This window comes from Notechis scutatus, chromosome 2 (assembly GCF_049901735.1).
Source record: "Notechis scutatus isolate UNSWTSFEM ecotype Mainland chromosome 2, rNotScu1.2, whole genome shotgun sequence".
NCBI lineage: Eukaryota > Metazoa > Chordata > Lepidosauria > Squamata > Elapidae > Notechis > Notechis scutatus.
The window spans coordinates 62,409,891-62,481,979 of NC_142010.1; the positions used below are offsets into that span (position 1 = coordinate 62,409,891).

At 37.4% G+C, this 72,089-nt stretch overlaps 3 protein-coding genes across 8 annotated transcripts in view; 1 reads left to right on the top strand and 2 right to left on the bottom strand.

Moving 5' to 3' along the window:
* Window positions 1-5,318: 5,318 nt before the first annotated feature.
* Window positions 5,319-41,991, bottom strand: NISCH (nischarin). Its single transcript, XM_026683549.2, has 21 exons — window positions 41,708-41,991; window positions 35,270-35,353; window positions 34,242-34,424; window positions 31,666-31,714; window positions 30,796-30,959; window positions 27,456-27,551; window positions 25,208-25,303; window positions 24,652-24,801; window positions 24,242-24,310; window positions 23,075-23,260; window positions 22,431-22,559; window positions 20,093-20,206; window positions 18,954-19,062; window positions 16,443-16,561; window positions 15,870-15,919; window positions 14,191-15,504; window positions 12,161-12,335; window positions 11,346-11,499; window positions 10,625-10,753; window positions 7,934-8,095; window positions 5,319-6,269 (listed from the first exon to the last, which is right to left on the bottom strand). The coding sequence occupies exons 1-21, from the start codon at window positions 41,792-41,794 to the stop codon at window positions 5,641-5,643; spliced, it is 4,248 nt and encodes a 1,415-aa protein (XP_026539334.2). The 5' UTR covers window positions 41,795-41,991; the 3' UTR covers window positions 5,319-5,640.
* A 44-nt stretch (window positions 41,992-42,035) lies between these two features.
* TNNC1 (troponin C1, slow skeletal and cardiac type) lies at window positions 42,036-57,455 on the top strand. Of its 6 annotated transcripts, none has more exons than XM_087954913.1 (7): window positions 42,036-42,121; window positions 43,964-44,190; window positions 50,127-50,157; window positions 52,360-52,506; window positions 52,647-52,761; window positions 55,838-55,974; window positions 56,966-57,455. In XM_087954913.1, exons 2-7 carry the CDS (start codon window positions 44,167-44,169, stop codon window positions 56,995-56,997), a joined length of 486 nt encoding a protein of 161 aa, XP_087811039.1. In that variant the 5' UTR covers window positions 42,036-42,121; window positions 43,964-44,166; the 3' UTR covers window positions 56,998-57,455. The 6 variants fall into 6 exon arrangements, with proteins under 6 accessions (XP_087811039.1, XP_026539332.1, XP_087811037.1 ...); XM_026683547.2 differs by having other exon boundaries at window positions 42,048-42,226; XM_087954911.1 differs by having other exon boundaries at window positions 42,052-42,191.
* A 13,200-nt stretch (window positions 57,456-70,655) lies between these two features.
* Window positions 70,656-72,089, bottom strand: part of RPL29 (ribosomal protein L29) — a 3,455-nt gene continuing 2,021 nt past the window's right edge. The window contains exons 3-4 of the mRNA XM_087954909.1: window positions 71,677-71,741; window positions 70,656-70,868 (exon numbers count right to left, since the gene is read on the bottom strand). Coding sequence (XP_087811035.1) covers window positions 70,770-70,868; window positions 71,677-71,741 — 164 coding nt within the window. The 3' untranslated portion in view covers window positions 70,656-70,769. The remainder of the gene's footprint in view (window positions 70,869-71,676; window positions 71,742-72,089) is intronic.

Below are 72,089 nucleotides of genomic sequence, written 5' to 3' on the forward strand. Positions count from 1 at the left end.
TACATATTCAACATACATAAAAATAGGGGTGGGATTTTAATTCTACAGTTGTAGCTACCATCATAACTTTTGGACACACTCACACCCACAGCTGTATGCCTCTGTTTATGATATAGTATATATGTATAAATGTGTCCAGAAGGATAGGAACATTTGCACAACTACACAGCAGAAATAAAATGCATCAGAAATAATATTTAAGAGATCTATGAGAATACTCTTCAAGTTTCCTAACACACCTAAACAGCACACACCCCAAAATCAAATTCACCATGGAAACGGAAACAAACAAACAACTACCATTCCTAGATGTACTAATCTACAAAAAAACAGATGGCACACTAGGACACACCATATACTAGAAGAAAACACACACCAACCGCTACCTCAACGCCCAATCCCACCACCACCCAGCACAGATAAACTCCATGGCCAAAACACTAATTGCTAGAACCAAACACCTGGCAGACAAGACACACATAAAGACTGAACTATGCATCCTGACTAAAGTACTGACAGCCAATGGCTTCCACAAAAGCAAAATCACCGGCTTGATCCACAAAAACACATTGAGACATAATGGAAACCTAGAAGATGAACAGACCTATGGAACAGCTGTCCTGCCCTACATAAGAGGTACTACAGACAAAATCAGTAAGATACTACACAGGCATCACATCAAGACTGCCTTCAAAACAGACAGAAAAATAGCAGCCATCCTTAGAAACCCCAAAGATAAAATTGACCTGGAAAACCAAGGCATATACGAAGTCCCCTGCGCATCATGCCCGGCCACATACATTGGACAGACCAATAGAAGAATAAGTACCCGCCTGGATGAACACAAAAATTCAGTCAAAAAGCTGGAACACACTTCCTCACTAGTCCAACACATGAAAGCCACAGGTCATAGCATCAACTTCAATGGCACCAAAACCCTAGCCACTATAGAAAACCCCAGCCACAAAATTATCAGAGAAGCCATAGAGATTGAAAAGAGACCTGAAAGCATGAATAGAAGAGATGATTCCACCAGACTGTCAATTATTTGGAAGCCTGCACTCACAAACAAAAAAAATCTCCACACCACTAGCCAGGCAAACACCTGGGCACAAACAGATCCCCTCTGATACCTCCAGCTCAAACACACCCCAACCAGGCACCCAGATGAAACCTAGCTTCCTAACAAATGATAGCCGTCCATTTACTCGGAGCCAAGCTGCTCTTAATATGATCACAGAGGTCATTTATGTAGAGTATGAAGAGAGTTGGTCCCAGAACACTGCCTTGCGGGACACCACTGTTGACAGGTACAGAATTTGATAGGACACTCCCAATTTTGACCATTTGTTGTCTGACAGGAATGCTTCTATCCAGTTATGCAGTTGTCCAGAGATACCATAAGATTTTAGTTTTAGTAGTAATTTGTCGTGTACCCACTGAATCAAAGGCTTTACAGAAGTCTATGTAGATTGCATCTATTGCTTTGCCTTGATCGAGTTGTGTAGTCCATATGTTTTTGCAGTGTAAGAGTTGCAGATTACAAGATAGTTTTTTTCTGAAACCAAATTGTTTATTAGAGAGTAGGCTGTTTGTCTCTAAGTGGAGGATAATGGATTGGTTAATAATTGATTCCATGACTTTACAGGTGACGCAGCATAAAGAGATTGGTCTGTAATTTTCTACTAGACAGCAAACTTTTGTCAGTCAAGGACTACCTGGACAAGGTAAGCTATTGTTGAAAAAAATACTTTAGTCATTCAAAGAAGACAGGTTTAGCTTCCCTAATCTTCAATTATACCATTATGCATACTATTTGACTGCTAACAGAACTCTGAGGAGCCCCACTGGCATAGAGTTTCTGGAAAATTTCATTTGGATCCTTTTTCTCATTCCCCATTGATATTATGGGGGTATTTCAAATCTTGGAATTGATAAAAGCCAATCAACTCCACAGGGTTCAGTGGATATTGAGACTTTTACTTTCAAAGCAATACTGTAAAATAACGAGTTATCATTTTCTATGTAAAGAATAATTGTCCATTGTCACCTACTGGCACGATTTACAACTACAATAATTGATACTTCAATTCTGGCCAATATTTTGTCTCAAAAACAGCTGAATTATGCAAATAACAAAAGACCTCAGTTTAAGAATTATTCTGTTTTATTTGTTAAAAGCAATTTAAAGATATGGAGGTGGAGGCATTACTTTTCATTCTGTTGTCAGTCCCCCATTATGTGTGGATGATTATAATGAAATCTGGTAATCTTTTATTGAAGCTTCAGGTAAAAACTTTACATATACCAACATGTATGAGAAGTCCTTGTGCATTTATTTGTTCTAGTTTGCTTTTTCTGCTGCTTAATTAAGGGAAAAATCTAAAATGAAAAATACAACAAAGCAGCAACTATTTTTGACTCCTCTGCTGGAATTTATCAACCCTCTGAACTGGAAATTATTCTTTTTTCTAGCTTGATGAATAATCTTTCCCATGTGCCAAACTACTGGGTGAAAATGCTTATTTGGCTCTTAAGAGAAAAAGGAAGTTCTGAATCAGATCGCAATCCCTCTCCTCTAGAGATGGAACATTTATTTAAATTTCAATTCCCAAATATTCAGAATGAGGTTTTTTTGTACAAATCAATTGAACTGCAGCAGCAGATTTACTTCTGACAAATGTATTGGTCCGAGTTAGAGATACACATGCCCCCATTTAACTTATGGAAAAACAAGCTCCACTATACTCTCAAGTACAGTTAGTCCTTGATCTACGGCCACAATGGAGCCCAAAATTTCTGTGGTTAAGTGAGACACTTGTTAAGTGAATTTTGCCCCATTTTATGACTTTTCTTGCCTCCATTGTTAAGTGAATCACTGCAGTTGGTAAATTGGTAACCCGGTTGTTAAGTGAATCTGGCTTCCCCATTGACTTTGCTTGTCAGAAGGTCACAAAAGGGGATCACATAACTTTGGGTCACAGCAATGGTCATAAATACGAACCAGTTGCCAAGCATCTGAATTTTGATCACATGATCAAGGGGATGGCTGGAAAGGTCCTGTGAAAAACAGTCATGTCACTTTTTTTCAGTGCCATTGTTAACTCTGAACCGTCACTAAACGAAATATTGTTAAGTCAAGGACTTTCTGTATGTAGCTGCAGCTTAAGAAAGTTTAAAACAATTCTGTCAAGACTTAAATTGGCATACGTGGAGCCATTTTAGTTAGGCTTAGTATATATTCTTTTTCTTACTTTCTCTGTGGTAGTCATGTGGGGGAGGGTTTCAGGCTTGCCACATTCCTAAGGGGGGAGGAGTGGAGATAAAGAGAGTGTTTTGGCTAGGTGATCTTTCTTTCCGTGGGAAACGAGCTGGTCCGTGCTGGGGCCCCTTGAGGTGATTTATGACATCAAGCAATGCTGAATTTACTTCTATTGGAGAATGTGACTTTTGGGGGCTGTTTCTAACTTGTAATATTATGGGATAATTCTAGGTTGTGTCAGATCTGGAATTACCATGGACTTTGCCAATTTGATGCATTCCTAAATAAAAGAATTTGTTTTGGAAGATGGATTTTGTTCTTTTCTTTTTAAATGGATTTCATCATTTGGAAACCTGACAAAGTATTTTGCATCCTAATAATGTTTTCAACTTATATTCTGAATTTTGATCCAGCTACAACCCTAACCCATTTACGTCCTTCTCTTACCCTTCCACTTTTTATTCTGAAATCTCCCAATTTCAATTCAGAACAGAGACAACAGCCACCTGCTAGAAGCTTAGAAATGAAGCCCGATTGCAATAGCCCCATCTTTTCCAGCAAGTAGTACTTACATTTTCTTGAAAAATGAGATGTAGTTCACTAAGGTTTTAAGTTTGAATTAAAATAAATGGACAAAAACTAAACTTATTTGCAGGCTAATGGAATAGAAGGGGGAGAAGATGATAAGTGTTCTTTTATACACATTTATTCTGGAATATTTTGTGAAGGATTTGGATCAATTCTTTCATAGTCTCTTTTGTCTTTTCATTTACTTCACCATCTTCTGACTTGCACTGTAATCAAATTACAGATTAAGAATCTGATTATTTCCTAAAAATAAATTGAAGTAAACAATAGTTGTGTCAAAATTCAGTTTATTATTTTTGAGAAATTTGGCAACAGAAACAAGGTGCTCCTAACAACAAATATCTCATTATTTGTTGGCATCAAATAATTACCATTTCTGACCAATCATTCTGTCTGCAGTGTTGAAATCAAGCCAGTAACTTTGTTTGATCTCATCAAAATTTAAATCACATGTAAAATCAACATTTAATTAGGTGAATTCTATCATGTTCACGATTAGGCGACAAAATTAAAAAAATTGATACATCATAAAAAGACAAAATGTAAAAATTATAAGAAATATCATTAAATAATTATTAGCAGTATAAGCAATGTACATCTTGTACAAAGAACATTGCACCTTAACGTAGCACAAGCATCTTTTGATACCAATATATATAAATAAAATATATATATATATATATATATATATTTATTTTTTTAAGTTTTCACGGGTACTTACATGAATGGTATTCAGCTTTGTTCGGGTATTTTCCCACGTCATTATAGTTGTGCTTTTAAAGTTGTAGCAATGTTTCGACAGAATCTCATCTGCCATCATCAGGCTTCTGTATTGTGTTCGAACACAAGATGAACACAATACAGAAGCCTGATGATGACAGATGAGATTCTGCCGAAACGTTGTTACAACTTTAAAAGCACAACTATAATGACGTGGGAAAATACCCGAACATAGCTGAATACCATACATGTAAGTACCCGCGAAAACTTAAGAATGAGTATATATATCTCTATCTATCTATCTATCTATCTATCTATCTATCTATCTATCTATCTATCTATCTATCTTTGGTTATTCGGGTTTCTCCCGCGTAAGATCTTACGCGGGAGAAAACCCGAATAACAAGATCCACATACAAATACCTGCGAGAACCTCAGAAAACATATATATATATATATATATATATATATATATATATATATATATATATATATATATATATATATATATATATATATATATATATATTATGTATGTATGTATTATTATTTTAAGTTTCGGTACTTACATGTATGTTATTCAGCTTTGTTCGGGTATTCTCCCGTCATTATATATATATATATATATATATATATGTGTGTGTGTGTGTGTGTGTGTGTGTGTGTGTGTGTGTGTGTGTGTGTGTGTGTGTGTGTATAGTATAGAATAGTGTACAAAAAACACAGTGGAAACATTAACAGCCCTAAATGGAAGTATGAAAGCTGACTCCTTTTATTCCATACAGTTGCCTAGAATGCTTAATTAGGAATCTGGAACATGTTACTTGATACATAAAAACACAGTTTAGAAAATCCCAGGACAATCATTTAGCAACTTATGTTGTGTAGTAACACCCTCCCCCCTCCACTGCACAAAAAATGCCAATGGCAATGCACATGAACCCCCCCCTTCCCAATGTAATGTGACACTGCTGTGAAGATAATGCTGATCCATGGTTAGTTCAATCAGTACTGTGCTTTAATTCATAATTGGTAGACCTGATGAGATGAAATATTTAAACCCAACAAGATTATCCGGTGAGCTCCAAAGGCAACTCCCTACCACATAGTATCTCCCACTGCCTAGCAAGTAGTGAGATCAGTTTTTCACGGCTATCAGGACTTGGGATAAAGACACACCAGAATACCTCTTGGCTGGCATTGCCCTCTTGTGCAGCCTGTCCTTTAGGAAAACTGAAGACATTGCCAAAGTGATCTAAGGTCAGGTTCTGCATGAGATCATGATTCTGAATGTCATCAAAAACAAACGTGAGTGCCTGAGGATAGGCCTGGTAGCCCATGAGCACACGATCTAGGTCACGAATTCTTCTCCCATCTGCAAGCTGATACTTGTCTCTCTTTGGTGGTTCCTTTGCAAATTCAGGCCGTGGGTAGCTGATGTAGTCCTCATTGAAAAGAAACAAATCTGAGCTAGTTAGGATCAGTGTTTTAGGCTGGAGGGAACTGTAGGCCTGAGCAATCCCCTCCGTAATATTGACCTGAAGTGCCAAAACATAAAGAAGCAGATTCAGGGATGGGGATTTCATGACACTGTTCATCTTCTCAGCAACCAAAAAAGCAAGGTCCCCAATTTCTTCTTCATTGGGATATATGAATCTCACTCTGCTAGAGTGAATCAGTTCATAGTTTTCCATTTTTCCTGAAACAATAAAGAATGTCATATATTTTGAATAATTAGATTTACAACTAATTCAGAGCACTTTTTTTCTGAAAAAAAATGTTCTAAAATTAAAATCTGAAATGATTAAAAACACACTATAAAGAATGAAAAAGACAGATACCACATCATACCCCCAAAAACTGAGCTATGAATTAGAAAATTCACCTGTGCTACATGTAGTCATGAGGTAAACTATTTCCTTTTAATTTCAGACTACCATATACCAAAAGACATCAATAACATATTCATCATTTTGATATTTGTTAAAATAATTCATGTGAAGCAACCTGAGTAATGCAATATAAACACATTTTTCAGCTTACTTTTAATTAATGCCCTTTCTTCAAACTGCTTAGGATGTATATTCTTTATATTTATTTTTATGAAGCTCTCAGAGAGCTAGACAAGCAGAAGTATATGCACTGACAAGATAGGTTAGGGTAGTGGGAATACATGGCAGGTCTTTCTGATCTTTGTTCTGGTTTTGGACAGAGGCAATTATACTATTTGTTCAGATTTTTAACAAGAGCAATGAGTGGTTCACTGACACCACAATGTATGTGAATGACAGCTGATTTTTGATCATAGGTTATTTATGAAGACATGAGGGCAGGTGTATCTAATGAGAATATGCAGCTGAGTTTGGTGTTGATAACAATGAATATACAGTATTTTCAAGGCCTGAATATGTTCCTGATTACTGAAGCTGTATTTCCAAAGTCAGCATGCATCATCAGTTTAATTTTCAAAGTTCTCAAAGCTTGCATGAATAAGAACAAATTGAAAATAAATTACATGGAAGTGGAAAACTCTTTGACACACTGCTGGTATGGGAGGGGGGGTGGTCAAAGATTTCCTTACTTTGCTAACCAGTTTATGTCAATTCTATGCCCTTTCACTTTTACTGAGGAATAATATCCAGTAATTTTTTTTCACCATCAGTATGTGGATAAATGACTTCTCCAGGGAAGAGGAGAGACTCCAATTTACATTAACTCTTTTTCCTGGGTTAGCAGGTACCAAGTACCTACCAATCCAGTAACAAATTGAACAATTAGTATGCTCTCAATTTCCTTCCTTCCTTCCTTTTTTCTCTTCTATCTTGTTATTCTGTTCTATTCTGTTCACTCAGGCAACCCAATTGTCATCATCTAAGCTGCACATTCAAGATGCTATGTCTTTACTTCAACTAGACTTGCCTACTTCAGTTTTAGTAAAAGATACTAATATGTGTATCACTACAAATGAGAGTCAGTTTTGTCTAGTAGTTAAAGCAACATATTAGAAACCAGAAGAATGTGAGTTCTAGTTCCACTTTAGGCATGAAAGTTGATTGGGTGACTTTGGCCAGTCACTCCATCTCAGCCCCAACATCAGCTGAAGTGACCAGCTGGTTGCTCAATTCCTATCAACATTTTAAAAAAGCAAACTTGCAGGAAAATGTTAGGAAGAAAAAATATGTATTATTCACAATGTAAAATGCCATTCTTCCTATTGCTGTACCATTATTGGTCAAAAGCTTTAATTAAATACATGATTTGCTATCAAAAGGTAAAATCTTAGCAAGCAAATGAGCCTTATCCTAGAGAGGTGCGATGAAATATATAAATTTAGCCCACTAAAATATTTCCAGATCACTTTACCTGTATTTTTCTTCCCAAATTCAGAGTAGAAGTCCTTATCTACAGGTTCTGGTGATGGTGTCCTTGCAAGGAGTGAGAGCACTGCCATGAGGTGCTGGATAAAAGCGTGAGTACTATAACTGTCTCTGGTTAGGCAGGTTAATATATGTTCCGCCGAATGTCCTGAAAAGGGCACAGAATTAAGATTCTTTCTAATACTATTACAAAATTAGGATAGCTTTTAAACAAATGCATACGGTGGAACTTTTATATAAATTTTACATACTACTTAATTAAAAATATTAAGTGAAACAATTATAACAATTTCCAAATATTATTATTTCTTCATTCAATTTGGTACACACTGTTCTATAAAATACTGCTTTGGGAATGTCCAGTATGTATACTTGATTGATAGAAGAGAAAAATAATAGTTCAGGGTTGAACTCAAGAGTTCTTGATGCTCTCTGAGCTTGAGTTTCATTACCAGAATAGGTAACATCTTTGTGCTAGAAAGGAGTGGCACTGCAACTTGACCAGTCAATGTTGATGGGGTGTTATCTTCTCCTTGGTAATTCCTTGATGAGGCTGTTGTTTACTGTTGATTGTTCTTTACTGTTTGATTGTATGTCTGGTGTTAATCCTGGTGTCAATCCCTATTTATTTGAGTATTGATTGCTAGCAATGAGGTATTCTGGTCTTCTTCTTTTACATTTCTTTTGAAATGTGTGAAAAAATTGTTTATCGATTTGCAATGTTGGCTCATGTGTCCAAGTGCCAAGCTTCCAGGAATTCGCCAGCCTTATAGAATTTAGTTTGATCTTGACCTAGCTTGTCCCAGCTTCTCTAGTTTATGTGCACTTGTTACAAGTATATACTATAGTTAATGAGGTTCCCTTGGCAAGAGTTCAGTCATTCCCAATGTGCACCATCTCAGGTTCACCAAATCTACATCTTTATGCCAGCGAGATAATTAATATGCAGCAAAAGGAAAATTTCACCAAATTCAGTTCACCAAATTGAAGAGGAAGTGTTTTTGGAAACTGTAGGGAGTTCCTTGGGAGGAAGGAGAGAAGTAAGAAGTTGGGTATAAGAGCTGGGAAACTGTTCCCGAGCCTCTGATAAAAGACTGTAATGTATAAGAAGCTGGAAAAACCAGGGACTTCAGCCTCAGGCATAAGATTATCTATGTTTAATAATTTAATAATTTGTGACTGATATTATTGTTTCTATACAGGACAAATAATTATTTCTTTTCGACTTCCGGTGGGATTCGACTTCCGGTGGCACTTCCATTGAGGACAGACAGAGATCGTGATTATGCATGGCTTCGATCCATGCTTACCCTGTTGGAGGGGTCCCTATGGGACTGAACCATCAGACCCACCTCGGAGGGGTGGGGGAAGAGGGGGAGACCGCCAGCTGGGTTGAGGGGAGCAACATCTCCCCTCCCTGGCTTGGTATACTCCCCTGGAAGACAGGGAGAAGCGGCAGTTTTAATGGCTGCCTTGAAGACCGGAAGCTACCGGGGCTGAAGAGGTGAAGTGGTGAGCGGTGTGTATCCAGACAAGAGAAGCTGAACCCTTTGTTTTAATAACCCCGAAAAGTAGAAAGAAAGATTCCTTGCTTGAGAGTACAACAGCGGCAAATAGAAAACAAGAGGACAATATAAGGTAAATAAAAATCTGGACTACAAAAGAGCTATAACGAAATTAAGGATGGAATTGGGAATAATATACAGAACCTGGCATTAATTAGGCATTGGATAAAATGCTGGACTTGCTTGGAATTGATTATACTTAAAAAAAGCCAATGGTTGAAATATTTGAAAATTAACATTAATATAATTGAAAAAAAGGGAAAAAAAAGAACTTTGAAAAGTGGAAGCGATATAGAGCGCCACCTAATGGTACAAGGCATTTTTTCCTGGATGACTTTATGGAAAATTACTGGTCTGTTAAATGTGTGAATGAGAAAGGACATGAAATAAGACTTTAACATAACAAGAACCCTGGAAGCTTAAAAGAAAAAGGGGGAGATTGCAGCAAGAGGACAAAGGAAAGCAATATCTTGGGACTGTTGAGGGTTGACTGTGCAAAAGAAATAGAAGGACCAATAAGGAGAGAGATATAAACGGAGTCTCTTGGCAAGGATTATAATTAACTTTAATAAAATAAAGAATAACAAAATTGATTAAAAATGTTTGTCTATTGTATTGAAAGTCCCTTTAAATCATTGACAGTTTAAGAACTTTATCTTTAAACTCTTTTCCAGTGAATATTTGCTTACTACTATTTAAAAATCTACTATTTAATGAATAAGTGCCATAGCCAAGACTGGATTTATTTACCTTTCTGAGATTGGTTTATTTCGTAAAGGAAGAACTCATTATGCTGATATATATTTCAATTTCAATGTTATACATTCAGGAAGTGATGTTATAGAATTCATTTCATTTCCTGTCATTTATTCCTTTTAGTCTTCTAGAAAGTAACATATGTGGAAATCCTATCTCTCCTACACACTAGTGCTAAGGAGGTAAAGCATTCCTTATACAACCCATAGAAATGAATTTTGCTAATGACATACTATTTCAAATGCTCACAAAGAATCACTATAAATTGTATTAAGAATAAGGAATGGATTCACCTCTAATCAACTGTTTGCTGATAACAAAATGCAGGAATGAAGAAGGAAATCAATACAACTTACCAGTAAGTCGAAAGTACTGATCAAAAAGTCCAATGTTCACTGAATGCAGATCATTTAATTTTAGAACTAAGCAAGGAGTGAGATGGAAAGAGCTGAATTCATAGTCCAAGACATCAGTGCCCCAAAAACCTAGTGCATGATAAATGTACAGTAATCAATACCCAATTGCCTTTAAAGAATTAGTTACAGGTATCAGGAGAATTAATGTTCATAATTGCATCTGGCATCTTTATCTGAAATAAGCCATTATTGAAGGTGCAGCTATGTATTATTCTAGAAAATACTTTTTAAAATCTGAATCATGTAGATAACACGAAACAGTACCAGATGGGTGCAACGACACCGATTATATAATAGTTTGCTCCTTACCCATATACTTCTACCTTGTAACAGCACTTGTACTACCCCCTATTTTTTGGGTTACCAAGTAAAAATATTGTGGAAAGTTTTAAAAGAAAATTTAATGGATAATCAGAATTAAAAAACCGTGTTCCTATCCGAGTAGTTCTCCTTGAAAACACCTCCTCATAATTCTGTTAAAGCTATATAAGGGAAGCATGCCACCAAGTATGAGGCTTCCTCAAACTTTTGCTTTAAAAATAATGGAATACCATAGGTACAAAGCAAGAGTTTAAAATTATGGCAGCTTTGTATAGGCCTTTAGTGTGATTAAAAATCTGCAAATGTTTTGAAAGCCAGGAACCAGCCTGTTGTACCATACCTAAATGGTGATCATTAGAATGTGTCACAGAATCATCCAACAAGAAGTAAATAGCTTTAGTTGAAAGTAGTACACAAGCTGTCACTTCCATATCCGGAGCTTTATAAAACAGAACAGATGACCACATGAGATGTCTTAGTTCTTCATTTTCGACCTATAATATTGACAACACAGTTAATCTTTTCGTTAAGTATAATTTTGGATGTATTTTCTTTGACTTGACTAAGAACAACTCACGTTTTATTATTACTTTGCATATCAGGGTGTTTGCCAATGTAAATTCCACTATGAAAATAGTTATCTCATCTTCCTTCCCCTTTATCTCATTTGCGTGTCAATTCAGGGATGCACTTGATATTTCTGGTATCTCATCAATGACCCAATTACATCCCCATTACTTTATGCATTTAAGTACAAAGTGATTTATCCTTTAAAAAAATGCAGATTGTAATATATACTTATTGAACACTGACTTTTAAGGATTGCGGCTTAGCCTGCCCCTTTTTTATTGTAGGTCAGTTAAAGAAATCTACTTTACTGCAGTTACAAAGTGGCAATATTAGCAATATGAATGCTATATTCCCACCAACAAATGCCAAGGCTGGATGAAGTGTGTGTGTGAGTACCCCATTCTTTTATAAACATTAACATCTCAGTAAATAAATATATATACCCCATTCCCCTATAAACATTAACACCTCAGTAAATGTATGATTCTTCACAAGTCCCTGAGCAATTTGCTGATCTTCAAATGCCATTAAAACAGACTAGCACGGGTTCCTTTCCTGGAATTTCTTATTTTTGTGTACTAATACCTCAGCAATGCTGTTATGGAAAAATTCCACAATGTATTTTTCTTTTAGCCCAGCTACATATTGAAGAGATGGAGAGACTGAAAGGTGCATGGGAATCTGATTCTCATCAGTAATTCTTTGCATCAGAAATTCAGATGGGTACAAAGATGAGAATGGCAAATGAGGCTTGCAAGAGCTGGAAAACAGATTAGTGTAAGAGAGAGAAATACAAATAAAACACAAGGTACATTATAAGCATTCCATCTTATTACTGTTTCATAGAATAGTATGGCTTGCAAAATATCAGTTTATTTTGCATAGAGCAGTTTTCATAAACTTTATAGATATTAGAACACTTTACCAAAGCTATTTTAAAAACATCTGACAACTTAATATAAGTGACAAGAATCATGTTCAAGAAATATACCCTACCTACTGTTTTGACTCAAATAATTGACACCTCTCATTATTCCTCTGTTTTGAATACTTATACCTTCAAGTCAGGCTTGACTCCTGGCAACAGCCTGGAGAAGCTCCTGCAGTTTTCTTCACATTTTTTGCAAGTATTTTGCCACTGCACTACTCCTAGGGCTGAAAGAAAATGAATGACCCAAAGGCACTCAATTGGCTTAGAACGTAAGGCAGGACTAAATTCAGTGTTTTGTGGTTTTCAATCCTTTCAAGTACCTTCAACCACTACATCTGACTCACTCTCAGGTTTTTCGAATAGTTAATTTAAAAATGCATATACCGTGTTTCTCATATAATAAGGCCGGGTCTTATTTTTTTTTGAGCCCCGAAAAAACAGCTAGGCCATCTTTTCGGGGGGTGACTTAATTCCCCCCCCCTTGCATCCTCGGGCAGGCGGGCAGCAACGGCTTGGATGTTGACCTCGGCGTTGGTGGGGCACTTTGTATCAGGAGACCTTCCGCCACCGTTGCTTTCCCTTCTCCCCGTGCTGCCGCGGCATTTAGAGCAACGCTGTGTTGTTTGGCGCAGCCACGCAGCATTTGGCGCAGCCATGCAGGGCCGGCCAGGGCTCCTTCCTGCAACCAGAGCCCGGCGGAGACACTCGGCTTCAGGCGCTCCTGTCGCCACCTTCCCGGGCATCGTTCGAAGGCAAAGCCCATTCTCTTAAAAACGACGCCCTACTACCGGTACGACAAAGCCTTCCCTGCCCAAGAAGGCAGCCCAACCCCACATGGGGAGGCGAATCTCCTGGGGCCACAGTGCAGGATCAGCCCACCCCGGGAGAAGTGCCCAGCCGCCATCCCTGCCTGGCGCCGGGCAGAGCGCAAAGAGCTTCACCTCGGGCACCCAGAGCAGCTGACAGGCAGGCCCTCCTGCCCGGTGGTGGAGCTCTGGCCAAAACAGCGAGCGCTTCCCCGCCGGACCCTCCACTCATCCCGCCAGGACCACGCTGGAGCCGGGCAGGGTTGGCAGAGCCGGGAAAGCGAGCCGCTGGTGCGCACCCGCCTGCCAAGTGAAAGAACCGGGCTGACTCGAGCTTGGCTTCCTTCCCGAGTCCCTCCAGCCCGACCCCGAAGGGGCCACTGGGAGAGGCCACCTGAGGCAGTGATAGCGCTCACCCATCTGTGGACAGGGAGGCAAGGCGACAGCCCACGCCGCGTCCTCCTCCGAGCTGAGCCCCACCGAGTGAGCGCCTCTGCCCGATGCCGCTGCAGCATTTGGAGCTGCCGGTGAGTTTGGAGATGCGTGGGGACAGGGATGGGCTGGATGAGGGGTGGAAAGGACAGGCGGCTTCGGGCTCTCTCCGCCGGACCTGCCGTCCAGGGATGCTGCACCAGAAGCCGAGTGTCTCCACCAGGCTCCGGTTGCAGGGAGGAGCCCTGGCTGGCCGTACGTGGCTGCGCCAAACACTGCGGCATTGCTCCAAACGCCGCAAGCCCCCCCGCCATTCCCCCCCATTTCGCATGTTTTAATATAGGCCTTAATTTGGGGGGAGGGGCTTAATTTCATTTCATGCCTATAAAACATGCTGGGACTTCCTATTGGGGGAGGCCATATTGTTGGAGAAACAGGGTACTTACCTTGTAGTTGGACCATGCCTTAAACAGTCTGTCAAAGAATTTCTGATTGATTCTACATGATTGGAATCTTTGAAAATGATTATAGTCTTGATGTCTTGCAAAAGGGTCCTCAGAAAACTGTAGATTCTCAGAAAATGGAATTTCTCATGAGGTAGGACAAATATTGCTGTGACAAATCTGTAGCCAATTATCAATTCTAGGATGTATCCACCAGAAAATGAACCTTCTTGCTGAACTGAACAACACGTTGGATGCAAAAGAACAGATGCCAGTGGAATTCTGTTGAGTTTGAAAATGTTCCTGGTATTCTCTGAGTCCATGAATTTACCTGGCAGTACATTAAAATCAACTTTAACTATGTGAAGGTGGTGAGGTGTAAGAAATATCCAACAAGGATGCAGCATACAATGGCTCTCTCCAGCTGATTTATGAATTGCAGAGTAAAATGCAGAGCAACCACAATGGTTAGAACAGGTTTTACCATCATTGCCCAGTTCTGGCAGACATAGTTCCTTTTGACCATCAGCTTTATGATGACAGAAGAGATAAACTGGGAAACAACCTTTTATCTCCGTGTTTTCAGATGAAATATGATAAAACCCCATCAATTGGTAGACAAACTCTTGCAAACTAGCTTTGCCACAATACAGTACAGAACCTGTTAAAGCAGGCTTATAATGCTGAGTGCGAAACTGGTGTAAACAGGAATAGAAATCTTGCAGATTCTGAGTGTCTGACACAACAAACAAGCAGGTATCTCCGTTGTTTATGTTGAGCATCAAACATATTTCTGGTATTAAAAAACCAAATTCATTGAGGTCAGAGTATGGAAAGCAAAGTACAACTTTCAGGGCAGAAAATATATGCTGGCAATTTCCTTTGGAATCTTGAACAATTTCAAATACAGCTATCACGTTACTAGCCAAAACAAAACAGGAAGCAAACTGCCTGAGTCCTTTATGAACCTGAATACAAAAACTCCAGAGGATTTTGATTATATTATCCTGTTTTGCTTGGGTTGTCTGCACACCACTTGAGGTGGGAGTCGCTTTAGAGATTGGATATCCTTCATGAAGTCCCATTTCAAAGTAGCCATCTTCAGTTTCTGTAATTCCGGAATCACTCAAAAGTTCTCCCATGTTCTCAGTTTCCACTGAAAAGAGGGGCACATTTCCCACGGCCTCTGCAATCAAGGTAGAGAGATGTTGCACAAAGTCCTGATTTGTGGCAGCGTATGACATACAAGTGAAAGGCAGAGTAACAGTATTAAGGGAGTCAGGCAAGGAATTGGATCCTTCTTCTGGATATCCCAAGCTTTAAAAAGAAAGACAGAAAGAAAGGAGGAAACTATAGTATCCTAATTTAAAATATTGACTTTAAAAAGTTTCAAAATCTAGTTTTGTTTCTCAACAACTGAATCACATGGTGTAGATCTAATGCAAATGCAAGCATAAAGCTCATTCACCCAGAAGCCTTATGGAATTGGCCAGGCTTCTATAGTAATGCAAAAAAAAAGGGGGGGGGGGAAAGCAAGGAGGACAGCTATGCCTCAGTCAGATATTTCATGAAGTTTTGCTATTGTTTTTTATCCTTCAAAGAATCAGGCAGCAAAAGGCATTTTATATTATGTCACAGTTCATCAGATAGAAGAGAATATCAAACTGAAACTGCACTCTCACCACATGCGATGTGTGCTTTTATCAGAAAAGTCCACATCTGGAGCAGATACCTTCAAAGAAAAGGGGGGAAAAAGAGAAGATAACTGATCTTTCTGTTTCCTTCTGGGTTTATTTTCTTAGGCATCATTATTCTTCTCTCTTGTGCTATATGTATATATATATATATATATATATATATATATATATATATATATATATATATATATATATATATATATATATATATATATATTTTACTGTTCTTTGTTTTAAATGCTTTAATGATTATAAGCCATCCAGAATTGTTGGCAGTCAGGCAGCACATACATTTTATGAATAATTATTATGAGCACAGTTGCTTCACAACTGAGTTGCCATCCCAACTGTGGTCTCAATGAAGACTATCTGTATTTTTAACCAACGTACAAAATTATCACAAATTCAGTATATAGAAAGTCTATGTAAATAAAATTATCTCCTCTACCCAGAAGTTACTTTACAGAATCCTTTCACTGATCTTTTATTTGACGAGACCAAGGAAAACCAGTTCAAGAAACTTAAGCCCATCTTAAAAAGTATGGGACATGCCATTACCTGACTTGCACTACATGAGTCCGGTGTTTCAGGGCATCTTTGGGTAACTGTATGGCTTTTAGGAGTCAAACTACTTGATGAGAAATTGCTGACTGGGGCTGTTTTCTTGGGTGTTATTTCTACAAAACAGAAACAGCTAATGTTAAACAAACACAAAAACATTCATACACAGAAAACATACCAAACTATATTCTATTTCACAGAAGTATGTTTATAAAATAGAATATTTTATTTATAAGTGTACTTTTTGATTCATCCTATATTTTAAGTTGTTCCAATGGTAAAGACTACAGAAAATTCTGTCTAACAGATAATATGCACTTTGTGGCAGAGTTAACATTCTAACTTAATTTACCCTGTAACTAATCTATTTAAACACATGAAAATTTTGGCATCTTTTCTCCACCCAAACTGCTTTATTTATTTGTACAACAATAAATATGATCAATCTGTGTATACAAATTTACAGCTTCCTCAGAAACAATTTAAGAAATTTATATTTGAAAGTCTTTCATATAACTTGGAATATTTGAAGTGTGGAAGCATATATTATTCCATACTCAGTCATTTGGGGAATGTCCTGTAATACATTGTCAAATGAGGGAGGCATCTAATTTTCTGCTGTTGACCTCCCATTCCCATTACTGAGTTGACTGGAGAAAAAGCAACATGGAAACTGTTCATGGCAGAAGTGTGTACACTTTGCAGCATGCATAAAAGACTATCAAAATACTCCTACAAGAGCTTGAAAGAAGGATGAGAAAGGAGGGAAGATTGCTAGAGAAAGTGTAACTTTTTAAATCACAACTATTGACCAAGATGGTGGGGCAGTATCTCACCTGTTAAAAACATGCTTATTGCATTTAATGAGAAGTAATTCATTATGCCAGCTCTGAGATTGGAATAGAGGGTTTTTTACATTTTTTCTAGGTAAATTTTGTAAGAAAAAAGAGACTTTTTCCTGTGGATCACAGGCTGGTCCCCGCTATTTCAGGCTTCATCCAGAGAGAATGCTGCCTGCCACCCAGAGAAGATTCAGCCTATATGCAGAATATGTATTTAATTAAAAGACCTATATGGGCACCCGTCTTATATAGAATAACTCGGGGAGCTCACAACATAATAATAGAATATAAATGCACACAATAAATTAATGTATCTTCTAGCACTAGAGAGATCCTCTCAGGTGCTGTAAAAATGCAATGTAATAAAAATGCCGCATGTCTTTTTAGTGTATTTCTTTGCAATATTCTTGCCTCCCATGACCTGAGATCTTCCAAGAATAAATAACATAGTATGCAACATTATTTATGTATTCATAATTTATTCCACAGGGGATGTTTGAAGCTCTGGGGTATTAGTTAAAAAGAAAAATAATCTATTATAGTCTTGCAAAAACTGAAGATAACAGGAAGTTAAAGTATTCTTTGTACCATACTATCTTCTGTTTCCTGTAAAAATATTTAAATCTTGGATCATCTTTTTTTTAAAAAAAAAAATCCTCAGTGACCATTAATATGATTAATACTTTGTGGAAACAGATGGTGTCATAAAAATATTATTGTATTCAATTATGAACTAAAACTGAACTGAATGACCCCTATCTCAGTGGTCTTTTTACAATTTATCAGCAGGTTTTGAAGCTTCTAATCCATATTAGAGAAGTCAGAAATCAGGAACCCAAATATACACTGCATGGGTTCACAGTACCATAGCTCATAGTCTCCAAGAATATATAGTCTTAGAAATGTATATTCATGTGTTCATTAACATACTACTGAATTCTGGTCATTCTGACATTTGGAAAATCATCTGAGCTTTGAGAGAAATGATATATTATGGTAGCTTACACAAAACAAAGACTGGAACGATGAAATGGCAAGGAACAGTAGTCAGCCTTATATTCTGGGATCATGTTAGCTCAGTAGTTGACATTGGGCCTCTTTGTCACTTCCTCCATTATTTCTATTTACTAATTAATTATTGAAGATTATCACATTCAAACCCTTAGCTTCAACCCTGAGTTCCACGCTTAGTGGCACCATTGATCCAGAAATCCACATTTAATTTGTGGATGAGATATGCAGTAACCCTGTCTTAAATGTTTGGCAAAGGGGTGGCATAACAGCTATGCGAATATCAGCACTATAATTTAGCATCTTTCAGCCCATTTAGCTTCTTTTCTGTAACTACTATTTCAAAAACTTACTGTTTTAAAGTTAGTACTTAGAAATTTGTAACTCTGGCAATATCTGATCTGTTTCTTCCTGATTTTATGCAGACGGATAAAAATGTATAAAAATGAACACAGCAACATATTTATTTGACTTCTATATCACTATAATCTGCTCAGATTCCACACAGCTAGTAACAATAGTTCATATTAGCAAATTAAAATTTCCATAAGCTGCCAAATCCCATTTCTATATAGATAAATTCATGTATATCAATGCAGCCTACAAAGGCAGAACCAAGAGGCCCAGCCTAGCAGCATGATACATACATGATTACCTTGACTGGAGCTGACAGGATGTGGCAGAGAAGGAGAGGAAGGATGAACAGAAAGAGAAGAGCAGTTTGATTTTGAACTAGTGGCAGAAAGCTTGCAATCTTCAGGGATCTAAGAAAAAACAACAACAGAAGGGCTAGGAACAAAGGTTACAAAACTGCCCTCCAACTATAAACAAGGGCTGATATACAAGCAAATAATATTATTATTGGGGCAATATCCTGACATTGTAAATCACCCAGACAGTGCTGTAAAGTACTATGGGGCAGTATATAAGTCTAAGTACTATTGCTATTGCCATGGATAGAGTGTTTTGGAGTGATTTAATACAGGTAGTTTTCATTTAACGACTGTCCTGTTTAGCAGCTATCCAAAGTTACGATGGTGCTAACTTTATAACTGGACCTCACACTTAGAAGCATCCCCACAGTCTTGTGATGAAGATTTGGGTGGGTGGGCATTTATGATTGTTGCATCCCACTGTCACCTAATCCTCATTTGCACATTTCACAGCCAGCTTCCAACAGTCAATAGAAAAGCTGGCAGTGAAATTGAAAGTCAGTCATGTGATTCTTTACTTAAGGCCACAATGAATCATTTAGCAACATAATAGGAAGTTATCCTGTAAGTCTTTCATAGTCTTGCTTAATGACTGCATTGCCCAACAATGGACGTACCACTGCCAACTGTGACCATTAAGCAAGGACTACTTCTATTATATTATATTTTTTAAAAAAACTGATGAGATGGGTGGCACATAAATTTAATAAACAAACATTATTAATACTATCATATAAAGCTGAACTACTGTTTGATATAATGAGATTAAAACTTGGTTAACTCATATCTCATCTGCTTCTTCTACTGTACCTGGAAGGAACTCAGAAGTTTACATTTCATTTCTGTTATAATTTTAGTGACCTAATCTGGCATGGACAAACTGTGACTAATCTTAATTGCAGTTTAGGGTTTATTCAAGTGATATATAAAAGTATAGTTAATTTCTTCCTGAGTGAAGTAGGTTAATAAAATCTCAGTTTGGGGGAAAGATGCTAACTTCAAAAATTGTAAACATGTTTAGTGATATATTTTAGAGGAGATGACATTTAAAAGTGGTTGTACATCTATTCATATATCTTACCTTCTTATCAGAATTACTCATCTTGTATTTTACATCTTTTGCTTTTTGTATAGCCTTCAACACTTCAACAGTGTCAAGTTCTTTTTCAGTCGTTATGGTATTATCCAAACAAACCTGAAGGATAATCAAGAAACCAAATTAATCCTCAACTAAAGAGACAGAATTAGATCAGAAAAAAATGGTATCTGCCCAGCATGAAAAAAAATGTAATAGAAACAGTGGTGGGATTCAAACTTTTTTACAACCGGTTCTGTGGGTGTGGCTTGGTGGGCGTGGCTTGGTGGGCGTGGCAGGGGAAGGATACTGTAAAATCCCAGTCAGAAGTGGCATTTGCCAGTTCTCTGAACTACTGAAAATTTTCCCCAGAATTGGTCAGAACCTGCTGAATACCACTCCTGAATAGAAATTAATGAGGTCTTCCTTTAAAAAAAAAAATAGGTTTAATGCTTTGACAAAGATACAAGATTCATAAAATATAAAAAGGAAATAATTCACCCAAAATGTTTTTATCACAACCCGGGGTTAATAGAGCAAAAAATATTCATAAATAACATAAATTTCAAATTTTAGGCATGAATGAAATTGAATTGGTGAACCTTTGAAGTAACTTTGTTTAAATGAACTTACTTAATTTAATTACTGAGGCCATCAGTATCTCTGATCCAAGTTTAGAACAAATGTTTTAATTGAATATATATTACCACTTATTATTTTTTGGTAGGCTATATTACTTTTGGAGCTTATAAAATGTCTTGAAGATACTTAACAATAAGTTGGCCTATGTTATTATCTCAATTTTCAGCCCATATTTCATTAAAAAAAACCTCTTTACTTAACTTTTTAAAGTAAGAATTATTCAAGAGGGTTAATTTTTCATGTGACAAAAACTCAAGCTTGAATTTGTTATTTAGGAATATCCACACAAATTTCGTTATATTTTCCTATTCAAAAACAGTAAAAGCCAAATGCAGGCAATCGTTGACTTATGTCCACAATTGGGCCCAAAATTTATGTCACTAAATGAGACATTTGTAAAATGAATTTTGCCCCATTTTTTGCCACAGTTGTTAAGTGGATCCCTGCAGTTGTTTACTAACATGGTTGTTAAGTGAATCTGGTTTCCCCATTGATTTTGCTTGTGATCACGAGACCCCTGGATATTGCAACCATCATTAATACATGCCAGTTACCAAACATCTTAATTTTCATCATGAGACCATGTAGATGTTGCAACATTCATAAGTGTGAAAAAAGGTCATAAGTCATTTTTTCAGTGCCATTCTATCTTTGAACAGACACTAAGTGAACTGTTGTAAGTCAACGACTAACTGTACTAGCTAAAATGTTATTTATGGTTAGTTTTTTCACAGTGGTATATTTTTAATCTTATTTTATTCCAACAGCAAAAAGAAATACACAGATACTCAACTCAATGTCTACAGCACTTAGTCTCCAGTTAAAATGCAAATGGGAATCAGTTTAGAAAATAGACCTAGGAATGTGATCAGGCACAAAAATTTAATCATTAGATTATTATTTTGTCTAAAGTATCTAAGTGGAGTTAGCATAGGCATCTCTCCCAAAGTATGTACCAATTATGAAGAATATTGATTTTGACAATTCATTCTTCATTGATGATGTAGCAGGGAACTTGCCAAACACATCCTTTTACATTTAATTGGATTAGAAACCTCTGGCTTGATAAAATATGAGACATTCAAAGTATAAAAATATCTGGAACTCAACACAAGTTGTCATTTTATGCAGATGCTACTTCATTAGTAAAAAAAGCTTTTTACCTAAATTCCTAATCTGGGCAACAACACAGCAGGTTTACAGGGTACAAAGTAATTTGAGTAGATCTAATATATTGCCTATTGATTAGGTTTCTGTGTTTCTTGATAATAGAAATATGTAAAAGGGATTATTTATTGTCTAGATCCTTTTAAATATTTGGGAATAATAATTTAAAATAAAACACAATGAGTAGATACAGATATTGTTTAGCATACAGGAACAGCTGTATTATTTATTACATGGCTGAAAATATGCACTAGTGTAAGAGAAAAAAATAAGTCTTTCCAAATGGACGTCTAAATTCAGCTGTGACTACACAATCTAGTTCAAACTGTCAAAGCATCAGTTTGCATATATAAGCTTCATTACACAAATTCAGACGAAAAGTATGTGTGCTGCCACAAACCTAAGGCATTTCTCAACACTGTAACCCCGCCCCCATTTTATAAATTAAATTGCTGCTCATAGGCAATGCTGTTTGCACATCATACATTATATTCAAGTCAAAAGTTAGACGATTAACAAGTCTTTGAAGATTTACCTCTGAAGCTCTGTCACCAAACTGAGCTAGAACTTTGGTCCTATAATCAGGAATAATACTTAAAGGATTGTTGGATAACACAAGCTTTTCCAAGCATGGAAGGCCTCCTATATTCCTTATTTCATCAATCTGAAAAAATAGAGGCATCTATTCAAGCATCCATAAACATGGTCAAATATTTTCATATTACAACTGAAATCTGCTTATTTAATCTGATTTCTTCGGGCCATATTTATTTCATATATTTCTTTTCTTAATGTGATGGCTCTAAGAAGTATGCATTAAACCCTCTCTTCTGAAGTTAATAAATGAGACCAAATACTCTCTTGAGATTTTAAGCAAAGATTTAATGAAAAAAAATATTTCTGCTACATTAAGAGTTAAAACATTTCCTTTTTAAAAAGAGAAGTCAAAATGGTCTTCTAAAAGATTGGAAACCAGATAAAATGATGCAATAGAAGTCAATTCTAACATGTATATTTCAAACAGAGTTCTAAGAATATTAATTGAAAGTGTAATTAACTAAGAATATTACTGTAGCTGAAGTGTAATTATTCCCTTAGCAGATTGAAGCTTGGAATCCTAGACACACTGTATATTGCATGACTAGTTCTAAGTAAACAAATTCATGATTCCCACAGTACCTGGTCCACTTTATTGTTACTAAGATCCAGGTTAACTAAAGAATAGAGTTTGTTGAGTCCAGAAAGTCTTTCCAAATGATTCCCTGCTAAATTCAGTGTTTTGATATTTCCAATTTTTATATGAATTCCTTCTAACGTTGAAAGTTTATTGTAGGAGAGGTCCAGGTGAATAAGATTGTAGAGATGCTGTAAGTGAATACATAAACAGATTATGCTATATATTACACAGACTGTCAAGTATTAATTCAACAACAGTTGCACCTATTCAGAAGAAATGGATAAACTCAGTTAATTGCTTAAAGATGTGGTATGCAAAATGCATCAAAGGTTCACGTAATTCTGTCTCACATCTCCCTTCTTGATAGTTTCTGTGCTTTTCAGTTCCATGTCATTGGTTTATAAGTCAATATTAAAAATGTATATTGTGAACAGAAGACAGGCAATCTGGCTCAAATTATCCTCCAATATTGCTTTAACAGATTGCATGCAATAAAAATAGTAGTCTCAAATAGCTGAAATGATAAAAAATTAAGATAATGCAAGCCATTGGCAAAGGTATACATTATACTACAAAGGTATATACTATATACAAGTATATAATATACAAAGGTACATACTACCCTGTTTCCCCGAAAATATGACCTACCCAGACAGTAAGTTCTAGCTTGATTTTTACATGTGCACCCAATATAAGTCCTATACCCAAAATACGCCTTAATTAAGATCCCACCCACTCCAGAGTGCACAGGTAAAAATTAAGCTAGGGTGGGGATGGGGGGTGGTTATCAGATACAGTGGCCTTCAGGAAAGCCTTGCTGGCCAAAGAAGAAGTTGTTGAAGGCCTCTGACAGCGAAAAGGAGGCCAGGGGTGATGCACACAAGTGAGGCTAGTCAATGGATGGCATCCCCCGAAAATAAGACCTGGTGCCTTTTTTTGGTGGCAAAAAAGTATAAGTCAGGGTCTTATTTTGGGGGTGGAACACAGTAATTATACTATGCTATAATCAATTAATTAGTTCAACTAATACTAATGACAACACTCTGGAAGTTCTAGCAAATAGGCATTGTTATAAGAAATAAAAGCAAGGAGTATCTAGCTAGACTCGGAAAAGAATTAAAAAAAACACATACAAACACAACATCATGAAGACACATTTTTAAGCAAACCTGTAAATTCTCTACTATTGGTACATCGTTGTGGCTTAAATCCAGAAATTCAATCTTCGGCATTAATTTCTAAAATAAAGGAATAGTAAGGCTTCAGTCCAATTAGAAGATATCAGTCTTGATCCAAAACAATTAATCCCTGATAATGTCAACCCTTAAGAACGTTAAAACTATTTTTTCCAAGCAATAGCCCAAAAGCTACAAGCAGAAGAAATTTCAAGGGATTTTGCACAAGAGCCAACTTGTTTACAGCAATCAACGGTCACCATTCCGTAACATTCAATGTAATTATCAAATCTTCTGCAAGCCACATCAAGTATTGAAAGTACTGATTATATCACTATGAGCAGAAGAGATATCTTCTGTGCCCCTTTTGAAACTGTTCTGAAGTATTTGCTATGAACTCTTACCACTGAATTGTCAATTTGAGCTATGCTATTATGACTCATATCTAAAGTTGTTAATGTTCTCCAAGTTGGAATAACTGCTGTCACAGGATTTGAAGATGCACCTTCTGGCTCCCACTGATCAAATTCATAGGCCTCTGGTACCAGGACCTCCTGTTCAAACCACATTGAAAAATGAATATTTAATATAAGGGGGAGAGAAGAGAGATTTCTGATTAGTAAGTCATTGTTTAATAAAAACTGTTAGCTTCTGAACAAGTTTAAAACATGCACACATACTCTTATTAAACTCAATATTTTAGACATGTGTATCTGTGTATATTCTTAGAATTTAGCATTAAATATTCTAAATAAGACATACTCATAAAATAAATGTACTAAATTTTTTAGATAATATCAATAGATAAAAGAATATTATTTAAATGTATACAGTAAAACATCAATTATACAAAAACTGTACTGAATAAACAAATAATATTTTTTTATGATTTAAATACAACTCTTAACAAATTATAATCATAATACAGCATACTACAAATGGTACACATTTGACTCTTACCATCATGGATGTTGCTGAGAATTGTATACTTAGTGTTGCTAGAGTGAGCTTTGAAGATGTCAGCCCATTAATAAGTTTTGCACCACAGTGGTTTATCTATTTTGAAAAAGCAATAGTAAGGAAAATGAAACAGTTTTATATGAAATTTTATATGAAATTATATGAAAATCAAACTGTTTTATATGAAATTTTTCTTATTGCACTCTAATCTCTCTAATTTTATTTTAAAAAATTAATAAAGTTTTTTGTAATATTTTATTAAAAAGTCTCCTTCAGGGGAATACTGTAAACGCAATAAAAGTCAAGAAAGCCAATTATAGTTCCCAACATTGATTCAAATAAAAAAAAAATCAAATATTACTACTACTGAAATCAGCTTCTGGAGGAATGATAAATACAGCAATCTGAATGCAGCCATGCACAATCACAAACTTTCTCCTTACAAACACACAGAACAACCTTTATGAAAAACGTTTTAGTGCTTGAGGGAGATCCTGAAAGAGTTGCTTTATGCAGGGATTCAAGAATAAAGAAAAACAGGCAAAATGGCCTCCACAGACTCTCTGCTGTAAACAGACTTCTACTCGGAGTTTGCATGGGTTATTCTATACTACCTTAGAAACCATGTGATTGGTTTTAAAGTACAATTACGGAATATGCACACAATACTTCACATCTGACATCCCTAATTTCAAGAATCCCTGGAAATTGAGACGAGAAATGCCAAAGGGTCTAAGAAGCAGCTCTCAGTCACAATAAGCAATGGTGGGTTAAAAACAGCAAAACTATGATAAGATTATACAATTTTTAAAAATTAATTTATACATTATCTTTCCATTCAAAATGAACTCTCAAAACAATTTTGAGTTAAAGCCAATCTAAAAATGCAAAAAAAAAAAAAAAAAAACACCAAGTAACTGAAAACATAACCAAACTATTGATGTTCAAAGACTTGACTAGAGCAGTATGGTTTTACAAAGAAAATGGGTGCCAAATGCAATAATAAGTCATGCAAAGGGATGATACATACTTAGGCTCTCTCTCATGCTGAATAGACATGCATCTGAAAACAGGGCCTTGCCTCCCCAATAAGAACCAGTTTTATCAAGAGAAAAACAGTCCTGCACATGGCTTTGGTGGTAAACCTGTGGAAATGCCTTCTATGCAGGCATGAACATGTTCAGATAATAGAGAATGGAACTTGGAGTTGTGCTGGCCTTTGAAAGGGCAGAAACCTCAATGCTTCTAGCAACAGGTTTCACAATGTCCCCTTCCAAATGGTTGCATAACTCTACAAAACTGTTTAGGGCTTTATGTTTAAATGTTTAACATCAGCTCCTTAAATTCTGACAAGAAAACATCTAACCGCCAATTCATTAGTATTATCTGGCAGTTATGCTGTTGCATTTTGTCCCAACTGGAATTTCTGTTCTCAAATACAGCCACATTAGTGGATTGCAATGTTTGAAACATAAAATGATATATGAACTGCTATTGTCAAACCTGACAGTCACAGTTAGCAGTAATGCTACAAATGTCTTCCTTGCCACAACTATTCCAAGGGTTTATACCTTGTCTTTTAAGGTAAGTTTTAAGGTAAGTGCAATTCCATCCAGAATAGGCTAAATTTCGATCCCTGTGTCTAATCTTTTACTAATGAAGAACATGCCCATTTGCCTAGATTTCTTCTTCATTACTCTGCTTGTCATTAAATGTAGACTGCTTACTGGTATTCAGGAGCAAGGAGCAGCAGAGCTGACTGTCATCTATTGATAATCTATTCCAAAAACAGAAAAGTTTTCCTCAGCTGTTTCATGTAATTATTTACCATCCCAGGGGCAAGGCAGATTATTGTCAGATGTCAAAGGTCAGTGGCCTTTTAAGTTTTCAAGAACTGCCTTTTTTTCCTGGTCCTTCGGGTTGTGAACTATTGAATCCCAAGTTGCCTGATGGAGTCATTTCTATTTGGATTGCCATTTTATTACTACTTATTGATTTACTTACCTCAGTTTTGTATTCTTTTTGTCAAGTTCTGTTAAATTTTGTATAATCTGCCTGTAGTCACTTTGCTTGATTTGGGGAGCCCTACAATTTACTTTAAATCAATGTCCCTCAGCATCACTTTCTGGACAGAAGCATCAGTACAAGACTCAAGGTGCCAATCAATGCAGGGAAATGCAAAACCCTTATACATGAGAGCAAGTTCTAGTAAGTACTCCACAAACAAAGCTCTTTTTTCAGAATTTACCTGAATCTGATGAAGAGATTTAAATATTGATAGGTCAAAAGGCAAAAGATGTTCCTGAATATTACTGTTTCCAACAGGTCCACCTGTGCCAGTTATCTGGGGAAAAATATATATGTACATATACATATATTAATATGATTTACAGAATAATAAACAGAATGCACAGACATTTTTTTGTTTAGGAAACTGTATCTTGTTAAATTATATTCCAGAGTTTTATAAATATATACTGTAAAATTTTAATATTTATATAATTAAATTTAGTGAAATATTGAGCATACCATATTGCTCAGTGTCAAGACACTGTACACATTAGAAGGTAAGTTCACCATCTTGTTCTTTCTTACATAATAACAGAATATAAACATTTAAAATTCTTGTTTGGGATTTGATTTTGACATACTTTCCATTGTATTAATCTGTTTTATTTCTAATTTTCATTTTATATTTTTTAAAATCTTTTAAATCTTTAAAAATGTTCTGAAAATGCTGAGGCTTATAGCTAACAAAAATATAGTATCAATTAAAAAGTCCTTATTGAATTATTTATCACTTTGGCAATTAAACAAACATTTAAATACCGTTTAACACTGTGCGGGAAAACTTCACATCAAATTACCTCTGGCATATTGAGAGATTTCAAGCATACACCCGTTTGCTTGCTTAAGTATTAACAGTTAAATGGAGACTATCTGAATTAATTTTTAATTTCAATAAGTAACTTTATAAATATCAATCCAAAGTGCATACTACAATACTATTGTATTTCTCATCTGATAAATATAAGAGCAAAAATATTATAGGCTTATTCAAAGAAAATAAGAATAACTTTGGAAAAACAGGATGTGAAAAAATACTATAGTGAGATACAATTCTATAAATAAGCAGAAATGATACTTATTCAGATGCAAGTAGAACTGAAGCAAAAAAAAAAGAACTTAGGGAAATAATTAGCAGAACAATATATAAAGAAGATCTTACTAAAAATATAAAGTATTTTAATCTTACTGTTCTAATTTAAATAAAACTTCTTAACACAGCTTTTAAAGCTCAATGTATTTTTCCAAGAGTTTATGTTAGAGGCAATTATCTCTGTCTTCATAGATTTATCTCCATCTTTATATATCCAGACAAATATCTGGAGCATTATATACCGTGTTTCTCACAAAATAAGGCCGGGCCTTATTTTTTTTTTTACTCCCGAAAAAACAGCTAGGCCATCTTTTAATTCCCCCCCCCTTGCATCCTCGGGCGGGCGGGCGGCTACAGCTTGGATGTTGACCTCGGCGTTGGTGGGGCACTTTGTATCGGGAGACCTTCCGCCAGCGTTGCATTTTCCTTCTTCCCGTGCTGCCGCGGTGTTTAGAGCAACGCCGCGGCATTTGGCACAGCCACGCACGGCCAGCCAGGGCTCCTCCCTGCAACCGGAGCCCGGCGGAGACACTCGGCTTCAGGTGCTCCTGTCATCACCTTCCCTTCGCCTTCAAAGGCAAAGCCAATTCTTTTAAAAACGACGCCCTACTACCGGTACGACAAAGCCTTCCCTGCCCGAGAGGGCAGCCCAACCCCACGTGGGGAGGCAAATCTCCCGGGGCCACAGTGCAGGATCAGCCCACCCCGGGAGAAGCGTCCAGCCGCCATCCCTGCCTGGTGCCAGGCAGAGCGTGAAGAGCTTCACCTCGGGCACCCAGCGCAGCTGACAGGCGGGTCCTCCTGCCCGGCGGAGGAGCCCTTGCCAAGGTAGCGAGTGCCTCCCCGCCGGGCCCTCTGCTCATCCCGCCAGGGCCGCGCCAGAGCCGTGCGGGCTGGGCAGAGCCAGGAAAGCGAGCCGTGGGTGCGCACCCGCCTGCCAAGCGAAAGAGCCGGGCTGACCCGAGCTTGGCTTCCTTCCCAAGTCCCTCCAGCCCGAACCTGAAGGGGCCACCGGGAGAGGCCGACCAAGGCAGTGATAGCGCCTATCCATCCGTGGACAGGGAGGCAAGGCGATGGCCTGCGCCGCGTCCACCTCCGAACTGAGCCCTGCCGACTGAGTGCCTCTGCCCGATGCCCGTGCTGCTGCAGCATTTGGAGCTGCTGGCGCATTTGGAGATGCGTAGGGACAGGGACGGGCTGGGCGAGGGGTGGAAAGGACGGGCAGCTTTGGGCTCTCTCCGCCAGACCCACCGGCCAGGGAAGCAGCGGTGCCGTCACCTCACCTCCCTGTCCGCGGACGGGTGGGCACTATCATTGCCTCGGGCAGCTTCTCCCGGTGGCCCCTTCGGGTTCGGGCTAGAGGGACTTGAGAAGGAAGCCAAGCTCGGGTCGGCCCGGCTCTTTTGCTTGGCCGGCAGGCGTGCACCCGTGGCTCGCTTTCCCGGCTCTGCCCAGCCCGCACGGCTCTGGCGCGGCCCTGGCAGGATGAGTGGAGGGCCCAGCGGGGAGGCGCTCGTTGCCTTGGCGAGAGCTCTGCCGCCAGGCAGGAGGGCCCGCCTGTCAGCTGCGCAGGGCGCCCCAGGCAAAGCTCTTCATGCTCTGCCCGGCGCCAGGCAGGGATGGCGGCTGGCCGCTTCTCCCAGGGTGGGCCGATTCTGCGCTGCGGCCCTGGGAGATTTGCCTCCCCACATGGGGTTGGGCTGCCCTCTCGGGCAGGGGAGGCTTTGTCGTACCATTAGTAGGGCGGCATTTTTAAAAGAATTGGCTTTGCCTTTGAAGGCAAAGGGAAGGCGGCGACAGGAGCGCCTGAAGCCGAGTGTCTCCTCCGGGCTCTGGTTGCAGGGAGGAGCCCTGGCTGGCCGTGCGTGGCTGCGCCAAATGCCGGCAGCACGGGGAGAAGGGAAAGCAACAGTGGCGGAAGGTCTCCCATTACGAAGTGTCCCACCAATGCCGAAGTCAACGCAGGCAGCACCATATCCGGGTATGCAACAAAAGTACTTCCTAATAGCAAGCTCCCCCCGCCATTCCCCCCATTTCGCATGTTTAATATAGGCCTTAATTTGGGGGGGGAGGGCCTTAATTTGATTTTATGCCTATAAAACATATTGGGGGAGGCCATATTGTTGGAGAAACACAATATTTCTTTGGCATTCTTGTTCTTTCTTCAATGCCAGTACTATTGGGATCGTGTGATTTTTAACTTACAAGTCTTTAAAATAAGATCTGAATTGCTAATTTAAATATGCAGGTCATGGAAGGCACCTATTTTTGTTTGAAACCCACCATCTTAACGGAAGACCTCAGCAGTGCAGTGCTACCCTACTTCCTTCCAATTTCTTCTACCAAGGCAGAAAACACTTCCTACAAAGCATAGTCTCTATAGACAACAGAAATGAGCAACTGAAATATTTAAATTAGAATCTGTTACCTTTAAATATTTGAGTCTGCATGTGAAATCCAGAATGTGACCAAGATCAGTTCTGGCATCACCATTTGCACATGTAGGTTTCCCCTGACGTAGCTGTTGAGTAACAGCATAAAGCTGCAAAGGTTTAATATTAAAGACTTCACCAGCCATAAGTAATTGCTCTCCTAGAAAACATGATGTAAATATTTACAAATAATACTTAGATAATAATATTGTAAAAAAGAAATAATATGATAGTGGCAGAAATCTGAAACAAGGATACACAGTCTTTTCTGTTTCAAAGGACATTCTATGTTGTATGGTATCCAGAAAGTACAGGTACACAAGCACACTCAATCTACAAACATTCATTCAATGACTGTTCACATTTATAATGGCACTGAACAAATAATGGTTATGATTGGTTCTTGGAATTCTGGCTGTCCCAGCACTGCACAATCATTTAATCTGGGTGCTCAGCAACTAGTTTGCTCTTAACAACCTTTTGATTGTGACAATCAAATAATCAACATTTGCAATCTTCTGTGCTGGCTTTCTCAGAAAGTCTTCCCCACCCATGCACCCTTCTCCTACCCTCTGCATTTATGCTGCGCTGGCCATTCACATATCCCCTTCCCCTCAGGCAGTGTCTCAGACACACCCATGTCTTCCAGGGCAGAGGTGATTGCAAAAAGCTAGGTGGTGGTAATAGATCCTGTATGCATTTTACAATCTATCCAAAGATAAACATCACATAGTTTGGTGAAATGCAGTATCCTCTTTTCTTACTGTATACTGTAATAAATAAGATTTTTAAGCAAAATATGTATATGATTCTATTTCAGGGATAACATACTATAAATAAATGTTAAGAATTCTGATGTTTCATACCTTTATGAAAAAGTTCTTCAGCCAATGCAGCTGTGATTCCAATGATTTCCTGCAAAAAATAAGAAATAAAAAGATAAAATCAGAGTATTATTTAAATCTATTAGTTCATAAAACATTTGTGCCCAAGATTTTATATCTTAAGCAATAATGCAAGTACTTATGAAATATGGCCATAAATTAATAAAAATGAGGATGGAAAGACATGGAGGAATCTAAAAGCCAGTTTTTAGGTATCAATGCACATTAAGCATACCTTAGCACCTCAAGAAGCATGATTTACTTTTTTGAAAATTATGCAGGAAGCAGAATGCTTAGATGCTAATTCTACATTTAATTTCCACATGGAAACATCCACTGCTCTTGTGCAGATTTGGACATTCTTCCTAGCTATTCCAGATAATTCTTGAGAGATGTTTCCAGAAGACCCCATTCATATCATGCAGTTTGATCAAAAGTATATAAACTCAACTCAGTCTATGACATATACTTTGCCTGCCCCTGAAAGTAATAAGAATGATTTATAAAATACTGTAAGCACAATTCATGATGTAGAAGTAATAGTTTTACAGGTAGTCCTCGACTTACGACCTGCTGCTTAGTGACCATCTTAAATTACAACAGACACGCCCCCCCAAAGTATTTGTGGCATTTGCAGCCATTGGCAGTGTCCTGAAGTTCCATGACCACAATTTTTATTATATATTATATATTATATATTTTTTATTTATTTGCTGGAAACTGGTGTTTTATTAGTTAAACCAAGGGTCTTCAAACTTGGCAAGTTTAAGACTTGTGGACTTCAACTCCCAGAATTCCTCAGCTAACATGACTGGAAGAGGAATTCTGGAAGTTGAAGTCCACAAGTCTTAAAGTTGTCAAGTTTGAAGACCCCTTCAAGCTTTATTGTTTTGTGAAAACTTAAAACTTTTATTAAAAAAAAAGTTTGAAGACCCCTGAGTTAAACAAACAATGGGTTTGCTTAACAACCACTGGAAAAGTGTCATAAAATCAGGTTGGTTATATGATGACCCACTTAACAACCGACATGACTTACGGCCATAATTCTGGGATCAATTATTTGGTCATAATTTGAGGACTACTTGTACAAGAAATAACTATTGTGGTAAAAAAAAAGCACATTTATTATTTGTTAGATTTCTATGCTGCCATCTTCCCTACAAGGTGACTCTTGGCTGTTTTTCTCATTTCAGTTTTGACTATATAACAACTGCCTCTCCTTTATACTGATATCATCATTAATAGTGTTGTCATTGCCAAATGACAAATAAATGCCTAGTAAATATATCAGGAATAAATACAATGTACAAAAGATGCTCCAACATTCAATTCAATGTGCTGGTTGTCACCTTTAAAGCCCTTCATAGCTTGGTTATCTGAGGGAACGTCATAGGTTATCTGAGGGAACGTCTCTTGCTGGTCACATCTACCTGACCCATTAGAGCAGGGACACAGGGAATGTTGCGGGTCCCATCCCTGAGGGAGATATACCTGGTGGGACCCAGAAGAAGGGCCTTCTCCGTGGTGGCTCCCTCTCTCTGGAATATCATTCCCCCAGAGATTAGAATGGCCCCCACTCTAGCAGTCTTCCAGAAGGCACTGAAGACCTGGTTTTGCCAGCGGGCCTGGGGAACCCAGAGCAGGATGGAGCCCATCAAATGGTTAGTGTGATCTGCTATTGTCGGGGCGGAAGGTGGGAGTTGGTGATCTTTTCTTTTTTTTTTTTCCAGATTTTGTTCTATTGTACTTTAATTTATTTGATTCTTTTTGTTAGTTTTTGTTCTTTAGTTTTATTTTTTCTTTTAAATATGATTTTACATTGTGTAAGCCGCCTCGAGTCGCCATGGCAAATAAGCGGCAATATAAATTAAATAAATAAATTTCTGTATGGAAAAAGAAGAAAAAATGGACAAAATTACATGTTTATTTCTTCATGGAACATTTTCATTTGATTCAATATTTTCAGCTGAATGTAGTAAAATAATTAAACAACAAGGCAATTTAAATAAGAAAAGGCTTAGTCTTGTAGTATTTTAAATAAAAGTACCCTTCCTTCATTTCTCTGCCTAAGTTCCATGATGGCCATATTTTATGCTCAATACAAAGCATGGAGAAAGGAAGACAGTAATAGGGAGTGCTGGACATTGCTAAGTATGAGGTCACATGACATCATGCCTTGATACAAAATGCAATTATTCATGTACTAATGGAAACACCTTGATACTATCACATAACACCAGTACTTCAGGAACTGCAACGGTTATTAGTTTGTTCAATTCAAAGTGCTAGGAATATCCATTTATCCTTCTGTGCATCTATCCATCTGCCTGTTTTGTCTATCTAGCTTTGTTTCTTATGAGAACCTGTTTAGAATAGTATTGGACTTGTGACTTAAAAGCATTTTTAAATAAATAAAGCCGATATAATGACAGGCCATTTGACTGTTCAACTAATAGTAATAGTTCAGTAAATAACAATGGTCTTATGTTTAAAACAAATGCAAAAACTGAAAATATAACAGTGCAAAATTTATTAAAATGTGGTAGGAAAGAACTTACATATAAATGAAAATGTAAGAATTGTGATAGTACTTTGGGTGCTGCCAATGGAAATATAGCAAGAAGAGTTTGTAAGTATATTTCCAACTCCTTTTGTCTTTTTTCCACCAAGCTTTTGGAATTTTTACCAATAATCTTTTTGGGAGGCAATATATTCTTGTCTATCTTCTTCTCTAAAACAAGCTATAAAAGACACAAATTAGGTTAGTCTCTGAATGAATCAGTGATTTAAGAAAAACATTAAACAATACTAATAAGACATAGGTCTCATAGAAATACCATACATATACTAATAATTGATAATAATGTATTGATAAATAATTGATAAAAACTACAATGACGTGGGAAAATACCCATATATATAATATATATATATATATATATATATATATATATATATATATATATATATATATATATATATATATACATCACACACACACACACACACACACACACACACACACACACACATATATACACACACACACATACATACATACATACATATAATTTTCGGTCAATTTTGAAGTCTATTTCCTAATTACCTCTATAACTTAACTGGGTAAGCAGTGAACATAATTATCTTTCTCTTAAAACAGGAGTTCCCAATCCCTGGTCCTTGAACTGGCACCAGTCCACGACATGCCAGAAACTGGTCCACGCAAACAAGCAAAGCCCCATCCCCAGGATGCAGGCAGCATGTGAAGCAATGCCCCCTCCAGTCCACGGAAAAATCTCTCTCCATAGAACTGGTTCCTTGTACTCAAAAGGTTGGGGGCTTAAATAACAGCTGTTTGCAATGAATTTTGACCTCCAAAGAGCATTTTTAGAAAAAGAACTTACCTTCCATTCTTCAGTCCTTTTTTCCATTAAGTGAAGCTAAAACAAGCTCCTGTGACAGTATTTCACTGCTACTTAATAAGCCAGTATTCCTTTTCAAAAAAGCATGCTGGGACATTTTCTAAAGTGACTGAGTGTCAAAGATTAAGCCAACTATTTTAGGGATACAATTTCAGAACAATTACCTTTTCATGAAGATCATGGAAATCACTATATCGATGTTTTACTATCCACTCATGGGTTCCAACAATCACTTGAATGATATATACCTAAAAGAAAAACAGCTTTTAATCAACAAAAAATGCCCATACACATTCCCATAAAAATATACAATCCTTGCAATACTGCATTTATTTTAAATCCTATAAAGATTTTTGAGTTATCTTTCATGTACAACTCTTCACTTCAAATGGTGATATGAACACAGTGTAACCCAAAAATTACAACAAAGTAGAAGTCAGTTTCTATTTACACTTGTTACTGTTTGAGGTAAACTGAATATCATTTTGAAAACGTTTAAAACAACAATCTGGAAAAGAAAATAGTACCCAGTGTAGAAATCTAAAATTTATTTTTTTATCAAATTTATATAGCTGCCCATCTCATCATGATTCTGGGTGCTATACAACAATCAAATAAAATCACAATATATTAAAAAAATATCATTATAAAATACAGAAAATCAATATTAAAAATTACTGTAACATGCTAACATTAAAAAGGCACAGAAGCTCTTTTGAAATTTATTAATACTTAGTGGTCTCAAAAATGTTATATGTATAAAATCCCTACATCCTTCTCAGAGAATCAATAGATCACAGCCAGCTATTTATTATTATTTGAGCAACTTGAAAACCATGAAATTAACAGATTTGCCACGTGTCCAGAAATATTACACTGTACAAATAATGACAAATGAAAAACTAACAATAGGTCCTTTTTTTAAAATCATAAAGCTTCGTTAAAATGCCCCAAATCTTAGACCGCAAGAACAAAAACAAGTTTTCAAGTAATGGGATTTAACATTTCACAATATTCAATATTGATCATAACCCACATCAAGTTCTATTGTTAGTCCTGCCAACTCTGGACAATTTTTAAAAACTTCAAATAAACTAAAAAAAGGTTCTGAAAAAAGTTAGAGGGATCATCAGAGACTGGAAAACTAAATCTTGTGAAGAGAAATGGAAGGATCTTGCCATGTTTAGCTTTGAGTGGTTAAGTCTAAACAGACAGCACTCTTCAAACAAGGCAGCCCCAGGGCCCTTTTATATTGCTGAATGTAGAATATGGAATAATGAGTTTGAGCAAAGCACATTTTGATCAACTGATAGAAAAATAGAATTCTAACAAAAAGAGCAGTTCACTAGTAGAACTACCAGAGACACAGTGATGTTCCCTTATTAGAAGTATTCAAGGAAAGGCTAATTCATTTGTCAGCATTAATTTGGATTCAACTGCCTAAGCACAGATTGTCCTTGGTTACAACCATAACTGAATCCACAATTTCAATCATAATTTGTGACAGTCACAAAATGGTCCATCAGTCGACAGGACCTAATTTTATGCTCCTACAGCAGTTGTTAAATAAACCTATTGTTTGCTATGGGGCAGTTTCTACCAGAAACCAGAGGTAAATATTGGTTTCCGGCAAAAATGCCATCAATTGAGGTCTCATGGCCGCAAAGATTGCAAACAACCATAAATGCAAACCAGTTGTCAAGCACCCAAAATGTGGTCATAAGACCATGGAGAGGATGCAGATGTCAGAACTTTGAAACCGGGTCAAAAGTCCCATTTTTGGGGTCTGTTAGAATTTCAAATGAACACTAAATTCCTGGTCTAAGTCAAGGACTACCTGTAGAGTTATTTAATATATTAAAAATTATTCCCTGTTGTCCCTATAAAGACCTTCAATCTTATCCCTGCACATTAGCATACCTCAGACACACACTGCATTACTGTGCACTATAGACTGCTTGTTATCATACATGTTTCTTGGTTTGATCTATGTGTGCTTTTCACCTTTGAAATTGAGATGCAGGGGTCAAGTTGAATGTAACATGGCAAGGGAATTGAATACAATACTATTCTACACTGAAATATCTCAGTGTGACACTTGATAGAACACTTTCATTTAAACAACACTGACTGAATACTAAGGCTAAAGTCAGTGCAAGGAATAATATCAGGAAATTGACATTTATAAATGGGGGGCCCCAACCATCCAAGCTATGCACATCAGTTTTGGTTCCGAGTATTTCTGCACCAGAGTTTGCTGCTTCAATATGGAGTGCATCCACAGTGCAAAACAAGTTGACATTGCTATCAATCAAGCAGTATGCATCAGTGACAGGATGCCTTAAACCCACATCAATTAAGGAAATATATCCTTTTGTTGGTATCGCTTCACCTAGGATTAGGAAGAGAAGTAGCAGCAGATGCCAAGAGAATGATCCTCGGCATCCTCTGAAATGGATATGCATCCCAAACTTGTTGCCTTAGATCTAGGAAGAGTTTTGTGGCATGAACAAATATTCTTAAAGGTACGCAGAAGCAAAACTGAATTAGAAGATGGAGAGGAAAATTAATGGAACAAGGAATAATCCCAGAAGAGAATGTGGCTTAAAAGATCTGATCTCCCCTATATCATTTGGAGGATATTAAATAGGCTGAGGGGGAGGGAGTGCCTAAGTACAAAACCAACATGCTTAAGTGGGAATTGCTGATGGATAACAACACACTATTGGTTGGTCTGTCAATTACTATCAATAGAATGCAACGAAAGTGATTTGTTTCTGGCTAATGATAAAGCCAAAAAGGTGGCCTCAGTTTAAGGTTTGATCTGGACACAAAATAAATAAAATCACAATATGTAGCAACATCACAAAAATCAATATGATTTGGTTGGAGATGAAATTATTTTATAGGTGGCTCCATTCAGAGATGGAGAAAATTCCATTTAAGCCATGTGAATCCCACTGGTGAAAGTAGAGGGGGGAGGAGTTTTCAGTGACCTATGCTCTACTTTCAGTGCCTAAATAAATAGGAAGCTATTTTTTCAATAGAGACATTCATGGACTCATTCTGCTATCAAAGCTCCTCTCAAATTTTTGTCCATTTCATGCAATAAGAGTTAGCTACAGTTTAGTCTTCAGCAATATTTCAAATTAACAGAGCTAAAATAGAAATGAGTAAATCAATGGTAAGCACTGGGATAGAACTGGAAGGCTTTTCATAATGCAACAAGACTAGATATACCCACTTAGAAATTAAATGATGGTATTATTAGGTATGTTTAAATAACATTGTGGTTGGCATTAGAATAGCATACTGAAACATGGAATAATTAAAGTGTAAGACTACAGCTTAATATAAACATGTGCATTACCATTAGAACACATAAGCTTGATGAATGTAACAAATATGATTAATATTACTATTTATATTTGTACTAAAATGTATGATACCTAGGTGCCACACTCTTCACTCACTGATATGTATATGTAAAATAAAATAAAAATAAAAAACTTGGGGGGAAAAGACTAGATATACCCACAAAGCATTACTGTGACTTCTATTCATTTTCAGAATGAAAACACAAAAATTAGAAGAGAGAAATACAATGCATTAAAATATACAAAAATATAAAAAATAGGGTGCATGTTCCAACAATGGAAATCAACTTCAATAAAGTAGCAAGCAAACAAGCAAATTGAATTTGTCCCTATTCAACCAAAATGAAAGTATCACAACAGCTCCTTTTCTTTTTCAATAGTTTTGATTTGTAAATTATATTCTTAAATTATACTGTTTCAACACTAATTCTACAAAGCTATGTGATGTCATACTGTAATCACATTATTAATGTAAATCTTAATTGGCTAAGAATGCTGACAGGATACATTTTACCTTAAGTACAAGACATTTTCTTGTAAATATAACTAGATGTCATGATTTGGTCCTGATGCCTTATGAATATATGGACAACTTCTTGCCATCTCAATTGTCACTCTTTCAAGGATATTCCAGCATTCTCCTGAACACTGACTATCTACCATATCTGTTTTTCTCTTCAATGTCCCTTCTACCATATTTGTTTTTCTCTTCAATGAATCTTAGTAAATATTTTTCTAGACCATCATTGATTCACATCACATGCCAAAAATATAGATGTATTGTTGTTCATGTTAAAAGGAAGTGGCTCATCTTTATTCAGTCTAGAATCTAATTGGTTCTTCACAACAGAAAATAATTTGAAGGCATCTTTTTTCTCTTGCTTTTTCTTGATGTCCAGTTTTTACTTAAATGTCAGTGCTCCAATTAACCATTCTAGATGCATAATTTGGAGGACTGCATGTGCTGGAAAAGCTGAGGATGCAAACTGAATTTTCTTTGAATTTTTTGCTGCAGCATGTTGTATTTCTACTGTTCAGTTTGTAAAGCAGCCAGTTCCTTCAACAGTCATAGCTGCTGCGGTGAAAATTTCAAAGAAAACTCCAATGGTGTACAAGATCCTCCCTTAAACTCGTGCATATGTAACTCCAGTAGGTTGCATAACAGTGTATAACAAGGTTGCTGGTAGTATTTCAACTACATTATTTATTAGAGCTAGCACATTGCATATTCGAATGTTTTAATGAGTGATTGAAATGGAGAAATGGAAGTACTTAGAATAGAGTTGGAAGGAACCTTGGAGGTCTTGTAGTCCAACTCCCTGCTCAAACTACAAACAAGTGGGAAGAAAGATAACATCCTTTCTACAATACTTACAAGGATATATAGGATTCTGACAGAGACTAATGCAGCTAATCACTAAACAGCCCTTCTTCAGTCCGGTGCCCTCAGGGTGCATTGTTGTTGTTGTTTTTTTTTTTCACAATTCTCACCAAAATGAGAAAAAGCAAATCATACTAACTGGGAATTCTTGAGGTAGCAGATCCAACCCTTTTATTTGGTATTAGGTCAGAACAAGTTAAACTTCATAGCACATTTAATGAAGGCTTTTAACCTGTCACCCTACAAAAATGGAAGATTACTATTCCAACTTCTTGCTATGTTCTAAATAGCAAGATTTTATATATCAGATTTTATCACATATCAAGTTGCATAACTATACCTTTAATTTATTTTATTCTTGACACTCTTAATGACACTGTGCACATAAGCAAACATTAAATTTGGAACTACTGCATTAAGCTTTATTTTGTTTTTAATAAAACTTCACTGATCTCAAAAATTTTAGAAAGTTTAGAACTCATTAGTACACTTGCATGGAAGATAACCAAGAAATCCCAGGTCTACAGATCAGTTTGAGAAATCAGAAACCACCTCAAAAGGCACTGGCAAACACTTATATATTTGTGTAACCAATAGAACCAAAATAAGAAAGCTACAGTATATAAATGTATCAGTATAGTTCCTGGGAACTGAACTCATCTCAAAGGTCTCTTCAAATATTCATTTTCTTCTGATTAAGTAAAAATGTCCCCAAATATAAAGTTGAATATTTTTGCAAAGCATGTCAATAAAAACTCTGATTCTTGACATTTTGGATGCAAACTCCAGTGAAATAATGCCTATTCATGGCATATTATCAGTTCATTAAAAATATCTCTAAAACAGTATGCACACATAAAGAAAATTCACAGATAAAAATGATTTAACTAGATGAAAAATTAGCAGATGAGTCCATTTTGGTTATATAATAAAACAACTAAAATATATTAAATTACATATTAAATATATTAAAGCTTTTTGCAATGTTAGCTGTTAAAACAGTGAGTCAGAAAGCAATATATATTTATTACAGAGACGTAATTCTGTATAAAAGGATAACTGTAATAATAATGTTTTGGTTACACAAATAATTTTCCTTTTTTCCATAGCAGACTTCAACAATGTTAACTAATAAGATTTCTATCAACAGTTTCATAAGTTTGATTTCAGGTGCAATAATATCTGAAGCTGAGGGACTAACATTCTTTCCACATTTTATTTTAAAGTCAGGTATTATATTTTTAGTTTCTTCTCCAAGGGATGCTGCATGCCTATTCAGAAGAAAGAGAGCAAAATGTCTTTCCCAACCAAACCCCTTCAAGGTAAGTTAGACACAGCTCATTCCTTGATACCAGAGCTTGGGTCATACCGGCAGGGAATGATGGAACTAAGAGTCCCACATGTCTGGAAGGCGCCAACTTCGGAAAACGGACCGAGATTTCCCATCTCAACCCGGAATAAGACAACACCTTATACCAGAGCTATTGCTGAGACATCAGTTTCCTCCCTCTAGGGATGCTGTTTTCTTTTGTTTTTCCACCCAGGAACTGAAGAACTCCGTGAAACTCTAAAACGCGGAAAGCACCGGCCAAGACAGCTTGTCTCCGGGCATCCACGCGAATGAATCCGTGGTCTTATCCTTCTTCCCCATCAGAAAAGGCGTGGAAGTTCCCCGAGGCGCCCAGGGATGCCCGAAATCCTCCGGACAGGAGGAGCCTCTCGCCCCTTCGCACCAACGACTGAACCGACGGCGTTCTTCATGGGACCCCGGGGAAGCCGACGCCTCTGACACGCCAGACCCCCCCCCCCCCCGTCTCCACAACCCCTTCGCCCCCCCGCCTCACCGTGTAGGTCTCCACCAGCTCCGACCCAAGGATCCGGATGCTTTTGGGAGGCTCCTCGCCTTCTTCGCCGGTCCTCAGCGCCTCCATGTCCCGAGTCGGAGCGCAAAGGTTCGGGACCGACGGGCTACTGCGCTCGCTCCGCCGCTCGTGGAGGAAGACAAGCGCCGGGGACGGCGAGAGTCGTGGCAGCTACCGCGCCGTTTCGCACCGCGCTGGCCATGACCAGCACAACCACAGTCGTCACCGCCGCCATGTTTCCCCTCGTGCCGCCTCCCGCCCCTATCTGCGCGACGGAGGCAGGGCCTCGATAACGTCACTCAAGGCTTCGGGAGAACAAAGGGGGCGTGGCCTTGGGCTTGGAGGCGAGGCCTAAGAGGCCTCGGCGGCTGCGGACCAACCATCAAAGTGGAAAGAGTTTGTTTACCGCCTAGTGATGCCCCGATGTCTGCACTCTAGCAGGGTGCTTTTATTTGCACTGAAAGATGTAAGGGTTTTCGACCCCCTTTGCCCAGCGACAACGTAAGAGAGGTGGTAGAGAAACCCCGGAAATGTCGAACCAATCAGCATAACTGTGACGGGGCAGACAAAATTATAATGGAAGTGATGGACTACCGTTCCTAGCATGCCAGTTTGGGGGAGTAGCTTAAGGCAGGAGGAGAGAGGAGGAGACCCAATATGTTGCAATATGTCACAGCGTTGTTTTGCCATCTATCCTTATTAATACATAGGCATAAAAGAGAGGCATAAAAGTGCACTGTGTTGTACAAGTACTGCTTGTTTGCAAAAGTCTTGTGGGTAAATCTCCAACATTACAAGGAAAATGTTTGTGATGTTTTATAGAAAAGTATTGGACCTAATGGTGCTTACTTTGTGGTCTCTTCCACATATTTTCTTTGAGGTGAACATATTTCAAAACACATTGGATCACAGGGGAGTATGTCAGATCAATTTTTATACTTTCTGCTGAGTGGTGTTTCACCTATGAAACTACATTCTAATGTAGTTCTGTTTGACATGGAGCTTTTTTTTTTTTTTTTTTTGAGTGGGTAGTTGGAGTCTAAAAAAAACCCACCTCAATGCTTTTTGAAACGGGATTGGAGTAGAAAAACAAGGAAGAGTAAAAATATACTAAAGAAAATGACAGAGAGCATATAGCAGCTCCCCAGACTTGGATGCTCTTCAGATCTATTGGGCCTGAATTTCTTACACAGATCTTAGACTGTATGATCACATGCGAGAAGAATATACATATTTACATGATGGGATTAAAATAAGATGGAATTGTGTAATTGATGTAATTGTGAAGAAAGATGTAACATCTCCAAATTACAATGAAGAAATAATAAAAACTTCTACTAGAAAAATGGTGGGTCTTAATGATAGCCTTACATTTTTAATCTTGTGCAATTGATTATAGAAACTAACCTGGAGACCAGTATAAAAGGAAGCTAATAAAATGAGAGGAAATAGCTTCATATTAAGTAATTTTGTTTATTGCTCCCTAATAATGGGTGGGCTTATTAATTTTTGTCAGATTTACCTAGATGTGTGCAATATAGTTAGACAGAGGGGGGAGCTCTCAATCAGTGGACAGAGATATTTTTTTATAGCACATACATTCTCTTCATACCAGTGCCTCTCACTGAACAATCTATATGAATGGCTGAGTAGGTTGTTTTGCTTAAAGGCAGGAATTTGCCCAGTTTGCACAGATGTTTGCAGCAAACAAAATAAAAGAGTGGGTACAAAGTGTCAAATCAGGTGATACAATAATGCAGCTGAGGAAGCCTTGTGGGAAAGCATTCTGTCTGAGGAATTAGGGATGTTGATGGAGTGCATTTTAAAAAAGCAATCCCATCAAAACAATCTGAGGTGGTTTCATTGGAGTCATAAACATGCCTGTGGAAAGAAGTACTTGATATTTGTTGTCTTTGCCTAGAATGCATGCCTATGAAGGCTATCCTTTGTTCTGTAACACACATACAGCATTTTAGAAAGAGTTCTTTTAAAAGGATAGTTATTTTAGTGGGTGACTATTGTTCTGTCAGGGGGATGGGGACTTCACAAGCATTTTGATTTTTGCCATAATCCCTATTAACCACATGGAATCAGAATGCCTAAAACCCATAGTAAATGAGGGCCATAAGGAGCTATCTGATGCCTAACCAAAAACAAAAACAAAAACATACCAACAGAATTGGATCAGAATTTAGAAATGTCAGCTGTAACAAACTTTGCATAACTTCCTGAAGACAGGGTGAAGAGTCAGACTTGGAATGAATAGCAAGGCCATTCACAGATGTCTATATACTGGGCTGTGTAGTTCTTGACTGACACATTTAGGACTGACAGCCTACTATAAAAGGAGTGCTTCAAAGGACAGAAAGCTGGCAGAGGTTGATATTTGTCTCTGTACCATTTTTCATCTCCACCTCGTTCCTAACCCACAATAACTAACCATGGATGATATTTACAAGGCAGCAGTAAGTAAAATTTTCACACTCTGTTGTATTAAATCTCAGGCAGATTCTGAATAATTATATTTAGGATTGTAAGGAAAATGTTTTAATAAAGTTCAAGTGCTGATATTCAATCAGATCCACTAAATGTTTTACATATTATGATATTCATTAATATTAAAACTAATCATTTAGAACATACTTTTTAAATTTGATGCAGGGCATTATTATATAATCTAAGCTCAGTAGGTATCACAAGATGATTTGGATGAAATCCTAACTGCTTGTATTTTCTGTGAAAATTCAAAAATCTATTGAAGCCCAATTCTAACTAGAGCTAAAAGTAATGTAAAGCTCATGGCTTTGATTGATTTTAACATAATTGTTTGTTGCATAGGTTTGGACTGTTAATATAAGTGCAAATCTTGTTATTTTTACACCTAAAGTGTTTTGCAGAAAATGGCATAGCTTCCTGTCGTTTTATCTTTTCTATGAAAATACATTTTTCCAGATTTCTGTTTGACAAACTCAAAAATTACTTATATGTGAAGATACATTTTATAAATACTAGTGGTGTATATGCATGTATAAATGTGCTTAATGAAAAACGGGTTACCAGAATGCTTAAAACTGCTGCTTAAAACTCTTCAGGAGATTTAGACCACTTAAAAGTTTAAGTAACATTTATACTGGTAAGTAAAAAAAATAATTGGTGACTGTAATGACCATAATAGAAATATCCTCAGTAATTCCACTTTAAGTGTGGATAGAACACTTCTTGCTATATCTGTGGAGTAACTGGATAGACACACTTCTTAAGAAACACTAATATGACAGATGGGAGTAGGGCAATTCCTGCCTTGAGCTCATCCTGATGAGTGCTCAGCTCCCCAGAGTAGTTTTAAACAGCTGCTAGGTGCTGTAAATAATTCTCAGCAGCAAAAGAACAGTTCAGGATTGGACACATTTCAATTTAAAATAAAGATTCCTTTTTATAATTTATTTTTTAAATATACAAAACCCTGTCTTATAGCTTATCAGTATCCTCTTGATTCTGAATGCTTTACCTACAGTGAAAAAAGAGCTGGAATTTACAAATCACTAGGACTCAGCTTCAAGTTATTGAATCATTGTGTCCTTCTTTCAAGAACAGGTGTCAGCTCAAAAATTTGAGGAAATATATTATTAGTAATACCCACTGAAATTTTTAAATGTTTTCTATAATGAAGCACGTCGTTATTTCTTACTTCTAAAAATTTTGGCATTCTTATATAATAAGAGTATTTTCCTAGTTTTTTTTTAGCAGTGTTTTCAGAAGCTAACTTCTTAATTTCCCAATTTTGGACTCCTGAGGAGCAAAAACTTTCCTTAGCTTGGCTCTAGAGTGAAGTTGCCTTGAATTATTTATTATGTATCAGTGGTATCCCATTTACTTACAGTATACTCATTGGATTTTCACAATTATGAAGATTAATCAAAGTTGAGAGATATGATTTGTCAAAATCCACCCGGCATGCCTTACAACTGTGTGCAAAAGTAAACGCCGTATCTATTAACTAAGTCTCTTGTCATGATGCCACATGAAGTATGTCGTATCTGAAAGGGTGACCCAGAAATGAAAAAGATATTCTTCCTGCATTTATTGCAAATCTGGTGATATCTTTAAATGGGTTTTCAATGATTATTTGAAAATACTCCCACTTATATGGACCTCTGAAATTCAATGGATTTATCACTTTCCCACTCATATCTCTTATGCAGAGATAAGTTTAGAATGGCTTCCAGATGCTTCTATACCATACAACTTTGCCAGAGGCATGTTGCTAGATTAACGTCTCCTCTGATAAATGCCAACGTCAGTCAGCTTCTGGGAACAATCAGAAGTGTTATCTGTCTTCTTAGCACCTAAGCCACTAAGGCATAAAAATAGCCAGCTTGCCAAAATAGTCCAACTATGTGGGCTGCACAACAGAGAGGCATTTGCTGTCCTTAGACTTTTCAGCTATCCTGGACTGTTGAGGGGAGGGAGGGGTTTGAACATTACAATGAAGGAACAATCACAGCTGCTCCAGTTCCATCACAGTGGCTTAAATAAATGGGTTCAGTTTTCACGCTGAAATTTTGAAGAGGCATCTTCTTGCTTTTGTTATCTCAGCAGTGTAGGCTATACTCTGCCTGCTGGTGCTGCCACTCCTCCTCCATCATTCATCTTGTCAGATTTCCCCCTTAAGCCAATTAGGTGTGTCAGGTAAAAATAGGTGGCAATGGATTGGTGCATAAGTGAAAACAATCTAAGATAACTTGTTCTTCATGACAGCCTTAAAGAAGAGGAGAGGGAGCTACATAAAAGGAAGGAACCAGTTTCATGCCCAGAATGCTCTATCAGTATTTGAAACAAAGACCTCTCTAGAACTTTTCTGTAATCATTTATGAAGAAAATGGCTGACTACTCTATTTTTCATGTATCTAGGTCTTTGTAGGTTAAAATTAGCATACAGACTTGTATTGAGGAATAAGTATCTAGTACAGGTGGAGCTCTGAACTCTATTCCCATAAAACCTGTAGTGTAGTATCATGAATTAATGGACATTTCTAAGTAAACTTCGCAGACCTCCTTGAACATTACAGTAATCAAAAGAAAAAGTGATCAAGACATATATTTTTATAGTTAGGTGAAAGGTTTCTAAATGAGCTCTTTTATACTGCAACATCTTTAACTGGAGAATTGAATCTCTGATAGCAGCTATGACCTGTCAAACTAGGGCTGGGTTCACATCAGCTTTGGAGGAAATTAGCTGCTTCACATACCAGCCAAAATGCTTTTAATCATATAATCTTTTGTCTTGTACTGTCTATTTATAACATCAAGTCCTGATGTGGGCTATCTCTCACTTTGTCCAGGTTTTATAGAGAGAATAAAATAATTAGGTATCTGAATTCAAACTCTGGACAACTTCTCCAACTCATTTGAGGTAGATGCTAAAAACAAAGGCTGCCCATGCACACTTTGAAAATTATTTGGAAGTTCTTCAGTTCTTGTGCCAGCGTGACCCGGGCAGCTGCCTGTTGTTCATTAAAGCATGCACAATTTTTTTATTTTTGTAGGCTTCTATAGAGACCTAGCAAATGAAATACCTTTTATAAGAGTCACATTAAAGATACACTTTAATGATTTAACTCAGTGAAACAGGAGCAGAATCTTTTTTCATGTTTTGGGAAGATCTGAAGCACTTCTTCCAAATCATCTTCAAAGCATGAAGAGCCTAGTTGAAAATATTGGGAACAGGATAATAGCCAGACAAGTCCCAGATACCAAAACTAATGGGATTAAATAAAAGCCTCAGTATCTTCTTTTTAAAAAATGTATTTCCAGGAAGACTGCAGGCCTCACAAAATAGTGTTTCTAATGCTCAACTCAAAAAGATCTTGTAACTTATAGTTGTTAGTAAGAATCTCTTTGAAGGCAAGAGTATCAACAATAATACTTTCCAAAAAGGAATTGATAATCAAATCCATTCTAGCCAGAGTTATATGGTCAGAGTTATACACTAGTTACTACAGGGCTGTCAAACTCACAGCGTCACGTCACATGATGTATCACAACTTTTTCTCCTTCACCAAAGTAGGGGTGGGCATGGCCAGTGCGTTATGCATCTGGCTCACGGGCCAGTATCTATTATACTAGACACTCCTGTTCTAGTATAATAAGAATTCTAATTTAATTTAAGAATTAGAAGAGTAATTCCTAACATAGTTTGGAATTCTGCGTATGCCCGCAGAAAATGTGTATACATTTCTAGACTTGACCTTTTACTATTCATTCCTCCCACCTTCCAGGATTTGATTCACCCTGCCAGATAATATGCTGGATTTCTGATTTGTAGCTCTCTCAATTTTACAGACAAGTTTTTCAGAACGCAGTGCTTCAAGAGATAAAATAGTTATCCATCTATTAATACCCAATTCTGAGCTGGAGATAACCAGCCAGGCTGGATGGAATCTTCCTAAGTTGTTTCCCTGCTAAGAAGGTAGAATAATACCTTGAATTTCAGTCAACTTTTGCTTCCTTGTACAGACCTATACTTTGATTAGAGGGAAATTCCTGCCTATTTTAACTGGCTGATACAAATTTAGTAGCTGAAAACAGCCATTTTGTTCATGTTATTTCTTACTTCACTTCTCCTATCTCCTGTTATTGGTAACTAATTGTTTAGTTAAAAATAAAGTTGTATGATGAGACCTGGGTAGATTCTGAACTGTTGTATCTCCTTCAGTGCTGTTGCCCTTGGGCACCAACAGTTTGAAGACTAATTTATCTGTTAAAATGTTTGTGTGTGTATCTATGTGTTATTGGTTCAGGGCAGTTGAGTAGACATAAAGCACACGTTGGCAAAGTAGTGAGTTGGTACGACAGACAGAGCTTTTCTCTCCTTGGATCATTAGGGCTGCAGTCCTATATATCTTCCTATCCGGATTAAATTCCACTAAACTCAATGGCACATAACACTGCACTGGAAGCATCTCACCTGCTGTGTTGATTCAGAAGTTATGTGTTTTACAGGTGAATGCCATCCCATAATACAGCTGGACAACTAAACTTGATTGCAAAGAGAAGGGATGTGCATAATAGTTTTATATTTATAGTCTAATTTGTTGTTTTAAAATAAGTAAATGATGGTATCTGTATATTTTCACCTTTTAATTTTATATATGTGCTTAATCAGAAACCAATGATGTTTAATTCATTGTAAACAGCTGTATGAATTACAGCTATCCATTTGTTGAATGGTTCAGTCTCCAAGTTGTATCTAGATGGGACCTCATTTATGAAATTTTATGGAGTGTCCATGTGACATTGTTTGCCATTTGGAATCTTTGAACACTATCCCAGCTTTTCCTCCCTCCCACTTTTTTTCCTCACCAAAGACACTTTTCTTGGAGAAGGAAGAGATAAAAGCCTCTTAATACAGTAGACAGTGTTAGGAGCTCTGTCTCTGGAAGCAGCTGAGGAAACTAAATAGGGGTATTACCTAAATTAGGCCACGGAATTCTAACTAAGATTTGTCAAGGTAGCTGCAACTTTGCTCTATCAGACATATTTTGACATTCTTCTCAGTTCAAGATTTGTTTAACATAACATCACAGGACATCCCAGTATGGCAATTTCATATTTCTGAGATGAAGTTAATTGGTGACTTACAACAATGAAACTCAAGGACTTAAAAATGACAAATAGCAACTAGGATTATATATAGGATTATAAGGACAGGTAAATGAGTGGACATCTGTAATTTTTACTTTGCTCTCAAATTATTAATTGAAATAAATAATATGAGTTACAAAAAATTAAAATAAAAAATGCAGCCTTCTAAAGCTCAGATTTACTTCAATTTTTTTTATGAGTACAGCTACTTCTGATAGAGCTTAGATAGAAACTACCATTTGAAATTCAATTATAGCTTTATTTCACTCTAAAAGTAAGCCTTTGAGCCAACTGGAAGATGGTTGTCTGCAATTTTTTTATTACATAATCACTTCATCAAAAGTCAATTATTTCTGTATATTCAATTGGGTTTACAATTTGATGAGCACTATTTAATTTTCCTACTTTCAATATTAAGTTGAATCAAGACATTGTGGTAATTAACACACTTAAGAAGATTGCTTCAGAGTTCCAAATTCTACCAAAAAACATCCACCTTACCAAATTCAACATTTAATAAATATATTCTATGGTTAATAATTTAATTTCATGACAGATGTTCATCAAATCCATATTTAGAATTTGATATATGATTGCAATCTGTACACTAATATGTATTGCTACAAAGTGTGCATTTTTGTATCTGTTTCATTGTCTTGAGCGATAAAGATTAAATGATTAGAATACACAGCTCATCAATATGAAAATTGCTAAATATGTAAACAAACATTAATCAATGGAATCTTCATTTTAATAGGTTGAGCAGTTGACAGATGAACAAAAAAATGGTAAGTTATCAATTTCATTATTCCAATTACCTCACAAAGAGTCTTGCTTTAATTGGAACACAAATCTTGAGAATCTTTAAAAGAAAGCCATCACCAATGAAAATCAACTTTCAAAATGAGTGTGCTTATTTTAAGAAATACATTTTGATTTTTTTAAAAAAAGAATAGTACAAGAATAGCTTCCACAAAAGTTCATAAAATATATAAAAACCAATAGAAACAATTCATTTTACTGTTACTTATCAGATCAAATCACTTAAATCTATTTCAATATATTATTCAATATCATGAATAAACTGTGAAAAGGGAAGAAAATGCTTTATGTGATATTAATATCAGATTGGCAACTGATCTGAAGCTTAAAACAAGGCTGATATGGTAGTTTTTAAGGCTGAGAGACCTAAAAACAGGACTTAGCTGTCCCCTTGCCTCCAAGTCATTTATTCTTATTGCATCATAATCTAAAGTTCTCTGTTCCTTTTTTCCATGTAAAAATGAATGGCCTAGTAAACATAAAAGGGTAGGGACTCCAAAACCTTAACATAATTCTTGGGGTTGTGTTTTAATTACTTTACGCTCACATTGATTCACCCAAATCATTTCAAACCAGGAACTGTATTACAAGGAAGAACTTAATTGCCCTTATTGTGGTTTCCATTGGGAGTCATTATTAGGCCTATCTTGCGCCTGGGTCAATTTGCTTCTGAAAGAGAAGGGAGGTATGCAATGTTTCTAAGGAATTCTGAGGAATGCAATCCAATAAATATTATTGAGAGGAAAACATTTGTACTAGCAAATTAGAATAAAAATGATCAATTAATTTTCAACATATCTATATAGTATATTTTGTTACTAAGTTTAATAGATCTTGTTGATTAGTAAATGCCATTAGACCTCCATGTCTGTGGAGATTGTCAGTCATCCAGGTCATGGTTGTCCCAAAGGTGCTTTTTCAAGAGCAACTGGACTTTCTGGTTTCTCTTTGAAGATATTCAGAGCTGAAGAAGTTTGGATGAGAAACATCTACAAAGAAAAACCGGAAAGTCCAGTTGCCTTGAGAAAGCACCTTTGGAATATTAGACTAGTTTAGCTGATCCCGTTTATGCCTGAGAGAGAATCAGTCTGGTATTATGAGACAAAGACTAGAATACTACTGAGTTGGGCCCTTCCCCATTTGTATACCATTTGTACCCATCATAGCACAAACATGTAGGCTACATCCTTTTCTGCTGTTGGTGAATAGCCTTAAATCAGCTATACTTGGGATAATGTAGTGATTTACCTCTTAAACTACGGGCATCTGAACAATGGCTGCAAAGAACGTACAATCTGACATGCTTTCCCACTCATTCAGCTGGTGGTGAGGTCAGATGCTTGAGTGCTTGTTGGCCATTTCAGGCTGATACAAGCATATTCCCCTTTCCCAAGAAAACAAGCAAGCTCATAATTCCCCTTTCTCTGGTTCCCAAGCCGTAGCCACTGCCCACTGCTTTTCTTTCAAGAAATCTAGGCACAATTTGACCTGTAAAACATCTACAGCCAGGACTGTTTTTCCATTTCGGCATGGTATTATTATACAGAGATGTGTTTGTGTGTGCGCACGCACACATGTGCAGAGGGTTATACTTCAATAGGAACTTCTGCTGCTTGTGAAATGCTGGCACAAGACCACCATTGTGGACAACACATTTACTTTGTTTCAGAATTGTACACCAGTACCAGAGATAGTGCATCTCTTGCTTTGCTGCATTTATTTATCTGATTTCTAAGACTGCCCAGTGGGAAATGTTTCCAGCCTCTGAATTGAAGGAAATTAATCTTTACATTTTTTTATATGTCAATGTAACTGTGTGGGTGTGTACCGTAGGCGTGGGAGAGAGTGATTTCACTTCTTCCCATTCATTTCCCAGTTTTAAATCGAGAAAGAGCATTGAAGCTCACAATTACCAGTCCTCTCTCTTTTTTTGCATCTCTGTCATGATGTCTGGATGTTTCCCCACTGGCTGGTGACATTTGAAAGTTAAATAAGCTTGGAGAAACCAAACAGTTGCTTTGCTTTGCCTTGCCAGGTGCATAGTCATCGGGCCACAATTTAGTCAAGGGTCAGAATAGATACATTCAAGGCACAATAGGAATCAACAGTGCTCACAATTTGGTCTTGAAGTATCACGCTCTTAATTAGTTTTGCTTCTCTTTCTCCAGAATTTAAAGCTGCTTTTGATATATTTGTCCTGGGTGCAGAGGATGGATGTATCAGCACAAAGGAGTTGGGGAAGGTAATGCGCATGCTGGGACAAAATCCTACCCCTGAGGAGTTACAGGAGATGATTGATGAAGTAGATGAAGATGGTGAGCAATTTCTGCTGGGTGTTTATACAGTATAAGGCTGTAAATTTAGATTTGCTGTATTGTGTTTTGAAATCTAACCTAATATGGGAAATAGTTCAAACAGAGAGGAAGTTAACTTGGTGCCCTTTTTTCCTTGACAGGCAGTGGTACAGTAGATTTTGATGAATTCTTAGTTATGATGGTCCGGTGTATGAAAGATGACAGCAAAGGAAAATCAGAAGAGGAACTTTCAGATCTCTTTAGAATGTTTGATAAGTAAGTGGCTCTATTAGCATAAGCCAATGTCCAAGAGAATACAATAATCAAGTTGAATCTCCATGAGTTTCATATTGATAACACAAGTAAGATTGAAAACCTCACTATATAAATAAGCCTTTGTTAAGATCCCACCCACTCCGTTCCACCGTCTGCTTGTACAAGGTGGGGCAAGGCGCATGCATAAAGATCAATCTAGGGTGGGGGTGGGGGTGGGGGGTGGAGCTGCCCCATGTGCCCCACACCCACTTGCCTTAAGACCACCGCAGCCAGGCGTCCCCACCCTGGCACCTGTCGTGTTGCTGCCTGACTTCTGTGACCGCTCACGACTGGACGCCACATCATGCCAGTGTCTCTCGCAGCAGGAGGCACTTGTGGCAGGATGCCATGTGCCCCGTTGCACTGGTGGCGCCACTCCTGGCAGGAAGCCACATGGTGTATTGTGCCAGTGCCGCCACTCATGCATGCATTGGTGCAACATGTCATGTGGCCTCCTGCTGCAAGCAATGGCACCAGCTCGATGCACCACGTGGTGTCTGGCTGCGAGCGGCTGCAGAAGTCAGGCAGTGGCGCAACAGGTGTCAAGGTGTGGGAGGCCTGGCTGTGGTGGTCATAAGGTAAGACCTGGTGCTTATTTTCGGGGAAACATGGTATAATGCTTCTTGTCTTCATTGTTCTATTTTTTTCCATTTATAATTATTCAAGGATGGATAACAATTTTAATAATGCTAACAATAAAAAATAAAAGTTGTTCCTGAAGACTAAATGCCAATGATGGAAATCAGGACTTAAATGCACTATGGACAGGATTTGTTTCAGAAGTGAAGCCATGAATGGGTAAAGCCATTCATTCTGTCTTCTCCCCCATTTTTTTCCTGCTCCCTTTCTTTCTAGAATAGTTCTCCCAGGTGTATGTTGTGACACACAGTCTTTCACATAATAACCAGGCAGGAGGCCTGATACCTGAAAACCTACCTGACTGGAGGGCAACACAATCTGCAGTTTTCTTTGCCTTCTTGAAATCTATTTCAGTGAAGGATGGATGAACAATTCATGTGCGGAAGTGGCTAATGCCTACCAAGCCATAGAAAAGAAAACATTTGATTAGAATGTGATTCTTTTCATACATGAATGATTATAAACTTCTTCAGTCTGGGTTCAGACCTGCTCTTGATATAGAAATATCCTTTGGTCTGCTAAATGTTAACCAGTGACAGAAAAACAGATAGGCGTGTTTGTGTTGATTTTGCTTGATCTCCAAACAGTTTTCAATACTGTCAACCCTGATATTATCCTGTAGTTACATTAATTCCACTGCTATTTTCAAGGACTGAGAGCAAATTGGGTGATTCTGCCTCTGACAGCTCTGCTGTGAGACCGCTGTGCTGTGGGGGTGTCATAAGGCCCCATTTTGCCCCTGGAGCCATTTAACATTTATAAGATCTGCTTTGGAATGGGCATTAGCAGATTGGAAATAAAGTACCATCACTAAAAGAATCAGATCAATTTTTCCACATTTGATCCAGAGGAGAAAAGGCATGTTCTGAAACCAGCGATGGAGTGTTTAGGCCAATAAACTGGGACTGGATCTTGAAAAGAGGCAGAAGGAAATCTAATGGACAGCTTGTTCTTGGAAACAGAAATCAGAGAATCTTCCCAAGTTAAATGGGACTATGTTCTCTTACAAAGACTGTGTTTGTGGGTTCTCCTAAATCACAACTTCTTTTGAAGACTCAAGTAATCTCTATGGCCAGGATTGGCAGTTCAGTTGATATCCCAACTTTGTTCTTGCCTAATTGTTTAGGTATATATGCTATTTATGTGCTGGTAACCACATAATTGAGTTACTGTAATCTCCTCTATGGTCAGTCTGGAAGGTCCAACTAGTTCAGAATTATAGTAGCCAGGTTGCTGAGTCAAGTATATATTCCATCTCTGTTCAAGTAGCTGCAAAGGCTGTCAGGCATCACTCAACCTTCTTGTAGTTTCATTTTTTAACATCTAAGGCACTGAATAATTTGGGGCAGGTTGTCTGACAGATTGCCTTTATCTTTATAGAACTGGTTGACCACTAGAAGTTCGTGAAGCATATGCATTATTATTTTTTCTTCCTAATGGCTAGGCCTTCTCCATATTAACAACTGCATTCTAGAACTCTCTCTCTCTCTTTGTTAGCCTTCAGAGGTAGTCCAGGAACCACATCCAAATAAACTCATTCTATTTTGTTGTAAGGTTACATTAACACAATCTTGCCAGTCTGAAAATACATTTCTTCCCCTTCCCCTTTACAATCTAAGAAAATAGGGCAGGTTCTTTCTAAAACATTTGCCACACCCACATGCCTTCTGCAGGCTAAGCTTCCTCTTACGTGACCATTGCTCTGACTGCATCTCTTTCCCCTCTCTCCCAAGGTCATTCCCACATAACCTTACACTCCCTGGAAATTTGTGAGTCACTGCTATTAAGATTTTTGTAAAGATTATTCTTTCATGCTGGCTTCCTTGGTGGAAATTTTAATCATGAGAAGTCTGTTTTGTTTTCCATCTCAGTATCTCTGGGAAGAGCTTTTGACAATTCAGATGCCATTACCAAGAAGGTTGTATTCCCCAAAATATAATTCCATAGATTATCAAACAAAAAGAAATGAAGACTGTTACAGTGATCTCGCAGTATTTGAGTGGGAAGAATTTGCACAAATATTAAATGTGGTGGAACTTTAATTCCATTTAACCATGACATCTGGGATGGACATTCTGCAGGTTGCAGTTTCATTAAATCAAGAGAGCTAGAAAAGCTGTTTTAGGAATGTAGTGATGTGTCAATGAAATACATATTTTAATAGCTTCAGTAAATTGGTCACTTGCGGGGTTTGCCATTCCTTTCGTTGTAAAGCTCAGAACTCACACAAATCCCCAGGTAATCATATCTCTTGAAATGAAAAGACAAATGGTGACTGGGTCTTTGTTAAGTATGCAAGATGTGTAAAGGAACTGCAGATACATCCTTTTTTAAAAAAATGTGAAAAGTAACATTTGTAAAAGGGCTCCTTTTTTTTAGCTTACCCTTTCTTTCACAGAAACTCAGATGGATACATAGATCTGGATGAACTAAAGCTCATGTTACAGGCTACAGGAGAAACCATCACTGAAGATGACATTGAGGAGCTAATGAAGGATGGTGATAAAAATAATGATGGCAAAATTGACTATGATGGTGAGTTATGCTTATGGCGAATTATGCTTATACACTGCATAATAGTACAGCCAGAAATGTAGTACTGTGAAAACACTCAGGACAGGAATCACTTCAAAATTTGAGCCACATCTTAATCAGTAAAAGAATACCTCCTGGTTAAATGAACAGTAAAATTCTCAAAAGTGCTGCCACCTGCCCAAAATAAAAACACATGTTTATGTCCTGCTTTCTCCTGCTTGTCACTCCCCAATGATCTATGTTTAGTTTACAGGTAAGGTTTTCAATATATAGATTTTATTTTTTGATGATTATTCCAGAAAGAACCCAACTTAGATATGTCAACAGACTTGGGGATCTCATGGAAATGGGAATGTAATGATGTAATATCTAGTGTTCTAGCCCTTTGGTCTTTTATAATGTAATTTATTAATGTTTGAATTATAGAGGGGTTTTCATAATTACTGTTTTTATTATTTTATTGTATGCCTGTTAGAGTCACAGTTTGTGAGTTGGTTGGCATATAAATAAAGAAGCACATTCACACATACATTTGTCCTGTATGCATCATGAAAAAAAAACAAAAAACCAAAGAGTTTATCTTTTGTCAGATGATTGGAATCCATGGCCATACACCTTAAATATTTTTCTTTGAAAATTTGGCTTGAGACACAATAAACACAATTTTTGCCTAGGAAAAAGTTATGTAAGTCTGATAAAAAGCAACATCCCTATCATATGAATGGGATGAGCTTTGGCATAAACAATCCACCAATCATTGTTGAAAGAGACCCAGGTCCACATTCAGGCATGGAAAGTCAGTGAATGGCTTGGATCAAGACCAATCTTTGAGCCCATGGGTGATGGAGAAAAAATGGAGAACAAAGTACTATTTTTTTCACTGTGCAGGAAATAGCACAAAAAAAGAAAGGGCTGAAAGGAACAATGTGACAAAGGTCAGGAACCTTGCACCATTTTCTGAATATGATTTTTGGTTTTTCTCCTTTTGCAGAATTCCTGGAGTTTATGAAAGGCGTTGAGTAAACATGAGAAATTTTGAAGGCAGTATCTTTATTTGAACATCTTCAGTGTTGTCTTTTGATATTTCATCAGATCTGCTTCTCTTATTACTTTCATGAAGCTATGTTGAACTTTGTGAAAATCAGGAAAACATGACCCAACTCTTTTTAAGTGCCTCAAATGGTCAGTGGACATTGACTGAGCCAGATTATTATGCAGGATAATAATGCCATACGCCATGGCTTCATCACACCTAAAAATGTTCTTTAATTGATGATTAGGTTCTGCTGGTTACAATGAAAAATAACACTTTAGTAACTATTGAGACATTTAGGTTATTATTATCAAACATTTCAATTAACATTAGAACATACTTTTTCCTTTCTGTATGTGCCTCTTTGCTTGCCAAGTTAAAGTATGTAAAAATACTGTGTACAAAAAAGTTTTATTTCCAAGATGCTAATAAAAACAATTGCAAATCAGAGTGTTTGCTCTGCAGAAGTTCCTGGGTGTGTAATGCTGTCATGCATGCCTATGAGGGGAAAAAAGAAGCAGTTGTAATTAAGGTTTAAGTTTATATCAGAGACTGTCATATTCAATACACCAGACATTCCAAGGTCTCAATTTAAAGTGTGCTTTCTGTAACTTTCCCTTAGCCTGGTGCCTTGAAATATATTGGACATTAGCTCCATAATTCTCAGGTGAGTATCTTTTTAATGTCATCTCATCTGAAAAGTATCAGATTGGAGAAAGTTGAACTAGCAAAGGCAATAATTCTCAAAATGTCCAATAGCCTCTGACTGATAAGAAACTATTTCCAGGAAATCAGTGTTTGTTTATATCAGTTAATATATTCACCCACTTTGTAAACATGATTCCAGACGATTAACAGAATTAAAACATCAGTACAAAACAAACCAATGATGAAATTAAAAACAACTATAAGCAAAACTAAAAGCAATTAATCGATTAAATAGATTGAAGGCTCACCTAACCTCCTGATAATTTTTGGAAAAAATCAATTTGGTTAACAATTTTGGGTGGTATCATTTTCCAAAGGGCAAGTGCTGTGATGGGACAGGAGAGACCATTGCAGAAACAGGCAATCCTTCAAATAACATAACCCTATGACATGAAGGGCTTTATTAGTAAGCACATATTGGAAGTTCACAAAGTGGAAGTGTAATACAGATATCCATATTACACCCATATTGCTTAGGCCGCTGCTGTCAAGCATAAGAAATCAGGAATTTAGGCAGTTCAAATGAGTATAGGTTTACTGTATGCTAATGCTCTCTACAAGAATCTGAACTACTAATGGTCAAAGCAAATTGGTGGTAGATAAGAGTCAACGTGATTCAAACTGGGCTGGACTTAGATCTCTTGTGGTTTCGAAAGGACTTGAGTTTGATGACACATTTGACCCCCTCTCCTTCAAGCTCAGACTGATCGTCTACAATTGCTTTCTGGACAAATGCAGCTTCCAGATAAACTTCAAAGACAGCACCTTGTAAAATACCTTACAGTATTGTACTGTAATCCATTCTGGAGATGACCAAAACATAAGTAACCATATGTAATGCCTCCTGGTCTAGGAAGAAGCACATCAACGCAACTAGGCAGACCAGACCAGGGAATCGACTCCACAAGAAGACAATAACTATTTTTATTGAGAGCAGCTATAATAATAGAATCTTGCAAGGGAAGCTTCTGGCAATATTACCTTGTTTCCCAGGACTTAAAGAATGTTTCAGCTCTTTTTGCCTACTCTCTTCAGTTAAGGGCATAGGTTTAGAAGATAAGTTGCTTTGATTGAGGACACTTAAGTACCCTTACTGATTATAAAAATCAACTTCCACAGAATCTAATAATCTAGCTCCATGTGTGTATGTATGTGTGTATGTGTATCTAATGTGAACCTGCTCATTGCAAAGTTTAATTCTTGAGCTTCTTTCTTTCACCCTTTCATCAAAACAGATTGCTTGCAGCTCATGCCTCAGACTGAGTTGCTGATGGCATCTGCACTGTTTTTATATAATAGACTTGCCTGGTCCGAGGCTACTTGTTCCCTGTCATACCAGCTCCTGTTTCCAAATCCTTTAGTTATCTGCTCAGCCTCATTTTACGAATACTAAGCCTTCACCAAGAAGCACATTTATTCAACAGTACCAGAAAAGAAAATTAGTCTTCATTGCTGCTACACTGTAAGAAGGGATGAGTAACAAGGAACCCATTTCTATAATAAGAGCAAGTGTGTCTTTCTAAACCCGAAGGGCTGTCAAAGTGCTACATTCCTCTGCACCAAAAATAAAAAATGGGGTATCTATGAAAGCGAGATGTCTTTGTAGTATCGTTGAGGCAAGCAGTGCCTCCTCTGAGATAGAATAAAATTACGAGATATATTTTCCTCTTTCATGTCTTCATGTTTCCAGTGTCTTTCTTCCTACTTGGAACTGAATCCAGGATGGACATTTCTTCCAACCATGCTATAATTGATAAAATTTTGTGCATTGTCTAGGTTTTAAAAATCATTTGGTTGAATCTTTAAACAGGTAGATCACTTAACTTTCTTAAAAGTACAATAACATGCAATCTAACACGTGCCTGCCTACTCAAAGTCTCTATGAATCCCAGTTCATTTGCTAAGCATTTGCAAGACTATAGTTTAAAAGCAGAAGCCTTAAAACGCATAGTACTTTGTATATGTTTTAATTGAGCATTTGGGTCAGGGGGGCATTGGAGCATTATAAGCAATATTTCATGATTTTTCTAGATATATGGCTTAAGGAAAGAAAAAAAAATCAGGAGGAATGGCATGTGCTTAGCGGGATCTTGTAACAACTGTCTGGGGCTAATTAACCATATGAGTGAAGTTTGTACTCTACCCCAGGGGTCCCCAACCGCCGGTCCGCGGACCGGTACCGGGCCACGGAACAAGCTTTACTGGGCCGCTGGTTGCTGGGTGCCGCCATCTTTTTTTGGTAAAAAAAGCAATTTTTCATCAAAAAGATGGCGGCGCCAGCGCTTCGGTGAGCTTTTCCGGGTAGAAAGCCATTTCTACCCGAAAAAGCTCACTGGAAGCGCTGGCGCCGCCATTTTTTTGACGAAAAAATCACTTCCGGTGACATCACCGGAAGTGATTTTTCGTCAAAAAAAATGGCGCCCAGCTGACGCCGGAACCGGGCCGCGGCGCCCAGCTGACGCCAGAACCGGGCCGCGGCGTCGAAAGGGTTGGGGATCCCTGCTCTACCCTGTAACAATGAGTAGCTATTTATAGGCACATTATTAGAGGGGAAGGTGGAAATTCTTGGCGGAGCGGAGGCATTGTGCAAGCAGCTGTCACAAACCACTATCCTGTGATCTTTAAAGTCTTATTTAAAGTCCCTTCTCTTGATTTATGCTTAAAATTATAGAACATTGTCATAACTAAGGCAATGAATATTCACACTGGTAGAATTGCAAGAGAAGGAAGGAAGGAAGGAAGGAAGGAAGGAAGGAAGGAAGGAAGGAAGGAAGGAAGGAAGGAAGGAAGGAAGAAATTGTCCAAGGTCATCCTAGAAAAAACACACTGGGATCTGATGTAGTTCTAAGGTATCTGCATAATTTCCCAATTGTTATTACTTGCCTTTGTACATTTCTTGCAAAGTTGTGAGGCTGGCATTAAATGATTGAATCTAGTATTACTGCAAAGTTATACATTATGATAAGAAACTGATACTTTCAAGAATAGGCTTGTTCCCAAAAATATATGAAATCTGTGTGTGTGTGTGCGCGCGCGCGTGCACAAATGTGTGGCATTAATGGGTAAAGTTATAACATCATATGTGTATAGCAATAGCACTTATATACCATTCCATAGTACTTTACAGCACTTTCTGAACAGTTTACAACATCAGCATATTGCCCCCAACAATCTGGGTCCCCATTTTACTGACCTTGGAAGGATGGAGCAAGATTATTCTTATCTGAGCACTTGGGATGGATTTAATCAGAATCAGAATAGAGCTGGAAAGGACCTTGGAGCTCTTCTAATCCATCCTCCTGCTCAAGCAGGAGATCCTATGTCATTTCAGACAAGTGACTGAATAATGAATGTTGTATAATGTTATATAGTAAGTGGCGGTAGAAGCAGTAGACTTCTACTAGGTATAGTCCCTCTTTTTCTGTTTCTTGCCCATTAAAAAGTAGGCCTCACTGTTGTTATCATCAAAATTTAGACTGACATTGGGCTATAAGTCAATTTCATTCAGTCTGTAAAAAATAAATTTGAAATTGAAATTTGAATGACACGTTGACCACCAAGTCAATCTACCTGCTTCCTCTGCCTGTATCCATCCAATTTTCTTGAGTTTGCTCTGGTTTTCTTCCTAATCAAATCAGATATATTTTAGCACAGCAAGTTCTGCAAACTAAACAAATGTGACTGATATATGGTTCAGGGAGTCACGTGCATTCAGAATATTGGACTAATTCAGCAAAAGCTGTGTTTGAGCTTGTTTATCATGCTAACTCAGCCATTTTGTGAAACAACAGGTACAAGATTGTCACTGAACAAATGAGGTCAGTTTCTGTACTAGACAGGCTTCTATGAAATATCTTTCTCCTCTGAGAGAGGTGGAAGCCCCATTGAACTTCCAGAGATTACAATGTTATCTAGGTAGGACAGTTTTCCTGGCCTGATGCCCTACACTTGCCCTCCTCATCAGCACCTATGTTCTGCCAGACAGTTTGGGCCCTGGCCAAGTAAGCATTCAGTATGTTGGGAAGGCATCAAGTTAGGAAAATCTTTTCTCTCTCCCAGAGAGGTCAAAATTTGCTTTATGTATGATTACAATTAGACTGCATTTGATTTGCTTATTGTACCCCATAACTGCTATTAAGTGTTGTACCTTATGATTCTTGACTCTTGACGAATGTATCTTTTCTATTATGTACACTGAGAGCATTTGCACCAAGACAAATTCCTTGTGTGTCCAATCACACTTGGCCAATAAAGAATTCTATTCTATTCTATTTTGATCTTGAATCAAATGACAATCCGTATTTTGTGTGGCTTTTGTTTTCCTTCCATGTACACTGAAATGATATTTAAAAGAGCTCAGATTCTGGAGCAGGAAGAACAGTTCCACAACACGGCAACATTCCTTTCTGCTGGGATGCTTGTAGATTTCCCAGTGTAACCTCTATGGGTGGTCCTCGACTTATGACCATAATTAAGACCAGATTTTTGATTGTATATCAATCAGACATGACAGGAACTGAATTACATTTTTTTTTTGCAGCAGTCATTAAATGAATCACTGCAGTGGCTAAGCAAACATCACAGTTGTAAATGAAAATCAATTCCTTTGAATGGGCTTTTTGTAAAACCAGAAACTGTGGTCACATGACCACAGGATGCTGCAACCTCTTTTAAAAGGAAAGCTAGTTGCCAAAGAAGCCAAAATGTAGTCACATATTGTAGGAAGTTGGCATGGTATTTTACGATGGCCCAAAGTGCTTTATAGGCTGCAAAACACTCATTCTGAGTCTGCCATAAGTCTGAATGGCCATTAAGCAATTGGTTATAAGTTGAGGACTACCTGTACTCTTTTTAAAATCTTTTTTCCAAGCATTAAGCAAACCCAACTCTATTTAGTGTTGTGATCCAAACCATGATTGGCTGTAAAACAGTCTGCAACACGCACTAGTTGGAACCTCTTCCTGCCCAACAACAGCTGCTGCAGTGACAAATCTGTCTATTGTCAATATTTGCTCTGATATTTACTGGGCACCTATCTCCAGTGACTCACATAATAGAGGGCTGCATGTGGAAATATCTGAGACCTTTTAGAAGATGTAGAATTGAGTCTTAGCAATAGAACAAGATGATACAAATAGTGTACAGTTATTAAAATGGTCAATGCCTGCATTAAAAGTATAATTGTATCACACCTATTTGAGAGAAGGTGGAATGGCTGGATCCGTGATCAGGAATGTCACTCATGGTAAGAAATATGAATTTTAATACTGATGCAGCAAAAAAACAACCCAAAAAACTAGTGTTGGTCTACACCAAATGTTGCATATGAGTCCCAGTGTAAAAATGACTCCCACCTTTGACTTTGAGGGGTTAAGATTTTACGCCTACACCAAGGCCATCTCTCAATGCAGAGGCAGACCTGATATCTTTGCCCTGCCAAAGCAAACAAGCCCCTGACTCTTCACACAATGAAGCTCTGGCCTTAGGTTGCCCGATTCCAATTATTCCATCTTGCATTGTGTCGCATGTGGCTATTTTGGTCTGGATGCTTTTCAGACCATATTTGGGAAACTCTTGTGTAGGACAACAGAGCAGAAGGTCAGGGATGACAAAGGCTTCCAACAAAGCTAGAATTTCGCAATGGCAAATGGAAAGGAGCAGACGAAAGCAGTGTTGCTGCTCACAGTTTAGGAATTTATCTCCCAGGAAAGGAATTTGTTCTGGTTTAACTAAAACTTAACTAAAAGGTTTCAACTCAGACATATTGTATATGTCTAGCTCAACATCTTAGTGTTGAGCTAGACATATACAGTATACTTAATGTTGAGCTAGACATATATACAGCCAGATATTTTTGCATCACACAGTTTGTGAGGCCTCCTGAGCTCCGTTTTCGGCTGCAATGGCCTCCTGTAAGTAACCCTCTGCCAATGAAAACAGAGCTCAAGAGGGCTGTGTGCAGCCCACCCGAGTTCTGTTTTTGCTGGCAGAGGCACTGCAGGCCAGTCTTTCACCGTTTCCAGGGTGGCCCTGCGGGCCAGATCTAATCACCCCACGGGCCGGATCTGAATGAAGAACTCAATAAAGATAGAAAGAAAACATGGCATGCTTCTCCTTCCAGCAGGATTAGTTAATGTACAACTTATGGTAAAAGATTTTGGGACTCTTGATCAGTGATAGGTCCTTGTAAAACAGAATGAATCAGCATTATATGAAGAACCAGGAATTCTCAGCTACATGATGTTTTTCTCTCCCTTTGATGATAAAAGAGGAAGGAGGTGAGAAACACACACAAAGAATACTAAATTAAGGCTCCACATCCGCACTAAATATCAACAAGCTTGATTTAGAATAATCAGGCTGTAGCATATGCATCTATTTATTCCACTCCCAAATGGAGAGCTCTTTAAAAAAGCAGAATCTTAAATGGTGGTACTCCAATGAAGGATAAAAACAGTATAGGCAGGTATACTGACCTCAGTCAACATGGTGACTGGTAATTCTAGTGGCAATGATTACAACACAATTATGTAAAGCAGTGGAATGATTAAGGGTGAGATTACAAACATAATTATATATTATTCCAGTCTCACATGAGGAAATAATTCCTGCAAACGTATGTCTCCATCAGCACTACGCACCCAACACATTCCCACGGTACTCCCAAGGATCCTCCAAATTAATTAAGGTAAAATTGGAATTGAGACAGACTCTTGGTGACTGCATGGATGTCTGTTTGGCAAATGACACAGAAATGACTTGCTGTTGTTGCAATCTGGGTTCTTTTTTTAGCTTCCTCATCTAGCCTACAGCCCTGGTATTCCCATCAAAGTAAGAAATGGTCCTGATTCTACTTCATTTTTGAGCACAGGGCTCCTAAAGGGGAAAGGAAAAGTCTGTTCTGTTTATGAGGTTAATGTCTAAACCAGCCTTCTCCAACCTGGTACCCTCCAAGTCATATGCTGATTATGTTAGCTGGGAATTTGGGAAGTCGCAACATAACTGATTCATACCTGACCTAAGGCTGTCTGTCTTTAAACAAATCACATGTAATTATAACTTTCAGACACAAAACCACAGAAGAAGGCTATTCTCGTGATTGAGAGATTATGAGGAGAAATAACTAAAACAGCTTTTGTCCCACTAAATTTGAAACACCTTTAAACAAATCATTATAATAACCTAATTCACATGTATCTCTAGGCCAGGAGTGTCAAACTCAAGGCCCGGGGGCCACATCCGGCCCGTGGGGTGATTAGATCTGGCCCGCAGGGCCACCCTGGAAACGGTGAAAGACTGGCCTGCAGTGCCTCTGCCAGCAAAAACAGAACTCGGGTGGGCTGCACACAGCCTTCTTGAGCTCTGTTTTCATTGGCAGAGGGTTACTTACAGGAGGCCGTTGCAGCCGAAAATGGAGCTCAGGAGCCTGTTTTCTCTGGCAGAGGGCTTGGGCCACCACAGGCACCCCTGACACGAGTGATGTCGAGCTGACCACACCCACTCTGGCCACGCCCACTCTGGCTCTCCGAGGTAAAATACAATCCTGATGCGGCCTTCAATGAAATTGAGTTTGACACCCCTGCTCTAGGTGATGAGATATCTTAGCAGGATATGCAAACCCATCCATTGTTGCTTAGTAATTTTATGTGAATAATGATTTTCTGCAGTTTTCACCTTGGCAATTGTGTAGTTGTAGCTATTAAAAATCAGCTAATTGCAATAGAGGGAAAAGAGGTAGAAGCAGCAAACCAGATTAATCAGTTGGGGAAGTTCCTTCTAACAGAAGGCTGAAATGTTTAGGAATTTTAACTTCAAATGCAAAGAGAAATACAGTAGGTCACATAAGACAAATTATAGATAAAAAAACCCCAGCACCCCTGCCTTCTTTAAGACCAATCAGAAGTTAATCCTGAGGATACATCCATATTGTTTTTTTTAATAATAAAAATGTCATTGAGAGTTAGGCAGCATACAGGTTTAATAAACTAATTGCTGTCTTACAATAAATAAACTTTACTTTCAGGTCCAAAGCCCCAGTGTTTTCTGGTGATCTTTCATTGATGTACTAACTAAACTTGTGTAGCAGATGACCAGGCTGAGCCTGACGGCAGAGTCAAACAGATCATAAGTTTGGAGTCTCTACACCCCTGTAAAACATCTAAGTCCAGCCCCACTTGAAGTCTTTTGACTCTTATCTGGTGCCAGTTTGCCTTGACTGTTAGTAGATCATATTCCTGTATACAGTAGATAGCATGGAATAAACCTGTAGTGCTTTTGAACATCATGCTGGCTCAAGATCAGCCTGACTCATTACAGACATCTAATAGATTCAATTTTTTTTACATTCATACTAAGACAAAAATGGAACATTAGACCAAATGAATTAGTAGAGGCTTATTAAAGGCCATTATACATATGGCATCTATTTGGCTTCAGTGTAACTCAGAAGATGAGATTCCTATCAACAAAACACTACATCTGTCAAACTTGCTCATCAGCTTGCCAAATATTTGGCTTGGAAATCTTGAAAACAAAACATTGGATGAGATTTTCCTTTGACTTTTTCATGAACTGTTTTCTTATGGGCAACTAACGACTAGTATTCTTCAGGTTAGCAATCAACTTAATTATAGTCTTAGATAGTTTAAAGGCATTTTCATCAGAAATTCTCAGGTCCCTATTTTCAATTGAATAATATTGTTAAATATGCAGAACCTGCCACCTTCTGGATAAGAGGCCATATTGCTGATTACCATATAGCTCATAGAAATAGAGAACACTGGAAAAACTTTTAAACATAATCATGGAAGAGAGGAAGGAAGCCATGATTATTATTTTAGAAGGTTATTTTAATTTTTTTGTGGGAAAGTTAGACAAGATAGCAGACTTTCCTTGTTTTATTATTTGCAATGCAGATGAAAAAAAAAAGCAAATAATCCCAAGAGTTTAAATGAACATCAGATGGTAATACTAGAAACCTGAACCTAACATTTGGCTCTATAATTCTGAACCAAATTTGAAATTCATGACCATGGGGTCTTCCCTACCAGATAAATATTGAATATATCTAATTAAAATTTTAAAACATAAAAATGTTTAATGAAATAAATTTAATAACATTATTTAATAAATGTAATAAAATCTTTACAATGTATTTAATACATTTTTTTAAAATAGTTAAATTTATTAAATTAATTTAATAAAATCTTTCCAGATTTTATTTAAGAAGTTTTATTCTATTTGGGTTGTTGACCTGTAATAAAGAATTTGAATATTTGAAATACAGAAGTTTTATACAACCTTATAAATTAATGCTTTAATGTCACTACGTATTCCTGCAATTTTGTTGTAAGTATCATAACATGTAATAAAACATGTTAAGGAACATAATTCTTGAGTTTTTCTGTACATATAAATCTTAATAAAATAAACTAAATACAATAAAACTGTATGTCACATTCTAGCCTATTACAATACTATTAGATTCTTGATTTTATCAAAATAAAAAGGCACAACATTCACAAAGTCTAAAAATGTTTCATGGCAAACTTGACAAAATAGATTTAAATCGAAGGCTATAGGAATTAACACAATCAAATATTTCACAAAAGGATTTGTAAATGCAGAAAAGATAACTAAACCAGGCCACATTAAGCTGCCGGTATTTAATGAAGAATCAGAAAAAATGCTCCTAAGCACAATTCATAGTTTTCATTAGCCATTTATCATCTATCCATCCATCAATTTATCTATCTTCTATCCATTAATTTAGAATTATTATTTTTTAAAAAATATAACATTATAAAAATTTTCAGAGGCAAGAAAATTTCCAGGGAAGCAACTGAACTCTATTAAAATTGGTTGACAAAAGAAAGGGAGGGTCCTCATGGCACCAACTATAGTGTATGCATCTACTGCAGAGTCCTTTTGGTTCCCCATGCAAGGCTTCAAAGCCATGTTTTTCGGGAGGCCAGGCGAGAGCGGAGGCCTGCCCCATCTGCAGGGGGCGGATATTCTATAGGACAAGGATAATGGCAGAATTCTTTGATTGGTGGGGTCTGCAACATACCTTCCCTGCCTGGGGGAAGAGGGATGGGATAGGTTGATGGGATGGGATGAAGCCAGTTACAGAGTCTGGGCCCATGTAGAGCTTTATGTCATAACACCTTAAATTAGACACCAAAGCAAAGTGGCACTCAGCATGGTTTGTACTCCGGTGGTGTTATATGTGCCCTTCTTTGGGCACCCAATAAACTGTAGCACATGTGGTCCCACTTTGCAGTAACTGAAGCTTCCAGATACTTTTCAAGGATAGCCCCATCTAGAGTGCATTACAATAGTCCAGTTAGGAGACATTCCATATTCTGATATTAATCTTTTAACAAGATGAGCTTTGGAAAGACAAATATGACCTCTTTAAATTGGAGATATGATTTTCATCACTAGAGAGCAACTGTGTCGAAATTGTCACCATTGGTATAGAAATCCAAAGCATTGACTGTGTGGCACTATTGAGAGCACTTAAATTAACACAAATAGGACAAAATATGGTTCTTGGTGTCTACAACCCAACCCAACCCAACCCAGGAAATAGATGCAGGCAGGGTTTCCTGGAGCAACATATCACAAATGTTTTGGCCAAAGGTGGTGCTGGATTTTAGCAAAGCATTTGGTATTGTTCCATATAAACTCATTAAAGATGTGTTCAGGCTAGGACTGAACCATTGGGTGGTTCAGTGGATAGGAAGCTGGCTTGGGGATAAATCCCAGTGTATGATTGCTAATGGGGTACTGTCAGATGAGACCAGTCACTAACAACATACAAGGCTCAGCCCACGTGTCTTGTTCTGTTCAATGTGTAAGTGATATAACAGAATTGCTAGGTAAAATTTGTCTTTTTTGCTGATGATACAGAGGTGTATAATGGAGTTGATGTTCCCAGGGGTATTTCTAACTTGGAAAATCTGGCTGTCAACCCTGGATCCATTTTGATTCAGATTTGGGGCTGCCACAAGGGAGGATGGGTAATTGTCGGAATGAGAGCGAAGTGAGAAGAGCCACATTTTTTCGCCAGAGCTCAAGGTCGAGTCGCTGGAGTTTGGAGGGGAGTTGCTGGACTTGGCGTGAGTTCAGAATGGAGGTGGATTGGAGAGTGTGACTTGAGGGTCACCAGTAAGAGGGCTGGGTGAGTTTTAGTGTAGCAGGGGAAAACACGGGAATTCAGATTCAGCTTTTCTCCCAGGTGTGCGAATGACTTCTCTAATAAATTCTTACTTGGATAGACATTTGTCTCTGAGTGAATTGAGATGGAGAGTTTGGTTGGAACATTGGCATTGCCAGAAAATTGATTAAAAATGTGAAGACTGGTGAAAAACAGGGTATAACATTAAAGGTACAAGTGTTAGAACAACTGAAAGGATTTAGGTGCTTGTAGCAGATGACCACAAAATGGGTAAAAACAGTGTGAGCAGGCTGCTAGGAAGGCAAACAACTGAGATGCGTGAATAGAGGGATCACAAACAGAATAAAGGAAGTTCAAATCCCTCAATATAGGACTTTAGAGAGACCACATGTGGAATACTGTGTCCAGTTCTGGGAATGTCACTTAAGACTGAGCAAGTCCGGAGATAGGCAACAAAGTGGTACAAGGTCTGAGGGCCAAAAAGCATCAAAAGAGATTGTAGAAACTGAGTATGTACAACTTGGAGGATAGAAAGAAAAGTGGGGGTGGAGGTGGGGGAGACATAATTGAAACCTTTAAATATATTAAGGGTGTGAATAAAGTTCTAGAAGGCAGTATTTTAATATTAAGAAAAACTAGAAACATGGGAGCATAACTTCAAACTTACAGGAGGGAATTTCAAAAGTAAAATTAGAAAGGATTACTTCAGAGAAAGAGTAGTATAAGATTGGAACCAGCTTCCAGTGGAGGTAGAGGGTCAAGCCTCAATAATCGAGTTTGATAAAAAGATTATGTAGATTAAAATATAAAGTACAATAGAAGAAAACTTTTTCAAAAACAGTATCGTTTAGGAAATTAGCTCTTTGCACAAAGCCTTAAGTGAAATTCTGAATTAAAAAGAAAACACAGAGGTGAAGAGGAACATTGTTCAGGAATAATACCAAACTGTTAGAAAATTTGAAGTGCAGAATGAGCTGAGTTTAGCTGAGAATACTGAGAAAAAAATAGGTTTCTTAAATTGCTTTAAGAAGTAACAATTTTCCAGCTATTCAGTGAAGATGTCAAAAGAATAACAAAGAAGGCTCCTTCCTTGCTCAGTCTTCTAGAAAATAAGTAAACAACAGCTGAAATACGGGGATTCTAACTCTGGAATAATATAATCAGCAAATATCTCCAGATTTTCAATGCTTTAAAATATCCACGGCCAGAGAATGGTACCTTAGGATGCTGAAGGTATTCTTATCAAATTGAGAAATCCTAGAGGAGAGGCAAAAAGGGGAAAAGAGAACCAAGGTTTAAAGACATCAGTTTGGATTATGAATATGACATTAATACTTGTGAAGATGCAAGAGCAAACTAGAGATTGAGCTACAACCATCTTGAAAATAGTGTTATTATAAAAAAAATCAGCACGTATTTGTCAGAAAATCTTGAGACTATTTTTTTGACTGAATTATTTCCATAATAGATTCTCAGAATGATGGGATATAATGTAGCTTGATTTTAATGAGGCATTGGATAAAATACCGTATAATATTTCTGATCTGCAGGCTAAATAAATATGGACTGAATTGAATGTATAAACTGAATCCATACCTTGAAAAATCAGTTTGGAATGCACATTCTTGAGCACTTTAATAAAAAAAATGATTGTGAGACACATAACACAGAAGAATAGTTACTAAGATTAAATTGTTCTAAAAACATGTTCAGAAAGTGTTAACTCTTGTAGACACGATGGAAATTTGACACTGCGTATACATATTACAGTCATTTTTATTAATATAAAATACTTTTGGGTGAAAGATGGTACATGGAAAAATTGACACCCAATTACTAATCAAGGTAGTTCACTATAGAAAGTCAGGCTGGTTATTTAGCATTTTTAGCATTATTAGCCCGCATTTTTTTCAGTCCTTTCTTGTTGTGCTTCTTTGCAAAGCGCATATTCCTCAGAAATTTGGGATCCACCTAGAAAGGGAGACAAGGATTGAGAAAACACAAGAAATATAATTTGCTTTTTAATTCACATATTATTTGGAAGTCTACTAGCACTCAAGACAGCGAAGTAAACAATTTAATGTATTTATTATTGCATTGTTTTAATGTTATATTTTATCCAATTGTAAGCCACCCTGAGTCATGTGACAGTCCTTCATAAATCTACTTAGACTGGCCCCCTATCCACTCTTCTGCCTTTTCTTGTTTTTTCAAATGGCCTTGTACGAAGGATATGTTAACTGCCTTGAATTATTTTTAAAAATAAAGGTGGGATACAAATAAAATAATCATGGACCACTGTCTGATCACACAAGCAATGCTAGAGATGTACAAAATTCACTGATTTGTGAACAGAATAGCTTGGAGAACTCTGGAATATTCTGTTTCCCCTCCAAATCATGGCAACTCATATGAAGCTTGCCATTCCAAGGATGTTTTCAAAAAATAAATCCTTGTAACTATAAGCAATTCAAGGTGTCCTAGATATGGTGTTTAGATGAAGGAAACAGGATCATTCGGAGAATGATAGTTGTATGCAATAATGGACACATACAAAATAAAATCTAAATTTCACAGGTATTTGTTATCGTTATTAGGCTTCTTTCAGATTGGGGATTTATAATATTTATGTGTGATACTGAAGTGGGATTGCTGCAGTGCTTTATGTCATGGTGTGACCATGCACTACCATTCACTGTTGTCAGGCCCCTATACACAGACACAATGAGCCAGCTGTCAATATCAGCAGAGGCAAATGAGTTGACAAGAAGGCACTCACCCCCTTCAGAGATTCATATCTTTGTGATCTGGGTTTCTTAATGCCGTTTCTGTGCCATTTGCGAGCTGTTCAGAGATAATCAGAAATTTAAGATAACAAATTAATATTATACATTTATGTTTCTCTATTAGTTTTATCTGCTTCTTTAAAAAAATAGTAAAATATCTATTTCAAGTTGCATTTTCTAGGTTTGAAAATTCTACAAACTAATGTAACAGAGTGGTTAAGAGTTTAGAATCTAATATAAGGATCATCCCAGATTTTGGATTGTGCTTCAGATAAACTTGTTACCAACATTCACTGTCATATCATAGATAAGAAGCTGTTCCTCTGTAGCAATCACATTCCTGGGCAATCAAAGCCAGTGAAAATGGGAAGACAACTGATAAATGAAACAGATGATTCTCTGCTTA

Coding starts and splice junctions, on each gene's coding strand:
- NISCH (XM_026683549.2), bottom strand. CDS start 41,794: ATGGAGGCGCTGAGGACCGGCGAAGAAGGCGAGGAGCCTCCCAAAAGC. Junction 15,920..16,442: donor ACTCATGTAGTGCAAGTCAG/GTAATGGCATGT, acceptor TTTTCTTTGAAG/GTATCTGCTCCAGATGTGGA. Junction 6,270..7,933: donor ATTTGGGAAGAAAAATACAG/GTAAAGTGATCT, acceptor TTATTGTTTCAG/GAAAAATGGAAAACTATGAA.
- TNNC1 (XM_087954913.1), top strand. CDS start 44,167: ATGGATGATATTTACAAGGCAGCA. Junction 50,158..52,359: donor GACAGATGAACAAAAAAATG/GTAAGTTATCAA, acceptor CTCTTTCTCCAG/AATTTAAAGCTGCTTTTGAT. Junction 55,975..56,965: donor TGGCAAAATTGACTATGATG/GTGAGTTATGCT, acceptor CTCCTTTTGCAG/AATTCCTGGAGTTTATGAAA.